Source organism: Pan troglodytes, chromosome 9, assembly GCF_028858775.2.
Source record: "Pan troglodytes isolate AG18354 chromosome 9, NHGRI_mPanTro3-v2.0_pri, whole genome shotgun sequence".
Classification (NCBI taxonomy): Eukaryota; Metazoa; Chordata; class Mammalia; order Primates; family Hominidae; genus Pan; species Pan troglodytes.
Genome location: NC_072407.2, coordinates 57,806,446 through 57,878,534, shown reverse-complemented (window position 1 = coordinate 57,878,534; position 72,089 = coordinate 57,806,446). Strand labels below are relative to the sequence as shown.

General features: G+C 38.8%; 2 protein-coding genes across 2 annotated transcripts; both read right to left on the bottom strand.

The window, feature by feature from the left end:
* Window positions 1-17,469: 17,469 nt before the first annotated feature.
* On the bottom strand, window positions 17,470-18,402 carry LOC466534 (olfactory receptor 4C16-like). The gene has a single exon (XM_521933.7). It carries the CDS (start codon window positions 18,400-18,402, stop codon window positions 17,470-17,472), a length of 933 nt encoding a protein of 310 aa, XP_521933.7.
* Window positions 18,403-52,776: 34,374 nt separating this feature from the next.
* On the bottom strand, window positions 52,777-53,691 carry LOC466533 (olfactory receptor 4C11-like). The gene has a single exon (XM_521932.1). It carries the CDS (start codon window positions 53,689-53,691, stop codon window positions 52,777-52,779), a length of 915 nt encoding a protein of 304 aa, XP_521932.1.
* Between the last annotated feature and the right edge of the window lie 18,398 nt (window positions 53,692-72,089).

Genomic DNA, 72,089 nt, shown 5'->3' with positions numbered 1-72,089 from the left:
CGTTGTCTCAGGCCATCTGGATGTATACTTGCAGGCTTGGGCTCAGAGGCCTGATACTTATGTTTAAAGATGAGGAAATTTGAAAAATAGTTACTTGGAATCTCCAAATGTGTGGGCATTGCTTGCATATTTTTTGGCTTAATTTGTGAGCTATCAGGCAGTACATAGATCAGCTCTTTTCTTAGGAAAACAATCCACCATCTCTTATGATCTGTGCATGGTAGTGGAAAATCAATAAGGTTGTTATGTGTACTGGCTGCTGACATCCTGGGAAATGCAAGAGGAAAGGACTCCAGAGCTCATTGTGTAGATTTTCACTTATCCTTGTACACACTTGTGAAAGAAAAATATCTTGGGCCCCTTCCAACTAGAAATTGCTCAGGGCAAATCTGCCTCCCATTCTATTCAAAGTTATCCCTCTGCTGACTGAGACAGATGCATATGTGATTGCCTCCTTTGGAAAAGCTAATCAGAAACTCAAAACAATGCAACGGTTTGTCTCTCACCTATCCGTGACCTGAAAGCCCCTCTCTGCTTTGAGTCCTCCTGCCTTTGCTTCAAGTTGTTCAACCTTTCCAGACCAAACCAATGTGCTTCTTACATATATTGATTGATGTCTCTTGTCTCCCTAAAATGTATAAAACTAAGCTATGCCCCAGTCACTTTGGGCACATGTCATCAGGACATCCTGAATCTATGTCATGTGTGCACATCCTCAACCTTGGCAAAATAAACTTTCTAAATTAACTGACACCTACCTCAAATTTTTGGGGTTCACATTTTTGGTAACCACAGAAGGATTCTAAGTGGAGATGCCGTGGCCTTTCACAAATATCCTATTGGAACTTGGTACCAACATGAGCTAACTTTATGGGTCAAACCAATAGGACAATTGGCTGAGGTCTGAGAGGACCCCCTCAGGAGAATCCCTGATCTCCCAAAATTGTGTTGAGATCTAAGGTATATTTTGCTGTACATCTCCTCTTCTTTTGGAGTTTCACTTGCTTCCTGAAAGTTTCTTGTATTGGTTTGAACCCTGAGAGTGTACCAACAGACAACACAAGGCAGTGTGGAGTAACATGCTCTTTTAATGAGTGCCTGGGTGCAGGTGGGCTGAGGCCTAAAATGGCGTCAGCTCCAGGTGAGGATGGGGCAACAGTTTTATAATCTCCTGTAAACAGAAAGCATCCCAGTCTGACGTTACTGCACATAGTACTCAGACGGCCTCTTTCTCGATCTTCAGGTGTATGTGTCTTCCTCCTAGGGTACATGTATTCCGTCCAGGGTAGGTGTCTTCCAGGCAGGGTACATGTCCTCCAGCTGGCTCTCTTCCTGCTTCTGCTATCTTGCTGGCACACACTGCTGGCAGAAGTAGCAGTGCACCTTGGGACTGGGCCTGAGAAGGGAGGAGTTATTCATCCCCCCAAGTTTTCCGGCCTTGGACAGAAATCTTTCATTCCTGTCTATTTGGTTATAGAAAAAGGAAAAGGAACAACTTTTTCAATAACTACTTCAGGCCTGACATAGGGGTGGTGTGGGCCCCTTAGAAAAAGAAAAACTTAATTTTGGGGGTATTCTTAAGAGACCAGTTGGTATCCATTGTGTCGTTACAGGAGAAGCATCATCTAGATTGGCAACTAAATGTATTTTCAACAAGAGTTTTAATGGCTTTTATTATTAGTGGGATAACACAGGGGAAAAAACAGAAGGAACCCATTGTTGAAGATTACTGTACCTACCAGTATTTTAAATCCTCCTTAATTAGAGAACCATCCTCCTGGAAGGTTTGTTGGGTCCCATCCCTTCCAGTTTTGGACTGGTACATGGGCTACTTTTCTGATGGTTGAAGTGATTTCAAGAGCCACTTTTCCATGATCATCTATGTTAAGACAGCAATTGGAGATATTAAACTTGCCACGGACCCCACCTTCTTCTGCTAATCTAGTGATGGCCTGTTTTGATAAATTGACATGTGCATTTGGTTTTGTTGTTGCGCTTGCATTTCCAGGGCTGAGGCAGTTTGTTTAGCGATTATCTCTAAAACTGCCTGTCATCTAATTATTCTATTTAGCATATATATGGGAGTGAGATAACACCATGAAACATCCTCAGCCCAAGTGCCAGGACAGTAATACTCAATGATCCGTTATGGAGGCCATTCATCTTCTTGACATCTTTGGCTTCCTCCTACATTTGAGGATCATTTTTCTTTGTTTAGTTTATTATATACAGGGACTCCGAGTGTGTTACCAGCTGTTAATGTTTTGGAGGAAGGAGTAGCCTTGGGGGTGAGCTTGACTCTGGTGTGATGGACCCAGTGGGGGAGTCCTTAGACTCTCACTGCAGTTGGTGTGCTGAGTATCACAGTGTAGGGGGCCTGTCCACTTCAGTTGTAGTTTTTGGTGAGGGTCGGCTTGGCAGATAAATATGTCTGTGCCTGCAAGACAGTTATGTTGAGAGGACAAGGAGGTGTCTACAGGGAGAGGTATGGCCTCATTTGCTGTTTCACGAATGAAAGACAGTGTCTAGATTAAGGAGGGGATGTAATTCCTGAGTGGCTCAGAGTCTGGTAAGGGTGAAGGCCCTAAGACTAAAGTTTGGCCACACATGATTTCAAAGGGACTATAAAAAGAGGGTGCTTTTGGTGTTGCATGGAGTCTCATGAGGGTAAAAGAGACATTTTTTTGTCCATGACTAGCAGGTTTCTAAGGCCAGCATGGTGAGTTGGGCATTAAGGGCAGAGTTGACCTTTCAACTTTGCCTGAAGATTGAGGCCTGAAGGGTGTAGAGATGCCTTAGGTAATTTGGCTGATAAAAGGCGGGCCTGTTATTGGATTGGATGCATGTTGGGAGTTCAAAATGGGGAGTTATATGCATGTTGAGAGTTTGTGTGATGACATTTGCATGTTCTGTAGTTGTTGGGAACACTTCTACCAACCCGGAGAAAGTACAGACAAAGACTAGGAGATAGTAGAACCATTTATTGGGCAGCATGTGAGTGAAGTCTACTTGCCAATCTTGCCCAGATACCAGGCCCCAGGCTTGGTGGGTAGGAAAAGGCTATGGCTGGAGGGAACCTTGGGGTGATACTGAGTAGCACATAGAGCAGGACTGGGTAATCTACAAACCAAGTAAAGGAGGCATCTGGAAGGTGTTGGTCTGTTATGTTTGGAAAAATGTAAGAACAGCATTCTTGTGTAGGGTCTTGGGTGGTTGTAGCTTCAGGTAAGAGTGTGGCTGGGTTTAGATGGGAGCTGGTTAGCACGGTAATGTGGGGAGTTTCTATGAATAGAGCATACAGTTGGAGGAGCTGTGGGGCAGAGATGAGACTTAGTACACAGCGGTGAGCTAACATGTCTTTGATGTTTCAGGTTGAATCAACTGTTAGGTTGGCATGGAGAGATCATTTTAGGCTTTCAGGAGTGAGGACAGCAGCTGCTGCCAAGCTCAGAGACAAGCAAGCCATCCAAGAACTGTAGCTTTAAGCTGATTGGAGAGGTAGGCAACAACCTGGAAGGTGGGTCCCTTAGACTGGGTTAGAACACCTACTGCAACTCCATGCAGGTTAGCAGTATAGAGGGAGAAAGGTGTGGTGAGGTCTGGGAGAGTGAGAATGGGGGCTGATGTGAGAGCCTTCTGGAGGATGGAAAGGGTGGGTAATAGGCTGTGTGGGGTTTAAAGGCTCATGGAGAGGGCCTTTAGCAGCCTGGTATAACGGTTTGGCAAGTAGAGTGAAGGAGGGAACCCAGAGCCTAAAATAAACCACTAGTCCTAGAAAAGAGAGAATGTCTTGCTTAGTTTGCAGAGGTGGAAGGGAGTGGAGGTGCAATATGCAGTTGGTTGTGAGCCCTTGGAGTCACGGGGTAAGACTAGTCCTATATAGGTGACTGAGGAGGTGCATATTTGTGCTTTCTTAGGGGAGACCCAATACCCCCATTCTGCCAAGAAGTTTAAAAGAGAGATAGTATGGGCATTGCAGTTTCTTTGAGAGGAGGTACACAGGAGCAGATCATTAACATATTGAAGAGTGGATGGTTTTAGGGATGAGGTACAGAAGCCGCGAGCAAGAACCTGCCCAAAATGGTGGGGGCTGGCTCTGAAACCTTGAAGTAGTGTGCACCAGGTGAAGTGACGTGAAAGGGGGCTTTTGGGGTTTTCCCATATAAAGACAAAAAGATTTTGGGAATCAGGGTGTAAAAGAATTGTGGAAAAGGCATCTTTTATGTCTAGGACAGAAAAATGGGTGGTATTGGAGGGAGTCATGGAAAGTAAAGTGTATGGGTTAAGAACTACTGGACATACTGGGAGTACAGCTTAGTAATGAACCTGAGGTCCTGGACTAAGCAATAAATTCCATCTGGCTTTTTGACAGGTAGAATTGGTGTGTTAAAAGGGGAGTCTGTTGGGCAGAGTAGGTGACTGGAAAGGAGGCAAGAAATGATAGGCTTTAGGCCTACAAGCTTTGCTTTGGGGAATGGATACTGCTTCTGTGATAGGAACTGGGGGGAGTCTTTAAGGGTAATGTGGATGGGGGTGTGGTGTTCGGTGACTGAGGGTGTGGAAGTATCCCAAACAGCGGGGTTAACTACGGATGGGGAATAAAGAAAGGTTGCATGTTTTAAGGTGTGAGGTTTGAGGAGTAGAAGAAAGTTAGAAGCCCCAGAGTGGTCTGGGTTGATGCATTGGGTACTATTGGGAACATGGAAGTGGAGAGTAGTGTGGAGTTTTGAAAGGATGTCTCTGCCTAGGAGTGGAGTTGGACATGAGGGCAGGACTAAGAAATAGTGAGTGAAGAAAAAGGTGTGAAAGGAGCAGAAGAGTGGAGGGGTGCTCAGGGTTTGGAGACTTGTCCATCAATTCCCACAACAGAGACTTGGGAGGACTGGGAGGGTCCTGGATAATTAGATAAAGTAGAGTAAGTTGCCCCAGAATTAATTGAAAAAAAAAAAAAACATACTGGCCTACCTGCCACCATGAGGGTTACCCTTGGCTCTGATGAAGCAATGGTAGTTGCCAGGGCATCCATCCCATGGCACTCAGCCTTCGGGGGCAAGGCTGATGAGATCCTAGTAGGAGGTTTTGGCCACCTTAGGAAGGGATGGTGGCAGTCCTTGTGGGGGCCACTCACAGTCCAACTTGCAGTGGGGTCCTCTGCAGAGGGGGCATGGCCTGGAGGGCTTACTGGATTTGGGCATTGTCTTGACCAGCAGCCTTCATTGTCACACTTGAAACAGGCACCAGGTGGATGTCGATTGCTAGACTTCTATGTGGAGCTGCAGCCCCATGTGCCCTTGAAGGCAAAGGTAAGCATTTGAAACTCTGCCTGTTTTTGCCTTTTACTTTCCTCATCACGACTGTGAATGACTTTGAAGATTAAATTAAGAAGGTCATATTGTGGGGTTTGAGGGCCATCATCAAGTTTCTGAAGCTAGCACTGAATATCTGGGGTGGATTGGGAGATGAACCGAAGGTTTAAGATAGTGGTTCTTTCTGGGCTGGCTGTGTCTAGGTTGGTATACTTTCTCATGGCTCCAGTTAAATGAGAGAGAAAAGGTGCCAGGTTTTTATCGGGACCTGGGGTGACTTCTGAAAGTTTTTCATAGTTGACTTCTTTATGGGCACATTTTTGAGTCCTGCAAGGAGACAGACAATCATGTGGTCTTGATGGCGGCATCCAGGCACCTTGTCTTGATAATCCCAGTGGGGGTCCTGGTTGGAGACTGCCTCTGTGCTAGTAGGCTGGGCAGAAGCCTGGTGATGAATGGTATCAGCATGTTCCTGAGCTAGGGTCCAGATACAGTCTCAGTCTTCTGGGCTGAGGGTGGAAGAGAGGATAATGCAGATGTCATGCCAGGTTAGTTCATAAGACTGGGTGAGGTACTGAAAGTCCCTAATATAAGAGGTAGGGTCTTCTCAAAGAGAACCAAGTCTTTTGTTAATTTGAGAGAGATCAGTGAGGGAGACGGGAACATGAATTCTAACAATACTTTGAGCTCCTGTTACTTCCTGAAGGGGCACTCTAGCACTGGCACTGAAGTAAGGGTAGGGCCTGGTCCAAAGATGGCACCTGAGCGAGTGTCAATGGGAGTGAAGGAAGAAGCTGGAAGTAGTTCCTGCTGAGGGTTCAAAGGGGAAAGGGGGCCTGAGTTGATAGGCAGAGGAGAATAGATAGGAGTGTAAGGTGGCAGGATGAGTTTATAGGATTCAGGAGAGGGTGGTGAGTAAAGAGAATGGGTACAGGCAATGCTAGAGTTGTTTTGAGAAGAAGACAATGTAGGAAAAGAAGTGGTTACATTTAGAAGTAAAGCCAGCTGGGAAGATGGCGGCTGGGAAGATAAAGAGGAGGCTTGCAGGGGTTAAAGAAGATGGATGGTTGAGAGGGAGAGGTAGGGTCTGGGAGGGGTGGACAGCAGCCAACTGGATCAAACAAGGAAAAAGAGGTAGAGTCAGGAGGAGAAAGGTGAACTGGGCGATGGGAATGAGGAGGAGGATTTGAACAGGTGAGCAAGAACTGCAGAGGCCAGGTTGTGATCTCAGTGCAAAAAGGCCTGGATATAAGGAATTTCTCCCAATTTCTCCAGACACCAGCATTAATTGCTTAAATCAGTTAAAACTCTAAAGTCGAATGTTCATTTATGGGCCGTTTGGACCCATTATCTAATTTGTACTTGGCCAGGCTATATTGCAAAAAAAGACAAGGTGCTTAGGGTGGATATCTTGCCTGAGGCTTAAGGTTTGCAGGTATTTATGAGGCAGCCTAGAGGGCTGTCCTTTGGAATGGAAGATTCAAAATTTCCCACAATGGAGGGTAGGCTCCAGAGAACAGGGAAAAGGAGAACATCCTGGATGGCCAGAGGGAGACAATAAAAGGAGTGATAATTACCATTGCCTTGTTTCATTACCAGAACGGGATCAAATGGCTTAGAGGCTTCTCCCTAAGACCAGATGATCAGCGAGTGCCTGGCACATGCTGAAGCCTTTTTGGACCAACATTGGATTTTCAGACTGGAGAAACCAAGAGAGGCTGTGTGGATTTTTCCCTTTTAACCAGCCTCCCTGGAAACTTACTGGTAGGTGAGGTGAGTAACCGATGTTCATGCACAGAGAGGTGACTGGAGGCTGAGGAGCTTCCTTTGTTCAGCTGCTGTGGCCTGCTCTCTTTGGTGGAGGGGTAGGTCCATGGGCGATGTAGACCTGAGCCCCTCCTGGGTTTTGGCACCAGTCGAAAGGTTCTTGTATCAGTTTGAAGTCAGAGAGCACACAAAAGACAACAAAAGGCGGTGTGCAGCAACATGCTCTGTTAATGAGTGTCTGGGTGCAGGTGGACTGAGGCCTAAAATAGCATTATCCTCAAGTGAGGACGGGGCAGGGGTTTTATAATCTCCTGTAAACAGGAAGTGTCCCAGTCTGACATAACTGCTACACAGTACCCAGACAGCCTCTTTCCCAGTCTTCAGGGGTTCTTTTCTTCCAGTTAGGGTAGGTGTCTTCCTGCCAGGGTATGTGTCTTCTGGCTGAGTTTCTTCCTGCTTCTGCTATCTTGCTGGTGCATGCCACTGGTGCAAGTAGCCTTGTACCTTGGGACTGCACCTGAGAAGGGAGGAGTTATTCCTCCTCTCAAGTTTTCAGACCTCGGGGAGAATGTTTCACTTCCAACAAGGAAGGCACGTCTTCCTGCTTCCCTAATGGTGGAAGGCAGGTAACTCCTTTATGGAGTTTGAGCTCCCTTCCAACAGGGAAGATAAGGTTTTTTTCTTTTTTTTTTTCTTTTTTTTTTTTTTTTTGTTTTTTTCTGCTTCTAGGATAGTAGAGAGCAGTCTCCAGCATGAGACCCATCACTAGATAAGAAACTGATTTGGGATTCTGTCTTGCAAATTCTTTTTAAGAAACTAGAGTTAGCATTAACAACCACCTGGTGTTAATTTCCGCTTACACTTAGAGCACTCAGAAATCATGTAATGTGTGTGATCATTTTTAGTTTTGCTTGACTGTTTTGTTGTTTTTTTCTGTCTTGTGAGGATTTGGGGGTGTGTTTCAGTCCTTTCCCTTATCGGATTTGGCCAATGACAAACCTTCTACCTCATGATTGTAAAATGTTTCACTGGGAAGAAATTAGAGCGCCTTGTTCCCCTTAGCCTTTGGGGCATTCTCAGGTAATTGAGAATCGTGTGAACGTGTCTGGGAGGAATGCTTCATGAGATGTGTAGTGACTCTAAATAGGTTTCGCACTTAGGAGAACATACTTAGGGTCTAATCTCAGCTGGCAAGTGCATGTAAGGAGCTGCCCCTTCCTGCACTTTGAGCCCCTGATACACTCTGCCAGGTAGCCATGAAATGGGTGGACCAAACTAGTTCAGGGTTAATGGTCCTGAAAAACTAGATCTGCAAGCAGCACATTTTGGGTCTGACATGTGTCCAAACTTGGTCAAATCCGAGGGGGACTTCTAAATTATGGGGAACAAGATCTTTGAAACAGGAGGAAAACAACCACCAAAAGGGGGAAAAAAAGAGAAAATATTTTTTATTTTAACTACTAAAGGGACTTTATTTACACAAAAAGGTCACCTTTTTGCCAGCCAGGCCAAACTGAAAAAGCAATGGCTGTACTTCTGAAATAGTAGCATTTTGTCCTAGTTGAAATATAGTAATGAAATTTTAAAAGCTTTTTTAAGGAGCTCAATGGTTAAAATTCAGCTTAATTAAAAGGCTAAACTTTAAGATGTGTGTGTGCATATGTGCATGTTTGTATTTAAAAAGCCTTCATATTTATGTTTTTGTTTGTTTTTCTCTCCTAAGACCTTGTCATTTTTTTTTCTTTTTTTGGAGCAAAAGTATTTTTTTTAGTTCAGACTGAATTCTGTTCTTACCTGATTTTTGGCAAAAATAGTTATGGTCACAAAGGCTACTCTTGGGTTTTCAAGGAAGATTATAGTTTAGACACTCTAAAATGTTTAATGTCTTTGTTAAAAAAATTGTTTTAAGTGCACTGTAAAAGCATCATGTGCTCTAACCTCAAAACAATTCTCCCTATTTTTGGAGACCTAGAATTCAATATGGGCTCTGCCCAGAGCTCAGAGATCCATTTAAATATAAGTAGTCCCTATCTAAATAAAATCGCACTCCTCATAACATCCTATATTTCTATAATTGTATGTTCGATTTGGCTCAAAGAAAAATAAAAGCATATCCCTCTAGCACCACCAGATGTTTTATGTCTGTACCTGATGATGTAAATTTTGCCATTTAATTTTCACCTGAGTTGTTCAGCTAACACTTGCCTAGGGTAGTAAAACAGGTTATCAAGAACCTAAAAGTCTAAGATAGAAAAAAAAAAAGGTCTTTATGAATCTATAAAATGTTCTTCTATTGGAATGCCTAATACATCTATGTATTTATGTACTGTGTACAGAATGTTTCACTACCAAAAATACATACAAAGGTTCTAATTAATTGGCTTAAAGAAAATAAAAGTGTCTAAATCAAATTCTTTATCAGGAAAAAAGAAAACACTAGTCAAATGCTTTTTCAAGTTTATGTAACTTAAGTAAAATCTTTAGTAAATGAGCTACTTTAAAAATTATTGGTAAATTAATATTAGAAATGTCTTAAGAATTGCCAGCATACAGTTTTGTTTGCATTTACTAATCAAGCAATTTCATACTTATCCCTGCCAAATACTATAAGGTGTCAAAATTTGGCACAGAGATAATGAAACTGTATAAATCCAACCCAGGAGAGAATGATCTTTGCTTGTGTAATATTTAATAAATAAGACACTGATATTAGTTTAATGAAAATAGCTATATCTTGAATTATTCTGTAAAATTATTATAACTTCTAGTCTTGTGGCTTTAGGCAGTCTAGTCCACAGACAGTAAGGAGATTTGTTTTGGGAAAGGACTGTTATCGTCTTTGTTTCAAAACTAATCTATAAACTAAGTTCCACTCAAAGTCCAGAAATAAACAAGGACAGCTTAGATGTTAGAAGCAAGATAGAGTCAATTAGGTAATATCTTTTTCACTGTCTCAGTTATAATTTTGGAATGGTGATTTCATAACTTTAAATCATGACTATGACAGTTTTCATAAATAATCTAGGTAAACAATTAAAATAAAATAATTAAATGAATGTAATGGGATAAATACTTGTAGAGAAACTTGTCATAATTTAGAATCTAAAGTTATATTGAATTAAATAATAGATATTTTATCATTTGGGCATTTTCCAATAAATATATATTGTAGGAAAATATTCTTGCTTAAAAAATAAAGTGTTTCCTTTTAAAAAATAAGGTGAACAAGTTTTGTCTAATTCAAAGCTTGTTTAAAGGTTATGTATAAAACAAGGTAAAGGAACCAGGAAATAAGAAAGATGTAAAGAAAGTTATAAAAATTAACAGATATTTTGCGATTGTGTGTGTGTGTGTGTGTGATTGTTAAGAAAACTTAAAGGGAAATAATTTTATATGAGAAACAATCTTATATGGTAAATTTAGTCCTATAATAAAATGACTGGTTGCTCAAGAAGGAGGGATGTTCAGGACAAACCAGAAATTCCAGGCATGTCATGAACAGTCAGTGTAAATCACAATAAGAGGATTTATTTTTTTAAAAAAAAGTTAATATGATCAAGTTGTCATATAATTATTAAGTTTTGGTTTGCTTACAAATAAAAGCTGTAATTTTTTTTTAAATTGAAGTTATGACATCCATGTATCTTCCTGTATAAACTTCTAAAGTCCTTTTTACATTGAGTTACAGGGCTTTGACTCCTGAGTCTAAAAAGAACACCAAGACATGCTAAATCTTAAACAGTGACAACAATTAAAGTCTCATCTCCAGGACTCATAGAAGATGCCAATCAAAATAAACTGCATTCCTAAGACACAGGGCCCCAAATTAAAGCCATTCAACTCATCAAGGCCCAGAGACTTTCGTGGAAGAGGTGGGCATGTGAGATTTTAAGGGCCCATTTTCAGCGATCAAATAGGTTCAGGTTCTCTGTAAGTCAATCATTAATGTCAAAGGCACACTCATGCAAGAACGGCATATGGATTCCTGTGTCAGATTAACAAGGTTTTTTTGAAGCATTAGCCAACTTTTTAAATAAAGGTTATAAAGTTTATAAAAAACTTACGGGAGTTATATTTTATAATCAAGATTAAATTTTATAGATTACAAAATTTTGAAAAACAAATTTAATTGGCTTCATGTTGTTTTTATTAGGGATTCTTGTTAGGAAAATTAAGTCTCTCTCATAGAATGAAGGATTTTGCTTTTTATTTGAAATTGTTGAGTTATCACTTTGCTTATATGAGTGACTTAACAATGACCTGTAATCCTGTTTTGTGATATCAAGTGTTTTAAACCTTTATATTTGATGAAATTTCCAAAATCAAAATATAAATTATGTTGTTTTTTTGACCTAACTAATTTTTTAAGATATTAGTTTCCCTAAATTCCAAAAGTGAAACTATATAAATCCAGCCCAAGAGAGAATGACCTTTGCTTGTGTAATATTTAATAAATAACACATTGATATTAGTTTAATGAAAATAGCTACATCTTGAATTATTCTGTGAAATTATTTGGTATAAAATAATTTTACTTATTTCGTACCAAAATAAGTACAAATATTTTGTACTCATTTGGTATAAAAATTATACAAAAAATTATACAGGAAGCGCTGTCAAATATGAAATGGTGTTTGCTTTTCTTTGGGCTGTATTTGTATAAACATATTATTGGTATGTGTTCCAAAATTACAGAAAAGTCTTATAATTCTGATATGACTTAGTGTATATTATCTGTAATAATCATAATTATTGTGCTAAAATTACCATGTGCCACAGAGGTAACAAATTTTCTTGTCAATTATATGTTTGACTAATGGTTGCCTTAAAACTCTTTTTCATCCATGGACACTTGTTTTCTTGTTTTGGTCCTCTTTAAAAGGTGGTTTTATAATCAACTATAAAACTCTAACAGGTGCTAGTGAATGCAGTTTTCTGGTAACTTTGGAAATTTTGACATCAGAATAGAGGAAAGACTTTCAGGGCTCATGGAGAGCCAAAATGTTCATGAGTATCAAGCAGAACAGGAATTAACTATACGGACTGAACTAGTCTATTATACTTTTTGCTTAAAATGTTTGCTAATCCTTTATTTTGATTTTTAGAGTCTTAAGATTTTTCTTTTGGGCTATTAACAGCTTTTAACAATTTAGTATACTCCTATGAACAAATTTGGAGCATATTTGTTTCTTTCTACCTAATTTCTCCAGAATTTGGAAACTATTTGTAGGTAGTCTTAACTTATGGCAGTACAGCTATTTGCATAAGTGCAATAAGAATCTGTTTTCATTTATAACAGGACACAATTGGAGAAATTGGTTATTTTAACAAGGCTTTAACTGGAATGGTGTATGTTTCTTTAAGGACTCAAACTTGACTTATGGAGCCAATAAATCCCATTGGGAAACTGGCTTCATATGTCCTTTGTCCACACAGCCCCTGTACAGGTTTCTTAACCTGTGGAAAGTAAAGAATGCAACCTTCTGACAGGTCTGCAAGCCCCAAGTTTATCTTGGAACCTCAAGAGGAGAGGATCACCCAATTCATAGATATTTGATGGCACAAATCCTTGGCTGGCCTAAGCTTTTAAAAAGTCTTATCTGAGATTTCTTCTATGGAACAAAGTTCCATGAAAGCCAATTTAAAAGCCTATTTAAAAAAATAATTATCCTTGCTGCACTATATACAAATAATCAGGCAAAATATAATAAAACAAATCAGTCCTACCATAATATGTCTTTAACAAAAATGGGGAACAGGAGAGAGAAAAATTATGTTTTAAAAACTATAGTACATCTATGGCTAGAGTCGTGTCTGGCCTAATGTTTTTCAATTTTTAATGTTTTCTACCTTTTGGGATGAATTTTATTTTTTCTTGGCTATAAGTCTTCAAAATAATGTTTTCCATTTTTTTCTTATTTTCCTTCTTTTTTTCATTTTTCCTAATTGGAGTCACTGAAAACTAAGCTGTGCTTTCTTAAAGCCCTGCGAACTAAAACTAGACAACTTAAACTTCAGAGAAAAATAACAGCAATCTATTTACATACCTTCCTGCTGATATACAGACTTCAGAATAATGTGGCCTTATTGATTTTCCAAGATCGTTCTTTCGTTTGTTGTTTTTCTCCCTTCCTCTCCCTATTTTCCCTTCATAGTACATGAGACTTCACAATCTGCTAAAAATGAGCTGTTAGGACCTACTCACCTAGGAATAAACCATCCTAGCTATGAGAGATCAGATGAAGCCTGAGAACAGAGACTCATTTTCTTCTAAAATGCTTTCTCCAAAAGATTTTTTTTTGTTTTGAAATAGAGTCTCAATCTGTTGCCCAGGCTGGAGTGCAGTGGCGGGATCTCAGCTCACTGCAACCTCTGCCCTCCAGGCCCAAGTGATTCTCCTGCCTCAGCCTCCTGAGAAGCTGGGATTACAGGCACATGGCAACATGCCCAGCTGATTTTTTGTAGTTTTAGTTGAGATGAGGTTTCACCATATTGGCCAGGCTGGTCTCAAACCCCTGACCTCAGCTGATCCACCCACCTCAGCCTCCCAACGTGCTGGGATTACAGGTGTGAGCCACTGTGCCTGGCCTCCAAAAGATTTAAAAAAAGAAAAGAGGATAATTGTGAAAGGAAAATATCTTGGGCCCTTTCATGCTGGAAACTGCTTAGGGCAAACCTGCCTCCCATTCTATTCAAAGTCATCCCTCTGCTCACTGAGATAGATGCATATCTGATTGCCTTTTTTGGAAAGGCTAATGAGAAACTCAAAAGAATGCAACTGTTTATCTCTCACCTATCTGTGACCTGGAAGCCCCCTCCCTGCTTCCAGTCTTCCTGCCTTTGCTTCAAGTTGTCTGCCCTTCATACCAAACCAATATACTTCTTACATATATTGATTGATTTATCATGTCTCTTTCAAATGTAGAAAATTAAGCTGTGCCCCAACCACCCTGGGCACATGTCATCAGGACTTCCTGAGGCTGTGTCATGGGGGCACATCCTCAACCTTAGCAAAACAAACTTTCTAAATTAACTGAGACCTATCTCAAATTTTTGGTGTTCACACACTGATGCACATTTTATCACTGTCCTCCATGTTAATGCCAGAAATTCTTTCACTCAGATTGTCAAAAGGATACATTTCCAATATATAGCAGGGTAGTATAGAGGAGACATCACCTAGCTTAGTGGAAAAGAGTCTGCAGAAATAAAATAATGGTGATGTAATTCAATGTATGTTTAACCCTCAGATTCCATAGAACCTGATGCTTCAAGTCTTCAGCATCTTGGGAGGTTTTTGTTTGTCTGTTTTTGTTTTTGCTTTTTGAGATAGAGTCTAACTCTGTTACACATGCCGGAGTGCAGTGGTGCAATGTCAGCTCACTGCAACCTACACCTCCCAGGTTCAAATGATTCTCATGTCTCAGCCTCCCAAGTAGCTGAGACTATAGGCACAAGCCACCACGCCTGGCTAGTTGTTTTGTATTTTTAGTAGGGATGGGTTTTTGCCCTTATAGGTGTGAGCCATGATGCCCTGCCCATCTCAGGAATATTGCAGGTGACCTAGCTTGCTAGTTTTCTCTGTCTACTCAGATGACTCTAACTTCCCCCGCCCTGCTAAGTCAGTTATCTAATAACACCCTTCTCCGTGTTTCAAAATATGTGTAAAAATCTTTTACCAACTGGTATTTTCTATGTGGTTCTTTGCATCATTTTTTATTAACCCATAGATTTTTAATTTTACTATTATGTTAGTAACCATCAGATGGCAGAAGACATACATTTTTATGGATAATTTGCCACTTTTAACAGAAATCCCAATTTTGAAAGTATACTTTTATAATACAATGGCATGAAAAGAAGAAAACTAAAAGGTATATAACATAACCATCTGGATGACCTGTCTGCATGAAAATATAAAGGAGCACATGCATAAGTTTTGATAATTCAAACGTTTCAATAATGGAAAAACTGAAAAACAATCTGATCATCTCTTTCCAATCCTCTCCTAAAAAGGTATTCATTAACAGTTTTTTATAATTCATTCTACTGAAAAAATCTTACACCTGTATTTACATATATTTTCTAATTAATGCTGTATTTATATTCACAGAAATAAAGAGTATAAACATTGTCTCATAACTTTCTCCTTTATGAAAAAAATGTACCCTGACTATCTTTCCATAGCAGCACTTGCAAATGAAACCCCAGGGTCTAGTCGGATTGGACATAAGTGTGCTCACCACAGCAGACATCCTGGAGACCATATCAGAATACAGTCCTCTCCAAGGGAACACCAAAGCAGCTGGCAGTGTGAGAAGATGAGATGAGCATGGTAGCAGCCAGTGTTCTCAACTGAGCATGTGGCCAGAATCTGGGAGGTGGTAACTGAAAATGCCCTTAAGATTATGACCAGTCATGTTTTGTAAACTAGACCTGAAGAAGGACATAGAACTAAGATATATTCCTTATTTCTCCAGCAATTCCCAGAACCATAGCTGATATAAAACCTCCCTCTTTTCCACCACCCATTCTATATTTAACTCACCCTTATCCATCACTTCAGTTAATTTGTCTTGTTCGTGTTGTGAGGTGATTGAAAACTTTGTCTACAAGAATCTGCTCCCTAGTTACCTTGTTACTGTGGAGCTATAATTGCAGCAATTGTCCAGTTACAGTTATCCTTGGGTGTGCAAGTGCTAAGAGAGACTCCACTACATTCTCTGTGTTCTGGAAACAGTCATCTCTGTCCTAATCTATACTAATAGCTCTAGCTACTCCCAACAAAGAGAACCATGTTCCCAGCCAGAATAGTAACTCTTTTTTACCTGCTGATTTACTTGTATAAGGAGCTCTATTTTGTGCTTCTTACTGGGTTTCTACTGCTTTCCTGGCAAATGTGTTTTCCTCTCCAGAAACCAGGACATATATCCTGGTGAAATTAAGGATCTAAAAGTGAGTTCCTGGGAATGCTGACAATGGTAAACACTTCACTTTCACCCCTTGGGTCTAAGAATAATGTATGTTAGGCAAATGGGGACTCCACACCATATAACAGGCATCAGTTCAGTGTTCAACTGTTCAACCCATATACTGAATACCAAATACAACATCCCAACTCCTCACAGAGATGACTGTGAACACCAAAAGGTTTTTTGGTATTCTTGGTCAGTCACTCAGTATTTTTGTACTTGTTATGTAAAAGTGAGTTTATTTTATTCTCTGTAAATGAAGAGAGAGAACTATGCATTTACCTAGTGCCAACATTTCTATAATCAAATTAAATGTAAATTACTCAGGAAAAGGAGCTGTGATTGAGACACCATAATTTTCCATCATAACACATTTGCTTTTAGCACAGAACACACAAGTTAATAAAAGAGACAAAAGGTGATAGAGATTTCCACTGCAGAAATACACTTCTCATTGAAGCATCTCCACCTTCTCTGTGCAAGTCCCTCTCTTCTCCATTGTATTGAAACCTCATTACAATAATTTATATATTTGATATGACTATTTATGTTTCAAATTCTTAAAGTAATCCTTTAGGTTATCAGATACCCTGTTGAATCTGTTGACATTTTCAAATTTCCTACAATCAACTGGTTGAACTCTTTATTTCTAGTCTACATAATATCTCTGCCTTAATTTGAGCTACCTATCTTATAGTCATAATATCCCTCTAATATAAACATTTTACAAAAAGAATAATTATATGACTACAACACCAACTGTGAGAGTCTTCTTAAGATCAAGAACTCTCAGAAGGGTAAATTTTCTTTCTGTGTTCTGTCATGGTTCTAGAAGAATCTAGGTAAATTTATGGAATGATTTCAGCATAGAGCTCAAAGACTTGAAAGGGAGATTACCTAGGTCATATACACTGCCTCTTACAACATGAAGCTTCTACACTTATTGAAATATGGTACTTCCTGTTGAGTCAGGAAGAACAACTAAGTCGATCATGACATATGAAGAATCCAACCTGTCTAATAAAGAAAACCATTAAGAGGAGGGAAAACCTATTGGACTGCTGGTATGTAGATGGGTAACTATTAGCAAGGAATTCCAGAAGTCAACACGCAGAGGAACAGGCAAACTTCAGACCTAAACTATAAGTGACGCTAAGCAGGCAGGAGCACCAGAGACACAGTAGTGAACAGCAGTGAAGGCAATGAGCTTTACATATCTGTTTGTACCACAAGCTGTATTTTCCACCACATAAAAATCATTCAACATTAACCAGTGTTATTTGTCCACACTGTCTCTTTTCCCAAGGGAGCTAACCCTCATGCACCAAGACAGCATTACATTAAATCAACAAGAAAAAGATAATATTCTCTATCGATTTCTTCTAGGTCACTTCAAACTATGAAGAAGGATTTGAAACCTTCATTTATCTTTTGCCATCTGCAAACAGTTTCTTGCTCCAAAGCTTCCTCATGGCACTTTTCACTTCTGTATTCCTCAGTGTATAAATCAGAGGGTTGAGCAAAGGTGTTCCAAGTGTATAAAATACAGCTATCATTTTATCCATTGGGAATGTGGTTGCAGGGCGTGTGTATATAAATATGCAAGGTCCAAAGAACAGGATGACCACAATGATGTGGGACACACAGGTGGAAAGGGCTTTCTTTCTCCCTTCAGCACTGTGGTTTCTCAGAGAATGCAAGATGATGACATAGGAGAACATCAGTATGACAAATCCCACTGTACAAATGGCCCCACTGTTGGAAACCAGGAGTAGGTTAACCACATAGGTATCTGAACAGGCTAGTTTCAACAAGGGCTGCAAGTCACAGAAATAGTGATTGATCACATTGGGGCCACAGAAAGGCAAACTCAGGGCAAGAAAAATCTGAGCTAAAGAATGCACACAGGATCCCACACAGGCCACAGTCATCAACACACCACAGACCTGGTGGGTCATGATGGTCATGTAGTGCAAGGGCTTACAGATGGCCACATAGCGATCAACAGCCATGAGGATAAGGGTGAAGATCTCCAGGTAGCCAAAGAAATGGGCTGAAAAGACTTGGATCATGCACTCACTGAAGGAGATAGTTGTCGTCTTCAAATGGGCATCCACAATTATTCTAGGGGCTATGGAAGTAGAGAGGCAAGTATCAGATAAGGATAAGTAGAAGAGGAAGAAATACATTGGGTTCTTAAGTGCCTGGCTGATCTTGACGGTAATAATAATTAGCAAGTTACCCAACAATGTTCCCAAGTAGAGAAGCAAAAAAATAACAAATACTATTTTCTTCCAAAAAGGATCCTGTGTCAATTCAAGCAGAATGAACTCAGTCACATTATTATTCAGTTGCATGGTTTTCGTGAGTGAGGTGAAGGGGCAAGTGTGAAAAGTTTTATCTGTAAAAAATACCGGAATTAATTTACGATGTGCTATGTGATGTTATGGAATATTTTATGCAAAATTAAATATTTCTTATCGGATACATTCTGTTGATGGTTTCTTAATAAGTCACTTCAACACATTGTTTCCTAATTTTAATGACCACAGGGTTATTATGATTCTCAGATATGCTTATGAACATGATACCTTGCTATAGCATTCTTCAGGTAGAAGCCTTGGTTAGCTTTGACATCATTCTGATTAATTTTTTCAATTAAATGAAGGTAAATGTAAGAAGTATGGATCTATTTTAATATTAACTTCATTTTTTTCATTTTCAATAAATATACAGGCCCATTTTTTGCATTGTGTATCACTCAACATTTAAGATATATTTAACTGCTCTTGGAGTTTTATGATATGAAATCCTACACCACCACCAGCACACTTATTAATACATAGTTTATACATTATATATTCATTATATATATTTATATAGATATATGTTATTTATGAATACTTAGTATGCTCCACTTCTCTGCAAAATTTCTCCCAGATATTCCAGATTATAAAAAGTAAGAGAAAACACTTATAGCCTCTAAATAATCTGTTGCTACCTTGATGTATCCTTATAATATTTAGTACTGACATATACTAATAAACATAAATGAATGTTCTTTGAAAATTGGTTATCTCTTTAATATCCCCCTTTCAAATTTTCTTCCTCTGGTTTATTGAAAGCACCCCTACTACACTCAGAGTCCCTGAGGTTACATTTAAATAAAATGACGGTGGTATACAGCATTACTACTCAATTGTTTGTTTTGATGATTCAGGCTAAAAACTTGAATAATGGAAACAGAAAAGCACTTTATAACTGGGGTGGTTTGAAGGGTTATCATTGAACCAGATCATGTTTGTAATCTCCAGTAAAGTTTTCATTATCCAGATATTCAAAAACCATATATTCCTGGAATAGAGCAGAGATTTGGAAGAAAAAGGGTGATATGGTTTTAGAGAAGAGAGAATAGATACTAACTGCCTTCTTCATTCAATTTATTTTCTGTCCTGGAAAAGTCAATGCTTCTTCAACTTTGCAATGTCACTTTTCCCTATGAAGATTTATTTTTTAAAAAATATGGAAACAAATATTATCACAAGTCTTCTCATTCAAGAACAAAGTTTCTCTAGATTTGTATTGTCAAGATGACACTAGACAGTACATATATGCAAGTAGAAATATAAACCAAAATGTAATTTATTTAAATATAGTCTGGAAGTCCATTGTATTTCTCCAAAATTCAATCAATACCTTCAAAACATTGATGAAAGTTAAAAGTTGGCCAAAACAGAATAGACAATACAGACACAAAATTCCCTTTGTATATACTTCTTCCTCTCTCTAGATTCCTCTCCTTCTTCTCCTCAAAAGATTTGAAATGTCCCTTGTCTTCCTCCAAATAAAAAAGTACTCCCAAGAAAGGGTCGGATGAAGTTATTCACTTTGGCATGCTAAGGATAAAAAGGTATAGATATAGATATAGATATAGATATAGATCTTTGGACTCTTTGGACTCTGTAATATATATTTTATATATTTTATGTATATATCTCTCTCTCTCTGGACTCTGTAATCTTGGAAAAGTATCTTAAACTATAAGGAAACTGAATTGGTATTTTAATTATTACAATAAGCTCATTTTTTCCTTTATTCATTTAAAAGGGTGATCCATCATTAAATATTTGTACTTGAAAATGTGGTAGGTTTTGGAGGCCTGATAATGTAGAAGAAGTTTTCACCTCTAATAGTTTATGACTTTGAGCACTCATTGAAGGGTGCAATCTTTGGTCTGTATATCAGCAATCGCAGTAGACTATCCATTCTCTAGATAGTCTATATTATTTACATTATATATTTGGACATAAAGTTTTTTAGATAAATTAAGGATTACAAATATGTAATGTAATTAACTTGGTAATAATTATAGGTCCTCATCAAATATTTACTCAACAGTTTAGTCAATAATCGGTATCTGTCTTCTTCCCTGGAATTCCTTTCCATTTCTAGCTACTTCAACTATTGCAAAATTTCAAAACACAACTGTGAAGAAACTTCATCTAAGCAGCCTTCAAAAATTGCCTTGTGATAAAGGAAATTCTTTCTGCTGCTTTTCAATTATTCTCTTATTCTTTTCTTATGCTATTACATTTAATTGCTTAAACTCTATTGTGTATGCTTAGCTTCCATCCTAGAATAAGAATACTGGAAAGCTATGTGTTCTCTGGATATTATTCTCCACTGTACCAAACCCAATGTCTAGTATAATGTAGGTGCTTAGTGGTTTGTTTTGTTTTGCTTTCTGTGCGATTGTTTTGCTATTGCTAATAGTACTTAGTGTTTTGTAATTGAACATTCTCTCTCCCACTAAAAATGTAATATTAACATCTAATTATTTCAGTACTATTCTGATGGCAAAACACGTCCATATATTACTTATTGGAGATTTCTATGTATTATGAATAGTAGACTGACAAATATCTTCCTCAATTAAAAAGCAAAAAAAAAAAAAAAGGGCTGAGATCGATTTCAGATAACTCAATGAATTAGCTACAGGACCTGGAGTAGAAGACGTACTCTGCATGGCATCACACGAGCAAGAAAGACTATTGGACTCTGACTCCCATGAAAATGATCACTTCAATAATTTGTTGGTTTTTTTTTTTTATGTGGGTAAATTTTTCTTTTCTTTTCTTTTTTTATTATTATACTTTAAGTTTTAGGGTGCATGTGCACATTGTGCAGGTTAGTTACATATGTATACATGTGCCATGCTGATGCGCTGCACCCACTAACTCGTCATCTAGCATTAGGTATATCTCCCAATGCTATCCCTCCCCTCTCCCCCCATCCCACAACAGTCTCCAGAGTGTGATGTTCCCCTTCCTGTGTCCATGTGATCTCATTGTTCAGTTCCCACCTATGAGTGAGAATATGCGGTGTTTGGTTTTTTGTTCTTGTGATAGTTTACTGAGAATGATGATTTCCAATTTCATCCATGTCCCTACAAAGAACATGAACTCATCATTTTTTATGGCTGCATAGTATTCCATGGTGTATATGTGCCACATTTTCTTAATCCAGTCTATCATTGTTGGACATTTGGGTTGGTTCCAAGTCTTTGCTATTGTGAATAATGCCACAATAAACATACATGTGCATGTGTCTTTATAGCAGCATGATTTATAGTCCTTTGGGTATATACCCAGTAATGGGATGGCTAGGTCAAATGGTATTTCTAGTTCTAGATCCCTGAGGAATCTCCACACTGACTTCCACAATGGTTGAACTAGTTTACAGTCCCACCAACAGTGTAAAAGTGTTCCTATTTCTCTGGGTTTTTTTCTTTATATGAATCCTTGGCTCTTAAGAGATACAAGGAGAGCCTTGATGTTTTTCATAGCCTTCTGATACTGATGCACACTTCGTACATGTCTATGTGTATGACTCTACATCTATTTTCTTTGCAGAGGAGTGCTAACACCTTTCAACAAATTCTCAAAGGAATCAGACACAAAAGGGGGTTACAATGGTCTGGAGACAAAGCATGACCAGTAATACAGCACATGTTCTAATAACTACTGCACTCTCTCCAACTCTTCAAACAAGATTAGCCAACTTTAGAATGGCTAGCTACACTGGTTAAAACAATGGTAAACAGACAATGTATTGATGTTGGAGGTAACAGAGAAGATTTAAAAGAAAAGCAACCAGGAAACGGTGGACAGATGGGAGTGGAATCCAAGGTTAGGAGGCTCCTCCTATGCTTCTATATGGTATTGCAGAGGCCATGGTGAGAAGCATTGTTTTCCTTAAGGAATCTCTTAAACCACTCAACCCTCCCTAAATTAGTTATACTAGACTTCTATATTTGAGAGAATTCCTATCCTCACTCATTTCTCTGCATAATTTACCATTCTTACAGTAAATAAAACAGGTTGTCCCAAGCTGCTGTATCCCCTAAATTCTTAAATTCAGGTGTGATATAATCTACTCTCCTTGAGTTTCTTCCTATATATAACTGAGTCTCACGATTTCTGCTATCCAATCAAGGAATGCCCTTCAAAATAATCTGGCCAGAGAATCAAAAGTCATCATCAAATTTAATATCCATTATTTATGCTTCCTGTTTCTGGTTGCCCCAAATGATATGAAATTACCGTCTAAATGTCCCTCTTTCCAAATTATCCTCTACAGAGAGCAGGAGCATTCTGGTGGGGCATGGATAGATAAGATGACATGTGGAAAGAGGTTGGGCAGGGACAATATTGAGCAAAGCAAGGAAGATTTTCTTACCCAAAATATTTTGAGCAATGTCGCTACCACATATATAGCACATTATCTTTCACCTTCGCTGTATAACATTTAGCCTCCATGTTTTCATGCTTACTCTGAATATTTTCTGAGGATTATTTAACTTTTCATACTAAATTTCAGATGTGTACCAATTTCAAATTGTATTCTTACGATATCACTTTCAAAACAAGCAAGTAGTAAAAATTCTATGCTGTGATAGACAATATTTTCTTCAAATCTGTCATTTGGATATGAAAAATCTGGCATTCTCTGGAAATTTTGTCAAGGTCACTTTCTCTATTAACCTTTTCTCTAATTATTTATCAGACATAATTTCTTCTAAGCTTCTAGTACCTGTCAGCTCTTTGTGAAGACTTACCTTTCCCCAATGGCTTGCCTTAAAAAAAATAGTGAGCTTTTATTTACTCTGCCATTTCAAGAAACTGTAACAAAACTTGAGACATGAAATGCCTTCTTCTCTCCCCACACAATGATGGCTTTTCACATGGCTTGTGCTCATAAAATATTTGTTGAGTTCAAAAGATCATTTTGTTCCAGAGATAATATTTCATTCCATTTATTTCCTAAATTAACAGTAAATTTTAAAAATTTAGGTTATTATTTTTTTCCCTCTTCCATTTTCAGAGGATGTGGGAACTGTATAGTTATGAGAAATATAAAAATATATTTTTAAATTATTTTGAATTAATTTGTAGTGATAATTCTCTGAGCTCTCAAAGATGAAAATAATCTTACCTGTTAGAAGACTTAGTGTTGTCTGTCCATTCCTTTTGGAAAGTAGCCTTCCTATAAAATTTATTTTAAATGTTTCTTTCTGCAACCTTAAGGGAATAGTTTAACACATAATGACATAAGAGATTAGCATCCTAGAGAGAATTATTCCCTAAAGTTTCTCTTCTTTTGATAATCATATTTAACTTTTGTTTTGTCTGTTTAGCCTATAATAACAAATTAACCCTTCTCATATCCATATGAAGAAGGGTATGGAGGTGTTAGGTATGTTAGGCACACCAAAAGTACTGGTGAAAAAGAGAAGAAATAAACTGGGTGATGGAGAGGGTAATAGAAAACAGGAAGAATCAAAAACAATGTCACTGGTTATAAAAAAGGTGGATCAGCAAGATATTAACTCTGCTCTCACCCAGCGCCCTAAGCCACCATTCCCTGCATTAGAAAACAGACTTTTCTCTCTCCTGTAACACACCTGTAACATATATTTCCAAGTACAGTCCAGGGAAGGCAGAGTGCAGCTCTGAAAGTAGAGATTCTCTTCTGTGGTCTATAGACAACCCCCAAATATTTATAGCAAGTGGTCTGAGGATTGATATGTGTGATGAGCACCAAATTTCATTTTTTTTTCAAATTTATTTCCATTTGATTTACTATTTCATTTTAGTAAAAAACATTCATGAAGAAATATATTTTATTGAAATAATATTACTTCACCAAATATTTATTGAATACATTATATATACTAGGCTCTGTGCTTGCCATTTTACTTGTTATATCTTTAAATTCACAGTTCTTCCATGATATAGGTGTTAACAATGACATTTCATGTGAGAGAAAACCAAAACTCACAGAAACTAAGCAGCTTGCCCTGGTTACATATTTAGTAAGTTGAATATTAATATTTGTATGAATGATTGTTTTATTCTGTGATTTTTTTTCCTCTTTCCACACATTTTCCTTACACTAGCCTAAATTGAAGACCGGAGAGTACTAGAAAGTGATAATGATAAGACATTTCTCATGGCTAAGCAATAGTGTCTCAGATTGAGGATCTTAGAATTAAAGCAAAAAGGACAGGTTGAAATTCAGGTAGCCAAGGGATTGACAAGTGAAAATGTTCAGTAGACAGTTGGTTTTTTTAAGTATGAATTCCAAGTCAGTACTGCAGAACTGGATTTGGAAATTATTATTTGTAAATGACAGCTTAAATTATGTGTTTGTTTGCAGTTACCCAAAGAAAACATCTAGAGAGATTACAGAATGGAGCCAACAAGATGGAGGGTTACACAAACACATGAAAGAATCTCTGAAGGATCTCAAGATGCATGTTCAAAGAATCATGATAAACTAATGAAAGAGTAGCCATATGGAATCCTAAAGAGTAGACTTTCAGAAAGAAGTTCATGAACTTTTGCGTTAGACCACAGGAGCACTAGAACCATGAACTCACACACATACAAGTCCTGACCCGAGTGATTAATGACTAAAGAACTTTAAAATAGAAAAAGTTTACATAAGGCCAGAACTTCAAAATAGAAAAAGTTTACATAAGGCCAGAACTTCAAAATAGAAAAAGTTTACATAAGGCTAGAAATCAGGAAAGAATCCTTATTTATTCCTCAAACTCTTAGCATGTTCTATAAATTATAAGCACTTACTGAAGGTAGGGATCATGAGTATCTTGTTCTCTACCATAGCTACCACAGTAAGCATTTATAAACCACAATTTCTAGTATACAATTAATAATCAAGAGTTTAGTAAGTAAATGAATAAATAAAGCAAAGCAAATCAAATCAAAAAAGAATCTGAGTCACAAGGTATAATTATCTTTTCTGAAAAACTACCTCTATAGTGTTCAATAAAATAAACTCTTCTGTTTCTTTTGGAACTACACTGAGGCCACTAATGTAGAAGGACATTGTTTATTTCTATTTGCTAATAGAAATTAGCAAATAGTTCTTTTGGAACTACACCGAGGCCACTAATGTAGAAGGGCATTATTTATTTCTATTTGCTAACAGAAATGAAGTTTGATCATGGGACACCAAAAATACTCCTCGAGGAATTCCTTTCATAGATTGTTACTAGTTAGACAACCAAGTAGAAAAGGGTCCCTGAAGAACCTCCTACCAGCCTGCACACCTGAGAGGAATGTGTACTGGGATAGAGCCTTGGGAAGCTCACCCCTTTGCAGGGAGGAGGAGCGGCCTGGCTCTTCCTCTTCCTGGGTGGTACCTGGGATTCAATCTGCGAGGTGGGAAGCCTTTACTAGCAGGACTCTCGCTCTGCTGACAGTCCCTGTTTCCCTTTTTGCCCAAAAAATTCCATTTTTCTAACCCTTCAAAGTGTCTGTGAGCCTAATCTCTCCTGGTCGCAGGACAAGGACCCCGTATTTTGCTGAACTAAGGAGAAAGTCCTACAACACTAGCACTATCTACAGCACCGGGAGATATCATGGGACATAAAAAATGTTAGGTTGTCCCCCATAATGGAAATGTGGTAATTTTCTTGATGTAGTGTGGAATGTAGTATTAATAAGGAGGATGCATTCAACCCTTTGCAGGACATTCGCTGCTTTGCTGTGCAATATCTAAATAGTTTCGCAGATACACCTGCCCTGTCTCATAATGATGGCTGAAGATGAGTTTTAAAAACTGCATCAGTGGGCCCTCTCCATGACTGAGAGGAATCCATCCTCCTTCTTGGATATCTGAACCCTGATATTCCTCTGAAAAATCACAACCTGTCTGTTTTTAGTATGTAAGGTCTGGGTAATGGTATCTCCCAAGAATGTTAATATGACTCCAGTTTGATCATCAGAAAACTTATCTCCAAAGCTGTAATGATCAGGTCAGGAATCCAGCAGCAAATGAAATGCAGACTTAGTACTTTTGTTTGAACTATTGGGAAAACTTGTTCTTTTTAAAAAATCTTTATTTTCAGGGGGTATGTGTGCAAGTTTGTTACATGGATATATTGCATAATGCTGGTTCTTTTTTCCTAAAAGAGTTTCTGGAAGAGCAGACCCGAAACTCCTGCCTATAATCTTACCAGGAGTAAAGAGACCCTGATAAAAAATGGAGCCAAGGCCGGGCGCGGTGGCTCACGCCTGTAATCCCAGCACTTTGGGAGGCCGAGGCGGGCGGATCACGAGGTCAGGAGATCGAGACCATCTTGGCTAACACGGTGAAACCCCGTCTCTACTAAAAATACAAAAAATTAGCCGGGCGACGTGGCGGGTGCCTGTAGTCTCAGCTATTCGGGAGGCTGAGGCAGGAGAATGGCGTAAACCCCGGGGGGCGGAGCCTGCAGTGAGCCGAGATCGCGCCACCGCACTCCAGCCTGGGCGACAGAGCGAGACTCCGTCTCAAAAAAAAAAAAAAAAAAAAAAAAAAAAAATGAAGCCAACACAGAAGAAAGCAGAGACAACAAACAAGTAGAAGAAAACAGTTCTATTACTAATAAGATGTCAACTGTAGAGTTCATGTATTTCCAAACTCCTTTATCTATATTGATCTTTCTACCTTTATTTATGTAGCACAACAAATACTTGTAAACTTTCTATCCCCCAAATTAAAACATTACCAATTACTAAATCTATTTTTAACTCCTTTCCTATCCTGCTCCCTGCCTCACTCTAAATGTAAACAATGTCTTGATCTTTTAATGTATAGCTACCTTACTTCTTAAAGGTAAGTTATCTTTCTCAGATATGAATTTTTTATTTTTCCTTGGTTTAGACTTGTACACAATTTATCATACTATATGAAAAAACTTAAGGAGCTTTAAAAATTTTTTCCCTCAACCTTAAGTTACTAAGTTTTTTTCCATTGTTGAATGTTGTTGAATCGTTTTCACTTCTATACCACATTCTACTGTGTTATAATTTAAAAATGTGCTTATTCATTATCCTATCAGTGAATATTTGACTACTATGAATAGTGCAACTATGAACATTTTTTAACATGTCCCTTGGAATGCAATTGGCAGGAATGCATTACAGGATGTGCCAACATTTATTTTTGCAGGATCATAGTATGACATCTTCATAAGAGGTACAGGAAATGCAATCTCATATGCCAAAAAAACCCCCAAATATTCCATTATATGGAATATTTGTGAACAGACCCTAAAACCTCTACAGTATGATTTAAAAAATTAATTTGAAGAATGCTGTATTTTGTTATTGTTGTTTTAATTAGACGCATGAATAAATTGGTAATCCACAAAAAACATGGGCTTCTTTTTTCAATGTCAATTTTAAAATGTCAATACTTAGTCACTTGATCTGTGTCATATTTAGACTAAAATTTCTTGAACACTAAATAGACTGATATCTGGTAAAAGAAATAGCTCCTTTGAGGCATAAACATTGCTTTACTTATTAAATAGTATTAAAATATGTGATCTAGAAAGTTAGATCTGAGCCATAAGATTATTTTTTCTATTAATAAAAACCATATTTATAAAAATATTTTCTTCTACTCCAATGTACTGGCATCAATTAAAGATGACCAACATCTGTTTATAGTGGGGAAAATAAATAAATAAATAAATAAGTTAAAAAAATAAAGACTTGCACAGGCTAGCAGAGGCAAATGTCCATGAGTTTTTAATGGAACTGTTGCCTTCTCCTGGCACACTGTCTGCAGATATTTTTGCCTCAAAGATAAAGATATCTTCATCCTACTTCATAATTTAAAACCCAATATAATTTCTTTAGATAATGTATTGAGATTGATTGCATGTGTCATGTTTCTCAGGGTGTAATTTCTTGGTGCCAGGAGCTATGCTGAGGTCATGACAATGATGTATTCTTTAGATCAGCCTTGTTTACAGATTCCTTGGAACACAATCTCAGGCCATAAAGCAGCAAAGGAACACAATCTCAGCTCATGAAGCAGTAAAGGAACACAATCTTAGCTCATGAAGCAGCAAAGGAAAAAATGCATTCCCTGGGATATATGGTAAAATTGTCAATATCTGCTTCCAACATGGTCAGTTGGTCTCCAAGGCTGATGTAATGCTTTAACTATTCAGAATGTTTGCTACTGATACTGCTTCCACTCTAACAGGCACCGTTGTTTATCAGCTCCCCAGTGACAACTTCTGTCTGCCAATGGTTTCTTGGCAAGAAGATTCAGCGCTTAATCCCATTATTGAAATACCAAAAACGGTCCCTACGAGTAGGTCCCAATTCCCCCAACAGAGAAAAAGATTCTCTAAACTTATCACATTAGCCATTTTCATGGTGTTTCTGTCTCTAATGCCCTGGCTAGTCAAGAACTGCAACTGAGGCCCATTCTTTTTCTCCATACGAGTTTACGCCAACTCTCTGCTTTTGAACAGAGCATCTTCCTAAGATCACTCTTCTTTCCTTCCTGTCACAGAGAGCATGGGCAAAGCTCCATCCTTACTCAAGACTTGTGTGTCTTTGGATGTTTCCATTGTTTATATACATGGAACCTGAGGGTACCTTTTAAATGTGTAGACAATTGTTTCTCAAATTTGAGTACCTGGCTAAGGACTTTTAAATAGAAATGCTCTGAAGATCAGCTTTAGCCCTGGTATTCAACCAAAATCATCTATCAGCTTAGACTTCATTTGAAAGTCTGAAGAGCTAACTGCCTACGTCAGTGTCATTTCTGTTGTCTCTGCCCTTCAGGGATACAACTGTTTAGGTTATCCTGTCCAATCTGCATAGCAGTATTATAAATTAGTTTTGGAAAGAAGAGTCATTGTCAATATATGAATATCCACTTCCAAATATTGATGAACATTACAGATGTATCTTGGAAAAAGTATCTCCTCCTTTTTTTTTTTTCACTTTAGTTTCCTTTTGGATAGCAAACATTAACCAGATTAACATTTGTATAGTATAAATAGTGATAATACTAACCTCTTTCCAAAAGTGAACACAGACATGACAAACACAGCTGCAGGTGACACTAAATCATTTCAGTAACGAGCATGAGTATGGTCACAATGCACAATAAAATTGTTCATTTTTTTCCTTTCTTCACTTTTTTTTTAACATATCACAATTATTGCTAATGAATGGAATGCTTTCTTATCTTCTTGCCTCAAACATTAATAAAAACATCTGATAGTTTTATAATATTTGTGGGTGTTCCACATACACATATAATCTTTTAAGGTATATGAAATTCATATTATATATATATATATTAATTTCAATAGCTATAGGAGTATAAATGGTTTTTGGTTCATGGATGAATTGCATAGTGGTGAAGTCTAGGATTTTACCGCACACATCACCTGAGTAGTGTATACATTGTACCCAAACAGTAGTTTTTAATCTCTCACCCTGCCATCTATCCTCCCTACTTCTGAGTCTCTAGAGTTCATTATACCACTCTGTATGCCTTCGTGTACCCATAGCTCATAGCTCCAACTTATACTGGAGAACATGCGATATTTGGTTGTCCATTCCTGAGTGACTTCATTTAAAATAAGTTCCTCCAGTTTCATCCCAGTTGCTACAAAAGACATGATTTTTTATGAATGAGTGGTCTTCCGTGGTATGTAACACATGGTATGTGTTACATGGTATATATATATACACACACACACACACATAAATAAATACATATCTTTACACACACACACATCACACATGCATATACATATATACATATATATGCATGCGTGTGTGTGTGTGTATATATATATACCATATTTTCTTTATCCACTCATCAGTCAATGGATACTTAAATTGATTCTATATTTTTGCAATTGTGAGCTGTGTTGCAATGAACATATGTGTGTAGGTATCTTTTGATATAATGACTTTTTTTCCTTTGGGTAGGTACTCAGTTGTGGGATTGCTGGGTCAAATGGTAGATCTACTCTTAGTTCTTCAAGAAATCTCCATACTGTTTTCCATAAAGTTTGCATTTATTTACATTTCCACCAACAATGTATAATAATTTCCTTCTCACCACATCCACACAAATATATATTATCTTTTGACTTTTTAATTATCACCATTCTGGCTGGGTAAGGTAGTATCTCATGGTGGTTTTGATTTGCATTTCCCTGATGATTAATGATGTTGAGCATTTTTTCATGTTTGTTGACCATTTATATACCTTCCTTTGTGAAATGTCTATTCATATCATTTGCCCACTTTTTAATGGGCTCTTTTTTTCATGTTGATTTGTTTGAGTTTCTTATAGATTCTAGATATTATTTCTTTGTCAAATACAGAGTTTGCAAATATTTTCTCCCACTCTGTCAGGTGCCTGTTTACTCCGTTATTTCTTTTGTTGTGCAGAAGATTTTTAGTTTAATTAAGTCCAATTTATTTATTTTTGTTTTTGTTGCATTGCTTTTGGGGTCTTAAGCATAAATTATTTGCCTAGGCCAAACTTGGAGGAGTTTTTCTTAGGTTTTCTTCTGCAATTTTTATGATTTCAGGACTTAGATTTAAATCTTTAATACATTTTTTTTATATGATGAGAGACAGGGATCCAGTTTCATTCTTCTACATGTGGCTATCCAATTTTCCCAGCACCATTTATTGAATAGGTTATTCTTTCCTCCAGTTTATGTTTTTGTATGCTTTGTCAAAGATAAGTTGGTTGTAAGTATTTGGTTTTATTTCTGGGTTCTCTATTCTGTTTCATTGTTCTGTTTGTCTAATATATTCCATTACTATGTTGTTTTGATAGCCATAGCCTTGTAACATAATTTGAGTCATGTAATGTGATGCCTCCAGATTTATTCTTCTTGCTTAGGATTACTTTGGCTATTTGGGCTCTTTCTTGATTCCACATAAAATTTAGGATTGTTTTTTCTAATTCTGTGAAAAATTATGTTAGTATTTTGATAGGAACTGCATTGAATCTGTAGATTACTTTGGGCAGTATGGTCATTTTCGTGATATTGATTCTTCCAATCCATGAACATGGGATGTATTTTCATTTTTTCATGTCATCTATGATTTATTCCAGAAGTTTTTGTGTAGTTCTACTTGTAGAGTGTTTTTTCCTTCTTGGTTAAGTATATTTTTAGATTTTTTTCAGCTACTGTAAAAAGAATTGGGTTATTGCTTTGATGCTCAGCTTGGTCATTGTTGTATAACACTGCTACTAATTTATGTACATTGATTTTGTAACCTGAGACATTACTGAATTCACTGATCAAATCTAGGAGTATTCTGAAGAATTCTTTAGAGTTTTCTAAGTATAAGATCATATTATCAGCAAACAGAGATAGTTTGACTTCCTCTTTTTCAATTTCAATGACATTTATTTCTTTCTCTTTCCTGATTGCTCTGGCTAGAAGTTCCAGCACTTGGCCGGGCACGGTGGCTCACGTCTGTAATCCCAGCACTTTGGGAGGCCAAGGCTGGCAGATCATGAGGTCAGGAGATCGAGACAATTCTCGCTATCACAGTGAAACCCTGTCTCTACTAAATAATACAAAAAAAAAAAAAAGAAAATTAGCGTGGCACGGTGGCGGGGGACTGTGGTCCCAGCTACTCGGGAGGCTGAGGCTGGAGAATGGTGGGAACCCAGGAGGTGGAACTTGCAGTGAGCAGAGATCGCGCCACTGCGCTCCAGCCTGGGAGACAGAGTGAGACTCCATCTCAAAAAATAAAATAAAATAAAATAAAAAGAAGTTCCAGTACTATGCTAAATTGAAGTGGTGAAAGTGGGCATACTTTTCTTGTTGCAATTCCTGGTGGGAATGATTCTAGCTTTTCCTCGTTCAATATGATATTGATGTGGGTTTGTCATATATGGTCTTTGTTATTTTGAGTTGTGTTCCTTCTACACCTAGTTTCTTGAGTGTTTTTATTTTGAACGGATTTTTTATTTTATTGAATGCTTTTCCTACATCTATTGGGATGATGATATGATTTTTGTTATTAACTCTGTTTATGTGATGAATCATATTTATTGGTTTGCATGTACTGAGCCATTCCTGCATCCTGGTATGAAACCCACTCAGTCATGATGAATTAGTTTTTTGATCTGCTGTCGGATTCAGTTTATTAGTATTTTATTGAGGATTTTTGCATCTGTGTTCATCAGTGTTATTTGGCAGTAGTTTTCTTTTCTTGCTATGTTCTTTCCAGGCTTTGGTATCTAGATGATACTGGCTTCATAGAAATCCAAAGCCACGAGTTAGAGAGGATTCCCATCTTTTGAAATATTTTAAGTAGAATTGTTACTAATTTTTCATTGGATGTCTGGTAGAATTCAGCTGTGACTCCATCTGATTATAGACTTTATTTTGGCTGGCAGATTTCTTATTACAGATTTAATATAATTGCTTCTTATTGGCCTATTCAGCATTTCTATTCCTTCCTAATTCAAGCTAGAAGGGGTTATATGTTTCCAGCTATTTATCCATTTCCTCTAGATTTTCTAGTTTGTATGTATAGAGGTCCTCACAGTAGTCGCCAGTGATCTTTTGTCTATCTTTGGTGTCAGTTATAATTCTCCATTTTCATTTCTAATTGAGCTTATTTGAATCTTTTCTCTTATTCTCTTGGTTAATCCAGCTAGTGGTCTGTTAATTTTATTTTTCAAAGAACAAGCTTCTCATTTTATTGATTTTTTTGGTGGGAGGCTTCTAATTCATTTAGCTCTGCTTCAATCTGTGTTATTTCTTTTCTTCTGCTAGCTTTATGCTTGGTTTGTTCTTGCTTCTCTAGATCCTTGCATTGTGACATTGGCTGTTAATTTGTGATCTTTCTGACTGTTTGATCTCTGGCATTTAGTGCTACAAACTTTCTTCTTAGCACTGCTTTTGCTGTTTCCCAAAGGTTTTGATAACTTTTGTCACTGTTATCTTTCATTTTGAAAAGTTTCTAAATTTCCATCTTGATTTCATTATTAACCCAAACATCACTCAGGAGCAGATTATTTAATTTCTATTTATTTGTATAGTTTTCCAGATTCCTTTTGAAATTAATTTTAGTTCTATTCAACTGTAATCTCAGAAGATACTTTATATGATTTCATTCTTTTAAAAATGTATTGAGACATGGTTTTTAGTCTATTATATGATCTATCTTGTAAAACAGCCTGTGTTCTGATGAAAAGAATAAATATTTGGCAGTTTTGGGTATAATGTTCTAAAAATATCTGTTAGGCTCATTTTGTTCAGAGTAAGGCATAAGTCCAGTGTTTCTTTGTTGACTTTCTGCCTCATCGATCTGCCTAGTGTTGTCAGTGGTGTGTCAAAATCCCTCACTATTTGTTGCTGTCTGCCCCTTTTTTAGATATAGTTATGATTGTTTTATGAATCTGGGAGTTCTGGAGTTAGATTAATATGTGTTTAGAATTATTATATATTCTTGTTGAATTAATTTTTTATTATTTTTATAATGACTTTTTTCCTTTTTTTACTGTTTGCTTTAAAATATGTTTTATCTGATATAAGAATAGCTACTCCTGCTTGCTTTTGGTTTCCATTTGCATGGAATATATCTTTCTACCAGTTTACCTTGAGTCTATATGAATTTTTACATGTTATGTGTATCTCTTGAATACAGTAGATATTTGGTTTGTAATTTTTTATCTATTCTGTCAATTTGTATCTTTAAGTAGAGAATCTAGATTATTTACATTCAACATTAATACTGAGAAGTGAGATACTGTTTCAGTCATCATGTTGAGCCTAGTTACATTGTTTTCTTTCTGTGATTGTTTTATCAGCCTTTTGAGTTTCATGCTAAATGTTCCTATTTTGGGGAATATAATACTTTTGTTTCAAGTTTTAGAACTAATTTCATCATTTCTTGTAGGACTGGTCTAGTAGTGACAAGTTCCCTCAGCATTTGCCTGTCTGAGAAAGACTTTATTTCCCCTCCATTTATGAAACTTAGTTTTGTGAGATATAAAATTATTGACCAACAATTATTCTGTTTAAGGAGACTAAATATAGGAGCCCTATTCCTTCCAGCTTGTAAGATTTCTGCTGAGAACTCTGCCATTAGTCAGATATATTTCCCTTTTTAGTTTATCTGATACTTTTTTCTCATTGTTTTTAGAATTATTCCCTTCACATTGACTTTAGCCTGATGACTATATGCCTTGATGATGTCCTTTCTGCAATGAATCTAACAAGAGGTGTTTGAGATTTTATTGGAATGTCTAAATCTCTAGGAAGGCCAGGGAAATTTTTCTCAATTATTCCCTCAAACAGATTTTCCAAACGTTTTGCTTTTTCTTCTCACTCAAAAACATTTGTGATTCTTAGGTTTGGACATTTTACGATAATTCCATGTTTCTTGGTGGATTGTTGATTTCTTTTAATTATTTTTTTCTTTATTTTTGCCTGATTTTGTTAATTCAAAATCTTTGTCTTTGACCTCTGAAATCCTTTCTTCTGTTTGGTCTAGTCTGTTATTAAAACTTTCCACTGCATTTTGTAATTCTCTAAAATTATTTTTCATTTCCAGAAGTTCTGACTGTGTTTTTCTTTAAAATATCTATCTCTTTTTAAAATATTTGTATTCATATTCTGAAGTTTTAAAAGTTTCTTTAGGTTGGTTTTCAACTTTCTCTTGTATCTCATTGAGTAATTTAATAATCAACCCTTTTTAATTCTTTATCTGGTATTTCAGAGCTTTCACGTTTGTTTGGATCTGCTGCTGTAGTTACTGTAAATTTTGGGGAATTTTATAGAACTCTTTTTTTTCATATTTCCAGAATTATTTTTCTGACTCCTCATTTGGGTAGATCATTTCTTCTAAATATTTTTGAACTTAGTTTCTACTCAACCAGGGTTTTTCTTACATTTTTCCCCTTGAAGATATGAATTTAATGTTTATAGTTTATTGTCACCTACCTTTGCCTCTTGGTGCTTTCAGTAGAAAAGACTCTGTATGACTTCATTGGTTATAAAGAGTCTTTGTACAATATCTTTCTCAGATCTTGGTTGTAGCAGTGATGTGCTGGTTATGTGTGCACTTTTACTGTCTCCTTTGGGACCAAAATGGCAGAAGTCTCATGAAGCTTACATCATTCCCCAGTGCTGTGCATTTTTTAAATTTCCTTTTCCACCCCAGTATTTTATTCACTGCATTGAACAGTATAGGCTTCAAGCCAATAGGAGGTGCTCACGAGTAATAACCAGCTGCAGGTACAGCAGGTGGCTATAGTTGGCAGAGGTCCCAGCCTTGATAGAAGCAGCTGAGGGAGCTCTCAGTGAAATGTACTGAGATATTTACAAGGAGTAGGGAGGGTGCCACCTCAGTTTCCTTTTCAAACCAGCAGGAAAGTGATCTGCCTCCTTTCCAGACTTGTGACTTGGTGTTTTGGCCGTTCAAATCAGACTGGTGCTTCTTTTTATCTGCAGGAATGTTGATGCTCCATTTAGAGAGGGATTATGATTCTACCCTTCATGAAAGCCTGAACCTGGAGGGCACTTCTTCTGTGAGGATGCAGTCACCCTCAGATGTTGCAGAAAGGCTATCTACAGGTGCACTTATGCTGAGTTCCTATGGGAGAAGCTCCATCTGTGTCTGCAGTGATGGGCAAGCGGAAGAAGAAATCCCCTTCTCCAAGACCTTCATGGGCACCAGGGCTGCTTGACTATTGGGATAGAGTTTCAGACTTTCCCCCATTGAGCCCAGCACTTCACTTTTGCCTCTGCTGAAAGAAACTTCTCACAATCAGAAAGTTCTGGATCTCAAGCAACCTGGTTTCTTTTGTCCCACAAGGTGCTCTTTTGATATGGTGCACCTCCAACCTTTACCATAGGAGTAGAAGTTCCTGAGAGCCAGACTACAATGAATCCTGCTGCTCCTCTGGGTCTGGCCCTACAGTGGGGCTGTAACACTCCAGGCTTGTGATGGGGAATGTCTGCAAGAGATCAAGTGATGTGAAGATACAAGGGTTCAAAGTCCCTGTGCAGAACAAATTCCCACAATGGGTGCACACCCAGTATGGTGCCTGTTACTACAGCTTAGCTCCAGGAGGCAAGTAGAGGGACCTTGTATGAACAAGGTAATACCCTTGATAAGACTCAAAATTGCATCCCACTCCAGTACTTGTGCTCATGGGTTCAAGAAAACTCTTCTTGAGCTCTGATGTCAGCAGTCTGCCACAGGGGCTAGACAGGCTGAGAACACTCCCAGCTATCCTTTTATGGATTACTAAGTCTCAGAGTTTGATATCTGCCAGCTTCTTCTTACTTTTTTTTTTTTCTCTTTGGCCAAGTCTCGCTCTGTCACCCAGAGTGGAGTGCAGTGGCATGATCTCAGCTCACTACAACCTCTGCCTCTTGGGTTTAAGCAATTCCCCTGCCTCAGCCTCCCGAGTAGCTGGGACTACAGGCGCCTGCCACCACGCCCAGCTAATTTTTTGTACTTTTAATAGAGACGGGGTTTCACCATGGTAGCCATGATGGTCTCAATCTCCTGACCTCGTGATCTGCCTGCCTCAGCCTCCCAAAGTGCTGGGATTACAGGCATGAGCCACAGTGCCCAGCCGGTTACTTACTTGTGTGTGTGTGTGTGTGTGTGTGTGTGTGTGTGTGTGTGTGTGTTGTAGCTTCTTCCAATGAACTTTCCAGTAAACTTCAGTATGCTCCCCTTAACCTGTTTCCTGTGTGCCCTGAGAAATGAACACTGGCAACAAGTTTCACATTTTTTTTCCTAAATAGGAAATGGGTTAACTTTCCATTTGGTCTCTTATTATTTATCTGTAACTTTGGTTCTTTCTGAGGGGAATTGTTCATGGACATCTCTTGTCAGCCAACTGAGAGAAGTTCTCCAATGCCACAGCCTGTGGACAGGTCTGCAGAATGTGCAGTGGCTTGAGCTCCACTCTTAGCCCCTTTAGGGAGCCATGTTGAGTGAAGTTGGACCATGCTACCCTGTCCTCTAGTCTCCTAGAAGTGGGCACCAACACCAGCTCTGATGGGGATGGTGGGGAATGATGTAGTCTCTGTGATGGATATTCCCTTCCCTTAGTTTTAAATAGCCTTAGTATATAGGCTTTCTCAAATATCAGCTGTAGTAGTAATGTACTGGGCATGTATACAGGCTTAAGACCTAAGACCTTCTGGTTAGCCAAAGAGAAAAGAGATTTTATGTACAAAGGAATAAAGGTAAGAATTATAATGAAGTTCTCACCAGAAACCATGTAAACCAGAAGACCATGGAGCAACATCTGATCCAGACACACACACACACACCCCCCACACAATCTCGTTTACATATAGAATCTGAACATTTTTTTAAGTGAATACACAAAGATAGAGAATAAAATGTACCAGGGCAAGAGGTTGGAAGGGGAGAAAAACGTGGAAAGATGCAGATCAAATGTTACAAAGTTGCAGATATGTAGGATGAATAAGTCTAAAAATCGAATGCATGACATGAAGACTATAGTTAATGCAATTGTATTGTATTCAGAATTTTCCCTGAGAGTTGATTTTTAGGTAGTTGTGCCCAGGCTGGTCTCGAACTCCTGAGCTCAGGCAATCCATCCATCTTGGACTCCCAAAGTGCTAGGATTACAGGCATGAGCCAGCGCGCCCAGGCAATAGCTCCTTTCTTCAACTCAGTGTCAATGACTTTTGGTGACTCTACTTTCTACTTCACAGAGAAGCTGTAAATCAATTAGAAAACATTTTATACAAACTCACATCACCCTATGACCCCACCCTCCAGCATCTGTTCCCACATAGCCTCTCTGCCTGTTACCATAAAATCTTGCTACCTATAAACTATCAGTGCTACTATCTAAAGCCAGTACCTTCACTCATGCACCAGATCATATTCCTCTCATTTACATAAGAAAAATGGCCTGATAATTCACCTTTCTCTCTCCTTAGCAATGCTTGGTCTCTACAAGATCATTCCTATTATCATGAAAATATCCCTTTAAGTTCCCATCTTTAAAAAGTTATTCTCACAATGCCACTTATTTGCCAGTTATTTTTTTCCGTTGATTTATTTCTCTTCAAAATGAAATATGTTGGAAGACTTGCTCCCTCTAATTCCTTTCCTCTGAGTCCATCTCAAATCTGTACCAGGAAGGTCTCTTCACCCCGCTACCTTAACAAATTTTTCATTTCGATTTTCCAAATCACCTCCACATTGTTAAATCCAGTGGTCAGTTCTCACCTATTATTTTACTAGACCTATCAAGCAATATTAGAAACACTTGTTCATTCTTACCATCTCTTATATTTTATTCACCCAGTTTCCATTACATCTTGGTTTCTTGGTTTTCTTCCTCCTTCACTCCTTCACAGGTCACTCCTTCTCATTCTTCTTGCTGAGTCTGCCTTTCCTCCCTTAACTCTTAAGGTTATAGCTCCCCAGGCCTCAGTCAGGGCCATCTTCTTTTCCTCTGTCAATAAACACTGCTTCAGTAAATGCATCCAATTCCATAGCTTTAAATGTTATCTAACTGCTGAATGCTCACAAATTTTTATCTGCATCCCAGACCATGCTGTCTAACATCAGACAATATATCTGATTGTCATCCAAATATCAACTTTGTTGTCTAATAAACATCTCAAATTCAGAATGTCAAAATAATGTACCTTGATTCCACAGCCCCTCACCACCACCACCATCAAAACCATGTCCAAGCTCCTCCTGTGGGACTCCTCTCCTCAGTTGATGAAAAGTCCATACATTTCTCAGGCCTCAAACCTTAAAGACATTCTTCACTATTCCATCTCGTCCCTCACATCTAATTGAACATGAAATGCTGCTGTTTCTACCTTTAAAATATATCCAGAACCCAACATTTTTTCACAGCCTTCACTAGCATCACCCTAAATGTGAGTCACATTTAGTTTCCACCTAATTACTGGAATTCACTCCCTAACTTGCCCACCTCCTTCTGCATCTGCTGCCCCTCAACTTCAACATCATGCCGGTGGAATCTTAATACAGCAGCCAGAGTGAAATTGTCACAAGTAATTCAATCCTTGTCTCTCCTTGGATTAACACTCCCCATGGCACTCCATTTCACTCTCATTAAAAATGAAGTCCTTCACATCCCTTGTAAGTTGGATTCCTAGGTATTTTATTCTCTTTGAAGCAATTGTGAATGGGAGTTCACTCATGATTTGGCTCTCTGTTTGTCTGTTATTGGTGTATAAGAATGCTTGTGATTTTTGTACATTGATTTTGTATCCTGAGACTTTGCTGAAGTTGCTCATCAGCTTAAGGAGATTTTGGGCTGAGACAATGGGGTTTTCTAGATATACTATCATGTCATCTGCAAACAGGGACAATTTGACTTCCTCTTTTCCTAATTGAATACCCTTTGTTTCCTTCTCCTGCCTAATTGCCCTGGCCAGAACTTCCAACACTATGTTGAATAGGAGTGGTGAGAGATGGCATCCCTGTCTTGTGCCAGTTTTCAAAGGGAATGCTTCCAGTTTTTGCCCCTTCAGTATGATATTGGCTATGGGTTTGTCATAGATAGCTCTTATTATTTTGAAATACGTCCCATCAATACCTAATTTATCAAGAGTTTTTAGCATGAAGGGCTGTTGAATTTTGTCAATGGCCTTTTCTGCATCTATTGAGATAATCATGTGGTTTTTGTCTTTGGTTCTGTTTATATGCTGGATTACATTTATTGATTTGCGTATATTGAAAACACATGAAAAAATGCTCACCATCACTGGCCATCAGAGAAATGCAAATCAAAACCACAATGAGATACTATCTCACACCAGTTAGAATGGCGATCATTAAAAAGTCAGGAAACAACAGGTGCTGGAGAGGATGTGGAGAAATAGGAACACTTTTACACTGTGGACTGTAAACTAGTTCAACCATTGTGGAAGTCAGTGTGGTGATTCCTCAGGGATCTAGAACTAGAAATACCATTTGACCCAGCCATCCCATTACTGGGTATATACCCAAAGGACTATAAATCATGCTGCTATAAAGACACATGCACACGTATGTTTATGGTGGCATTATTCACAATAGCAAAGACTTGGAACCAACCCAAATGTCCAACAATGGTAGACTGGATTAAGAAAATGTGGCACATATACACCATGGAATACTATGCAGCCATAAAAAATGATGAGTTCATGTCCTTTGTAGGGACATGGATGAAATTGGAAATCATCATTCTCAGTAAACTATCACAAGAACAAAAAACCAAACACCACATATTCTCATTCATAGATGGGAATTGAACAATGAGAACACACGGACACAGGAAGGGGAACATCACACTCTGGGGACTGTTGTGGGGTGAGGAGAGGGGGGAGGGATAGCACTGGGAGATATACCTAATGCTAGATGACAAGTTAGTGGGTGCAGTCCACCAGCATGGCACATGTATACATATGTAACTAACCTGCACATTGTGCACATGTACCCTAAAATTTAAAGTATAATAATAATAAATAAATAAATAAAAATAAAAATAAAAATGAAGTTCAGGCCAGGCACAGTGGCTCATGCTTGTAATCCCAGCACTTTGGGAGGCCAAGGTGGGTGGATCACAAAGGTCAGGAGTTAGAGACAATCCTGGCCAACATGGTGAAACTACGTCTCTACTAAAAATATAAAAATCAGCTGGGCATGGTGGCAGGTGGCTGTAGTCCCACCTACTTGGGAGGCTGAGGCACGAAAATCACCTGAACCCAGGAGGCAGAGGTTACAGTGAACTGAGATCAGGCCACTGCACTCGAGCCTAGCAACGGAGTGAGACTCCATCTCAAAATAAAGAAAAAAAAAGAAAAAAAATGATGTTCACCACTCTCTCTATGAATGACCTCATTTCATCCTACCCTCTGGGTTTCTGCCTCACTGGCCAGCTTACTGTTTCTCAAATCCAGTAGACACACTCCTTTATGCAGCATCCACATGGCTGTCTCCCTTACCCTGTTCAAGTATTTGTTCGGCATGATGCTCTCCATGAAGGCTTCCCTGACCACCTGCTTAATGTTGCAGACCATCCCCAGCCCTGATGGTCCTCCTTACCAAGCTTCAATTTTCATTCTTTTATGTACACATAGACTTCTAACAAAACATGCCGTCCACATATTTGTTAGTTTATTGTTTATTTTCTCTCTTCCTCATTTACCATAGTAAGTACTTATGTATATATAAACAGACAAATACAGTAATGCACCGCATAGCTCTGTCTTGGTCAACAACAGACCTCATATGTAAAGATGGTCCCATAAGATAATGATACTACATTGTTTTTTTGTTTTGTTTGTTTGTTTGTTTGTTTTGAGACAGAGTCTTGCTCTGTCACCCAGGCTAGAGTGCAATGGTGTGATCTCGGCTCACTGCAAACTCCTCCTCCTGGGTTAAAGCGATTCTCCTGCCTCAGCCTTCCAAGTAGCTGGGATTACAGGTGTGCACCACTGCACCTGGATAATTTTTGTCTTTTTAGTAGAGAAAAGGCTTCTCCATGTTGGCCAGGCTGGTTTCGAACTCCTGATCTCAGGTGACCCACACGCCTCGGCCTCCCAAAGTGCTGCAATTACAGATGTGAGCCACTGTGCCTGGCCAATGATACTGTATTTTAACAGCACATTTTCTATGTTTACATACACAGGTAGTTACCATTGTGTTACAATAGTCTACAGTATTTAGTACAGTAACATGCTAGGTACAGTCTACTGCTCCTAGGCTACAAACCTAGAGGCAATAGGCTATACCAGCCGTCCCTAATATTTTTGGCACAAGAGACCAGTTTTATAGAAGAAAATTTTTCCATGGATGCGGGTGGAAAGGTTTCTGGATGCTTCAATTGCATTACATTTATTGTGCACTTTATTTCTATTATTATCACATTGTAATACATAATACAATTATTATACAACTCACCATAATGTAGAATCAATGGGAGCCCTGAACTTGTTTACCTGAAACTAGACAGTCCCATCTGGAGGTGATAAGAGACAGTGACAGATCATCAGGCATTAGATTCTCATAAGGAGTGTGCAACCTAGATCTCTCATATGCACAGTTCACAATAGGGTTTGTGCCTCTATGAGAATCTAGTGCCGCAGTGAGTCTGACAGGAGGCAGAGCTCAGGCGGTAATGTGAGCAATGAGGAGCAGCTGTAAATACAGATGAAGCTTCTCTCACTCATCTGTCACTCACCTCTTGCTGTGCAGGCTGGTTCCTAACAGGCTATGGACCAATACTGATCCATGCCCTGGGGGTTGAGGACACCTGGGCTGCACCATATAGCTTAGGTGTGTAATAAGCTGTACTATCTAGGTTTGTGTTAATACATTCTATGATGTTTGAAAAACAATAAAATCACCTAATGAAATATTTCTCAGAACATATCTCCTTTGTTAAATGACACATGACTGCATGTGTATTTGTGTGTGGGTGAGTGTGTGCATATGGGTGTGTGTGTGAAGGAAAAAAAAATATATATCGTGTCATGCCACTGAGGTTGCATGGTTGTTACATAGGAATAGTTAACAGATACAGGACTCAATAATGGTGGCTATAATTATCAATGGCCTTAATAAATTCAGGGTTTATAGAACATATATTGTGGGTCAGAACGCAATAGAAAGTGGTGATGGGGAGATGCATACTAGCCAGGCAAGGTGTTGAGAATAAATTAATATGTACCCTCAGAAATAGAAGTTAAGGAGCTCAGCTCTAACACTGCAAGCAATCAGTTGAATTCCCTAAAAGATGTGTAAGTTGGGATTTCCAATAGGCTGGATCTACAAAATGAAAATCAGGAGACAACTCAGGCTACAGAGCTAGTATTCTGTAGTGAACGCGTTTATATAAACCTAGCCCCAAAGGCCAAGGGAGCTGAGAAGCTGAAGAAGGAGGCTGACAAATCTAGTTTCTCAGAAAGAAACATTTAATAGGGACTTATGAACTGAAGCCATGTCTCCAGCAGCTGCAAGATACGGAATTTGCCTAAGGGTAGGACTTAATGTAAATATGTGTTTGAGATAACACCCAGGTTGTTTTGACCTAAGGGCAAGATTTCCAGTAAGTATATGAAAGCAGAAATCTTAAAGACATTCCTGGACCTGGGTTTAATCAGAAGTCAGAATAGCAAATTAGCATCTTAGATGGAGTTACTTTAGCTTCCACATCTAGATTTAGGGAATGCCAGTGTTAGCTGAAAGCACAAGGGCAGATGAGAGTACACAAGTAAAGCACATGACAAGTTTAGAAGAGTGAGCCAAGAATAGAACCCAAGTTTACAGAGACTTGATTGATTGATTGATTGATTGATTGATTGATGGAGACATGGTCTTACTCTGTCACCCAAGCTGGGATGCAGTGGCATGATCATAACTTACTGCAGACGTTATGCCCAGACCATTAGTTCCCCAAAGAAGACCACCAGAGTCCAGAGTCAAAGCCAAGCGGCAAGGATCTTTACTACAAGTTCGAACCTGGTCCCTCCATTCCACAGCATACAAGAGGGCCCTGAACAATGCGAGTGTTTGCTTTTTATAGCCTGAAAGTTACAGGGGAACAAAGGAATTCTTTTGGTTCCCGCTCTTTCAGTAAAACTTTGAACGGCTGTCCCCTTATCGGAGACTTTCTTGGTGGTGTTTGTACTGGGCTCAGGAAGTTTGAGAGATATATGGCGATATGTGGTGGGATGGGAGGATGGGATGTGTTTGTACTGGGCTTGTTTGTTTTGAGCCCGGGGCTGAGGAATGTGCCCGGCTCCTTTCATTCCCCCCTTTCTTTTCAGGTATTTTTAGAGCCAATCTTGGGTCTTATAAGTCTGATTCTGTTTCAGCGTTTACAGGTTGGTCTTGGGCTCTGAGGACCATGAGTTGTACAGTGTCAAACTTTTCTCTAACGAACCACAAAATTCTGTTAACAACACAAGGTCCTATGGTAAGCAGAAATAGTAGACTCAGCAGGGGTCCAAGGAAGGGGGCTAACAGAGAAAACATAGATGAGTTCCACCATTGGTCTGCGGCTGAAGCAAACTGCCGTGTTCTTACTTCTGTGCTTAACTTGCGTAACTGTTGGACCCGGTCTTCCACAAGCCCTGATTCATTTATGTAGAAACAACAGTCTTCCTTTAGAAACATACACGTACCCCCTTTTTCAGCAGTGAGTAGGTCTAAGGCCCTCCGGTTCTGCAAGGTTACCTGTGCTAGGGATGTCAGCTGCCGCTAGAGGGAGGCAAGGGACTCAGCTGACTCCTCCATAGCAACGGCAAATTGTTGGTACAGCTTGTTACTTTCTATGAGGGTGTGACCTAGGGCTCCCCCAGCCAGTCCGGCCGCCATGAAGGATGCGGTGAGGGAGATTCCTGCAATAAGGGGGAGAAATATGGCTCGTGCAGGTCTCGGTCTAGGGTCTGGGTGAATAACAGCACTAGTCCAGTTACCAGTATACCCTAGGAACTCACTGGCAGTAAGTAGAGTTAATTACCGCCTTGGCGACACCCTTATTTTCATCCACGTATAAGTGGAAGGGCTTGGTAACATCAGGTAGTCCTAGTGCAGGCGCGGAGAGTAGGGCGGTTTTAATCTGTTGGAAGGCCAACTCGGCTTCGTCTGTCCAATTAAATGGCTGTTGCCCCCGTATCGACCAAGAACTGGACTGGGGACCCCTCCACTTGCAAAGTTACCCTAGGTTCGGGGAGGGGGTCCGAACCCCGTCTTCCCTAGTCTTCGTCTTGAGTGACTAGTACGGGTGTAGACCTAGGGGGTCCGGGTCCCTGTCCTCGTGGTTTCTTTTTGGGGCAGTCTCTTACCCAGTGGCCAGCCCCCTTACAGTAGGCACATTGGTCTTTGCTCAGATTATCATGCCGGGGGGGCCACCTAGGTTGGGTGTACTCTGGCTGTAGATGCTCTTTCTGTACCACTGCTGCCAGGACCTTGGTCATTTTTTCAGTGGCCTTAAATTGCTTTTCCTCTGGAGTATCTCTGTTATTGTAAACCCGCTGGGCTATCTGAAGGAGGTCCTGAATCCGCTTTCCTTTCAAGTCTTCTAATTTCTGGAGTTTTCTCTTAATATCTGGGGCTGCCTGATTTACGAAAGACATTACAACAGCTGCCTGACTTCCTGGAGCCTCTGGATCTATGGGGATGTACTGTCTAAAAGCTTCCATTAATTTTTTAAGTAGGTAGCTGGGCTCTCTGTCTTTTCCTGCAGAATAGAATATACTTTAGCCAAATTAGTGGGCTTGCGAGCAGCTGACCAGAGACCTGCCATTAGAGTCTGGCGATAAAGGTGTAGCCGTCCCCTACCTTCTGCCATGTTGTAGTCCCACGCCGGCCTGGTCAGAGGAAAGGGTGCGTTTATGAGTTCGGGGTTGGCAGTCGGTTGACCGTCGTCCCCCGGGACCAGCTTTCTAGCTTCTATCTGTATTCTCTCTCGCTCTTCCATGGTGAACAAGATTTGGAGGAGCTGCTGACAATCATCCCAAGTGGGCTGGTGGGTGAACATGACACTATTCAGTAAAGCCAGTAAATCTTTGGGGTTGTCTGAAAACCGAGCACTCTGAGTCTTCCAGTTATACAGATCACTGGTGGAGAATTGCCAGTACTGGAGCCTGGGGATTCCTGTGTCATCTGGGGGTCCTATTTCCCGAAGGGGTAAAGCCACCATGGAGTCAGGCGGCTGAGGGGGGCTAGTCCGCGAAGTGCACCCTCGCGTCCGCCCCGCCGGCCCTTTAAAGTTACTTTCCCTTTCAGCGGGCCCGTGTGTGCCGGCCGCCTCCCATCCGCCTGCTCCCTCCCGCAGCTCAGCCAGGGGGCTGGGGCCTGGGGCCCGGAGGGGTACGGAGGGGGTTCTGTGAACAGTGGGTCCCCGCTGTCAGGTAGAACAGGATGGGGGGGGCAGTTGGTTGCTTGGATTTTAGTGGTCGAGCAACCAGTGCCTTACAGGGTTCAGAGGCTAATTGGAAAGGGGACAGCCAAGGAGGCGGGTTCTCAACAAGGTCCTGCCATATGAGGATATATGGGATTTGATCTAAGTGGCCTGCACGCCCAGGTAGGAAAATCTTGGACTTTACCCTAGTGATGACAGCAAGTTGGAAGGTCCCTTCGGGTGGCCACCCCACATCAAAGGCAGGCCATTTGGAGTGACACAGAGTAATTAGCTTTCCTTTCCTGATTTCTGTACCAAGATCATGGCCCCTTGCTCTAACTTCTTTGAAATTACTCGTAAGGAGAGATAGGGGAGTGCTCTGGGTATTACCCATCCTGTAATAATTTGCAATCTCTTCCTGTAAAGGAATGTGGGTTTGATTCCCTGTAAAGGAAATCTGATCTGACTTATTAATGATATCTAATCACAGGCGCACTTTGGCAGCCCTGGTCAGAGTTAGCTGCCTGGATCGCGGTCACGCTGGGGGATCCCAGATCAGAGACAGCTGCTGCCCGCCAAACCGGGGCAGTTCAGATCGCAAGCGCACACCAGAAGCCCGGGTCAGAGTTAGCTGCCTGGATCGCGGTCGCGCTGGGGCAGCCCAGATCAGAGACAGCTGCTGCCCGCCAAACCAGGGCAGTTCAGATCGCAAGTGCGCACCGGAAGCCCGGGTCAGAGTTAGCTGCCTGGATCACGGTCATGCTGGGGCAGCCCAGATCAGAGACAGCTGCTGCCCGCCAAACCAGGGCAGTTCAGATCACAAGCGCGCACCGGAAGCCCGGGTCAGAGTTAGCTGCCTGGATCGCGATCGCGCTGGGGCAGCCCAGATCAGAGACAGCTGCTGCCCGCCAAACCGGGGCAGCTCAGATTGCAATATAGATCAGATGAGAGCCAGGGGACGTCTCCCACCGGTCTCCGCTGGCCGTCCTATAGCGCATCTGCCAGGACAGTGCCAGCTCCAGTTTCAGACCTCGCGAGTCACAGATTCGGATTCAGAACAGACACAGACAGACAAACGGAGACGAGCCAGCTCACCTATCAGTAGATCGATCCTAGCAGATCCGTTGACCAGGGGTCTAGTGGGCTTGGGGAATCCCGGACGGGCCCCCAGATGTTATGCCCAGACCGTTAGTTCCCCAAAGAAGACCACCAGAGTCCAGAGTCAAAGCCAAGCGGCAAGGATCTTTACTACAAGTTCGAACCTGGTCCCTCCATTCCACAGCATACAAGAGGGCCCTGAACAATGCGAGTGTTTGCTTTTTATAGCCTGAAAGTTACAGGGGAACAAAGGAATTCTTTTGGTTCCCGCTCTTTCAGTAAAACTTTGAACGGCTGTCCCCTTATCGGAGACTTTCTTGGTGGTGTTTGTACTGGGCTCAGGAAGTTTGAGAGATATATGGCGATATGTGGTGGGATGGGAGGATGGGATGTGTTTGTACTGGGCTTGTTTGTTTTGAGCCCGGGGCTGAGGAATGTGCCCGGCTCCTTTCACAGCCTCCAAGTCCTGGGCTCCAGCGATCCTCTTGATTCAGCCTCCCGAGTAGCAGGGACTATGGGCATGCATGAACTGTCACACCTGGCTAATTTTTATTTTATTTTATTTTGCCTTATTTTATTTTTTTGTTTTATTTTATTTTATTTATTTTTAGCAGAGACAAGCTCTCACTATGTTGCCCAAGCTGATCTCAAACTCCTAAGCTCATATAGAGACTTTTACAAAACAGATAGTTACAGCAGAGGAGACTATTAAATGGACCAAGAAGTAAGATAGGAGAAGTGTCAGGATAATAATGAAATCACAATGTGGTGGAAATCAAAGGAGTAGAAATACAAGGAGAAGAAAGTGGAATTTCTCTGAGAAAAGATGTTTTGACAAAAAGATCTCTAAATCACATGCCCTTTCATTTCAAATTGAAATTCTAAGAGATATTTGAAATAAAACACATCTTTCATTAGGGCTGAAACTAAAAAACAGACACCTGTGTATTCGAAAAGTTTAAGGAATGTCTACAGACCTAGGTTCCATATGGATTGGGATCATGACTCTCTTGTTCAACTTTGAATCCACCATTTATGGAACAGGATATGTACTTCACAAACAATAGGAAGTAAGGAAGAAGGGAGAAAAAGAGGAAGGGAGGGAGAGAGGGATTAAATCAGACTGGTCCTGAGTAAAAGCTAATGACCCTTTCTGAGAAAGAATGTGATGATGCATAAAACAAATAGAAGATATCTGTTTGACTGGCACCAATGCTTCCAATTTGGAGGTAAGGCAAAAATAAAGGTGTTTGGCATGGAACCCTACTGTAGGAATCCCTTTCACTGCTGTAGCCAGAATTATTAACAGTATCTCTGAAAGAGGTTGCTGGTTGAATGTCAATGGCAGGACGTCTCCTGATGCAGTAAGACTCTCCCATGACAAGGTGTACAACTGAATCAATAAGAAGAGTTGATTCTACCTAAAGAGGACATTGAAAGCTGCCACACACTTGTTTAAAGACTGTGACCTGCATATCGTGGCAGGGCAGGTCTCACTACTGCAGGCCTCCATTACAACAGTCCCAGCACTGACTGAGTAGCTAGGTTAAACATTAAAAGCTGATCGAGCCAGTGCCCTTATACAAAGGCTGGAATGTAACAAAGAGCCCACCAAGAGTTTTGCCTAGGCTTTTCCTGGGCCTTGAAGAATGACAGGGTAATGAAGGAATTCTTAACAGGACCCTTTTTAGGATTAAACAAGTTTTATTGAACCTCTGAAGAAACTCTCCAGGCCTCCACAAACAAGTTTATTGGGGTCTAAAGGAGCTCCCCAAACCTTTATGATCTAGCAAGAGACAAGGTAAGAGTAATCACCCTAGCACCTAGACCCCATTTAGGTTAAATAAACTTACTGAGGCTCCAGAAGAAGGTCTTCAGGACTCAGATCTTAGTTGCAGATTAAAAGAAGTTGACCACTTATCTCTTTCAATGAATCGCACACTTACATGTAGATATATAGCTTAGAAGGTATATAAGCTCTGGAAAACTTTGTAATTTTGAGTTGGTCTGGTGATAATTTCAAGGCCTTCTCCCTATAACCGGTTACAGAAATAATAACTCTCTTCCTCCCCAGTTCATCTGCATCTCATTATTTGGGCCATGAGAAATAGCCCGACCCTGCTTGGTCTGGGAACAACATGAGCAACACATCTAAGGAAGTGTCATTTACATCGAGGTAGTATAGATTAATGTATTTATTTCAGCAGCATTTTGACAGATGACAGTGAATAATCTGATAAATAGGTAAGTATATTATGAAAAATTTCTCCTTTATGGAAATAATGTGTTTTGAGAATGAAGAGCACTTTTCTAATTTGTACAAAGTATAAGGACAGTCATGCAGACCTCAGAAAACAGTTGTGAAAATGGGTAAAGCAGAGATGTTTCTTTCTCTCTCTCTTTTTTTTTTTTTTTTTGAGACAGGAGTCTCACTCTGTCACCCAGGCTGGAGTACAGTGGCATGATCTTGTCTCACTGCAATCTCCACCTCCAGGTTCAAGAGATTATCCTGTTTCAGCTTCCCGAGTAGCTGGGACTACAGGCACCCACCACCATGCCTGGCTAATTTTTGTATTTTCAAGAGAGGTGGGGTTTCACCATGTTAAGCAGGATGGTCTTGATCTCCTGACCTCGTGATTCACCCACTTCGGCCCCCCAGAGTGCTGGGATTACAAGTGTGAGCCACCGCACCCAACCCATTTCCTATTTTTCATAATAGCACACCCTTCTACTCTCAGACCACATGGTTAGTTCGATTGGTGCCTCTACCTATGCTTCAAGTGTGGGCATATCACCTGGGTTTGGGAAATCAGATAATCCTGTCTTTTTGGAAACAGTGATTGTTTCAGGAAGAGTATCTGACTCATATAAAATGCAATCTCAGTAATTTTGCTGGAATTGCTGGATAAGAAAAAATCTCTACTCATAGAGTTTTTATACATTTAAATATTGTAATTTTTTAGAGACAAGATCTCACTGTCACCCAGGCTGGAGTGCAGTAGCAGGATCATAGCTCACTGAAACCTCCAACTCCTGGGCTCAAACAATCTTTCTGCCTTGGCCTCTCAAAGCACTGAGATTACGACATGAGCCACCATAGCCTGCCTGATAGAGTTTTTATACTGCAGTCCAGCCTAGAGGTTCATGGTACGTTAAGATTCAAAACACTGTTATTATTCCTTAGCCCAGTTCTACTTACTAAAATACAGTTGGCCCTTGAACAACACAGGTTTGAACTGCTCAAGTCCATTTATAGGTGGATTTTCTTCTGCTTCCACAAACCTTGTGACAAAAAGAGCAACTCCTCCTCTTCCTCTTCTTTTCACAGCCTACTAAACCTGAAGATAACAAGGATGAAAATCTTTATGATAATCCACTTCCAGTTAAAGAATGGTAAGTATATTTTCTGTTCCTTATGATTTTATTAATAACATTTTCTTTTTCTGTAGCTTATTTTATCTTAAGAATATAGTATATAATACATAGAGCATACAAAATACGTGTTATTTGACTTCATGCTATCAGTAAGACTTCCAGTCAACAGTAGTCTGTTAGCAGCCAAGTTTTGGGAGAGTCAAAAGCTACGTGTGGATTTTCAACTGTGTGTTGCAGGGAGGGTGGGCACCCCAACTCCCACAGTGTTCAAGGGCCTACTGTACTGGCATTATAACTTTTGATGTTGATCCTGTCCTTCTGACTCAGAGGGTAGAGAAAGAAACGTAAGTGATTTCTGCAGTGTTCACGGGACTCTATGACTGGCTGTCATCCTCTTGGTTCTACATAGCCCCTTGGTCACCCAGGTATTTGAAGTGACAGGTGCCAAAATTACTTCAACACTAACCATGATCCTGAGGTTCATTTCTTTATGCAAGAAACCTCAGACATAGCTGTAGAGATGGGGAATTTAAAATGCCTCCCCTCACCATATAAAATCACAAAAGGATTTTACAGGCCCTGTCTTGGATTTCTCATGAAGTTACTTTGTGATTTTTTCTTCTTCCCACTTACCTGATCAATAATAAGTTGATTTTCAGACCTCCTATTCTTGCCCTTCTCCTATACTTGTCATGATTCTCCTTCCCCATGTCCTCATTACCCCTTCCTGAAGTCAGTTTCTGTTTAATTCACTTGGAAGTTTTTCCCTTACAAATAAGTTTTAATTGTACGAACTTTTGTCAATAAAAATCTTTTATATGAGTGCAAATGTTTCCCAAATTGGAATAAAGTACAATCCATTTATAAATGAAAACAAATTAGATTGAATTCCAGTGTTGATGTAAGTTATTTATGAATTCACATTTTTTGTGTAACAAGATGTTAAAAGTAAAGTTTTGAGTAGACACAATAGATGTGGAATTATAATGTGTTTCCAAATTACTCTATGCCCGCTATGGTCTAAATGTCTATGTCTTCCCAAAATTTATATGTTGAAATATGTTGAAATTCTAACCCCCAAGATAGTAGTATCAGGAGGTGTGGCCTTTGGGAAGTGTTTAGTGCCCTTATAAAATAGGCACCAGGGAGAGACCCTTGTCCCTTCATCCAGGTAAGTTTATAGTGAAAAGAGGGCAACCTGTGAATCAGAAAGGGGTCCCTCGCTGGACACGGAATCTGCTGATGACATGTTAACCTTGAACTTCCCAGCCTCCAGAACTTTGAGATATAAATATCTGTTGTTTGTAGGCTACCCAGTTTATAGTATTTCGTTATAGCAGCCTGAATGGATGAATACAATGCCTGTTTAACACCAAATAATTTTGAGAGATTTTCCAGTAAGGGTCTAGGTTTTCACTGAATTTTCCAGCTTTTATTGGAGTTTGAGGGTCCATCAATGTGGATAGATCTCCTCAGTGAGGCAGGGTTAGGCACAGATTTCCAGAGTAGTATTTCCTGGGAGTATCCTCTCTAATCCCCAAATGGCCAAGACTTTGATTCTACAAGCTTCCAGTCACCTATGGATTAGTTCTCATAACCACATTCATAAGTTATTCGAATAAAATCTGGAATAGAAACTGGTACAGGTACATGTACATGTACACAAACACACAATTATTCTGTCATTAGTACATTTCTTTTAAAAAAATGTATAGCAAGCAAAGTTACCATGGGAAGATGGCCAAATGTGGATGAAATTCAAATAAGGACCTTCACAGGTTGGCCAAAATGATTATGAGCTTTAAGGAATCATAGTGTAATGCAATAATCTCAGCATACAGTATGCATATATACATATATACATTTGCACACACATATACACATCTATATGTATACACACACACATATCTTGGTTGTTTATTTCAAAACAAAAATACTTTCTAGTTCATGCAACAAAAACTAAATGGTTAAAGAAACAGACACATATCATTTATCAACTAATGTCATATTTTGCTACACCATAATTTTTTCATGGCATTTTTCACTTCTGCATTTTTCAGTGTATAGATCAGAGGGTTAAGTAAAGGTGTCCCAATTGTGTAAAACACAGCCACTATTTTGTCTATTGGAAAGGAGGTTGGTGGACGTGTGTATATAAATATACATGGACCAAAAAATATGACAACCACAATAAAGTTGGAGGTACACATGGAAAGTGCTTTTTGCCTTCCTTCTGCACTGTGGTTTCTCAGAAAATATAAGATGATAATATAGGAGATAAGGAGGATTATGAAACTCACCATGCAGATGGCCCCACTTTTAGACACAACTAGCAAATTTATCACATAAGTGTCCATGCAGGCAAGTTTCAACAAGGGCTGCAAATCACAGAAATAATGATCAATCACATTTGGGCCACAGAAAGGCAGTCTCAAAGCCAGGAAAATTTGTGCTGAAGAATGGATGCAAGACCCCACCCAGGCCAGAATCACCAACATACCACAGACATGCCGGCTCATGATAGTTGTGTATTGCAAGGGCTTACAAATGGCTACATAGTGATCAAACGCCATGAGGATGAGCACAAAAATCTCCATGCAGCCAAAGAAATGGGCTGCAAAGACCTGAGTCATACACTCATTGTAGGAAATGGACTTTTTCTGAGAAAGGGCATCCAGAATCAATCTGGGGGTTGTGGTTGTAGAGAAGCAAGCATCAGCAAAAGACAGGTAGAACACAAAAAAGTACATGGGACACCTGAGGGTCTGGCTTGTTTTAATAGTCACCACGATGAGAAAGTTCCCCAACAGAGTTGCAAGGTAAAGAATCAAGAAGATTCCAAATATTGCCTTCTGCTTTACAGCACCCTGTGTCAACCCAAACAGAATGAATTCAGTCACACTGGTATTCATCACCATATTAGTGGCTGGAGGTAGGATGCAGTTAACAAGTGTTTAATCTGCAGAGAGAAGAAAATAAATGACATCTTGGGGAAATCCATGGGCTTGCCTCTGAATTCCTTTGTCCTAGTCCATGCTCTGTTACCTCCAACTTTCTTTGGGGTGAACCAGAGTCCCCTAGGAACCTTATAAATCTTCAAATGCCCAGGCCTCTTCAGGATTTAACCATTGATTTAGAGATTCACTGGATTAGACCAAAGCTTTCACATTTCTGGTGTCAAAAATAAATGTCCTTCACAAATTTTTGTTTCTACCTAGAGTGAGAACTCTTGAACCTGTTTTTTCCTTGGACAAGTGACCACTGCTTTGAAACTTAGCCTTCATAATATAAAAAATATAGTGCAAAAGTTTGCCCTACCATTTCCTGAATTTTCAGAATTAAGAAAGATTATATACCCACACATATTCGCACACATATAAACACACATATTTCATATATTATGCATTTTATCTCTGTGCTTTGCAATCAGAAAAACACTGTTCCAATATAATTAAGTGCTAATACTGTTGGAGCATCCTCCCTGAAAAAGATCTTCTCATTCAGTTCACTGATTTTTGTGTCCATTATCTGTGATGCCTTTAGTATCTTGGATGAAATATTCTTTACAAAAAATCTAGTTTGACAACCTTTTACTTATGCCACCTGTGTTCAAGATGTCAACTCACTGATGGTCATGATGTAACAGGTATGAAAAATATCTTGAGATTAGTGTACTTGAGCTCAGGAGCTATCCATTACTATCTTTACTATACTCTTAAACTTATACCATTACAATACTGAGCTTCTCTGCCTATAAATGCTCTACCTATATAAATCTTCTAACATGCCTATGACCTAAGTAGGCATGTTTTCTTTAATCATATGTGCCTTTTTACATATATGTCCCAAATTCCCTAGTGCACTTTTTCTAAAACCATTATTTGAAAAAAATTGCATAATTCTAACATAGAATATTATGATTTTTCTATTTCAAGTCCTTGTTCATAGCATAGTTATTATAATTGAATAATCATATAATATCATTTTGTATTCTGGTCTTGACAGAATTTTCAGAGCAATTATTCTTATGTTGCCATACTTTCCATACATTAATTACTAATTTAATAGAGTGCTAATGTATACATTTTTATAAGAAGTATTTATTTGACCATTTGACCATGGAAACATTTATGTTGCTCTCAATTTTTACTCTCATAACAATCCTGCAAACAATTTTACAATAACTTCCAAAGTGCAGTATTATTATCCAAATGCTAAAGATTATCATTGTTATTTATAACAATGCCAAGATGGCCAAATAGGAACAGCTCCAGTCTACAGCTCCCAGCATGAGCCACGCAGAAGATGGGTGATTTCTGCATTTCCAACTGAGGTACCAGGTTCATCTCACTGGGGAGTGCCAGACAGTAGGTGCAGGACAGAGGGTGCAGCATACAGTGTGTGAGCCAAAGCAGGGCAAGACATCACCTCACCCGGGAAGCACAAGGGGTCAGGGAATTCCCTTTCCTAGTCAAAGAAAGGGGTGACAGATGGCACCTGGAAAATCAGGTCATTCCCACCCTAATACTGCGCTTTTCCAAGGGGCCTAAAAAACGGCACACCAGGAGATTATATCCTGCACATGGCTTGGAGGGTCCTTCACCTACGGAGTCTTACTCATTGCTAGCACAGCAGTCAAGATCAAACTGCAAGGCAGCAGTGAGGCTGGGGGGGGGCACTCACCATTGCTGAGTTAGTTGTTTGATTAGGTAAACAAAGCCCAGGAAGCTCGAACTGGGTGGAGCCCACCACAGCTCAAGGAGGTCTGCCTGCCTCTGTAGGCTCCACCTCTGGAGGCAGGGCACAGACAAAACAAAAGATAGCAGTAACCTCTACAGACTTAAATGTCTCTCTCTGACAGCTTTGAAGAGAGTGGTGGTTCTCCCAGTTCAGCTTGAGATCTGAGAAAGGGCAGACTGACTCCTCAAGTTGGTCCCTGACCCCCAAGTAGCCTAACTGGGAGGCACACCCCAGTAGGGGTGGACTGACACCTCACATGGCTGGATACTCCTCTGAGACAAAACTTCCAGAGGAACTATCAGGCAGCAGCATTTGTGGTTCACCAATATCCGCTGTTCTGCAGCCACTGCTGCTGAAATCCAGGCAAACAGGGTCTGGAGTGGACCTCTAGCAAACTCCAACAGACCTGCAGCTGAGGGTCCTGTCTGTTAGAAGGAAAACTAACAAACAGAAAGGATATCCACACCAAAAACCCATCTGGATGTCACGATCATCAAAGACTAAAGGTAGATAAAACCACAAAGATGGGAAAAAAACAGAGCAGAAAACTGGAAATTCTAAAAATCAGAGTGCCTCTCCTCCTCCAAAGAAACATAGCTCCTCACCAGCAACAGAACAAAGCTGGATGGAGAATGACTGACGAGTTGAGAGAAGAAGGCTTCAGATGATCAAACTACTCTAAGCTACAGAAGGAAACTCAAACCAATGGCAAAGAAGTTAAAAGCTTTGAAAGAAAAGTACACGAATGGATAACTAGAATAACCAATGCAGAGAAGTACTTAAAGGACCTGATGGAGCTGAAACCAAGGCATGAGAGCTACGTGACGAATGCAGAAGCCCCAGTAGCTGATGCGATCAACTGGAAGACGGATATCAGTGATGGAAGATGAAATGAATGAATTAAAGTGAGAAGAGAAGTTTAGAAAAAAAAAGAATAAAAAAAAATACAAACAAAGCCTCCAAGAAATATGGGACTATGTGTAAAGACCAAATCTACATCTGATTGGTGTACCTGAAAGTGATGGGGAGAATGAAACCAAGTTGGAAAACACTCTGCAGGATATTTTCCAGGAGAATTTCCCCAATCTAGCAAGACAGGCCAACATTCACATTCAGAAAATACAGAGAACGCAACAAAGATACTCCTCAAGAAGAGCAACTCCAAGACACATAATTGTCAGATTCACCAAAGTGGAAATGAAGGAAAAAATGTTAAGGGCAGCCAGAGAGAAAGGTCTGGTTACCCACAAAGGGAAGCCCATCACATTAACAGCTGATCTCTCAGCAGAAACTACAAGCCAGAAGAGAGTGGGGACCAATATTCAACATTCTTAAAGAAAAGAATTTTCAACCCAGAATTTCATAACCAGCCAAACTAAGCTTCATAAATGAAAGAGAAATAAAATCCTTTCCAGACAAGCAAATGCTGAGAGATTTTGTCACCACCAGACCTGCCCTAAAAGAGCTCCTGAAGGAAGCACTAAACATGGAAAGGAAAACTCAGTACCAGCCACTGCAAAACCATGCCAAATTGTAAAGACCATCGAGGCTAGGAAGAAACTGCATGAACTAACGAGCAAAATAACCAGCTAACATCATAATGACAGGATCAAATTCACACATAACAATATTAACTTTAAATGTAAATGGACTAAATACTCCAATTAAAGGACACAGACTAGTAAATTGGATAAAGAGTCAAGACCCATCAGTGTGCTGTATTCAGGAAACCCATCTCACGTGCAGAGACACACATAGGCTCAAAATAAAAGCATGGAGGAAGATCTACCAAGCAAATGGAAAACAAAAAGAGGCAGAGGTTGCAATCCTAGTCTCTGATAAAACAGACTTTAAACCAACAAAGATCAAAAGAGACAAAGAAGGCCATTACATAATGGTAAAGGGATCAACTCAAAAAGAAGAGCTAACTATCCTAAATATATATGCACCCAATACAGGAGCACCCAGATTCATAAAGCAAGACCTGAGTGACCTACAAAGAGACTTAGACTCCCACACAATAATAATGGGAGACTTTAACACCCCACTGTCAACATTAGACAGATCAATGAGACAGAAAGTTAACAAAGATATCCAGGAATTGAACTCAGCTCTGCACCAAGCGGACCTAATAGAAATCTACAGAACTCTCCACCCCAAGTCAACATAATATACATTCTTTTCAGAAGCACACCACACCTACTCCAAAATTGACCACATAGTTGGAAGTAAAGCACTCCTCAGCAAATGTAAAAGAACAGATATTATAATAAACTGTCTCTCAGACCACAGTGCAATCAAACCAGAACTCAGGATTAAGAAACTCACTCAAAACCACTCAACTACATGGAAACTGAACAACCTGCTCCGGAATGACTGTTGAGTGAATAATGAAAAGAAGGTGGAAATAAATATGTTCTTTCAAACCAATGATAACAAAGACACAACATACCAGAATCTCTGGGACACATTCAAAGCAGTGTGTAGAGGGAAATTTATAGCACTAAATGCCCATAAGAGAAAGCATGAAACATCTAAAATTGACACCCTAACATCACAATTAAAAGAACTAGAGAAGCAAGAATAAACACATTCAAAAGCTACCAGAAGGCAAGAAATAACTAAGATCAGAGCAGAACTGAAGGAAATAGAGACACAAAAAACCTTTAAAAAATTAATGAATCCAGGAGATGGTTTTTTGGAAAGATCAATGAAATTGATAGACCACTAGCAGGACTAATGAAGAAAAGGGAGAAGAATCAAATAGATGTAATAAAAAATAATAAAGGGGATATCACCACCAATCCCACAGAAATACAAACTACCATCAGAGAATACTACAAACACCTCTATGCAAATAAACTAGAAAATCTGGAAGTGGATAAATTCCTAGACACATACATCCTCCCAAGACTAAACTAGGAAGAAGTTGAATCTCTGAATAGACCAATAACATGCTCTGAAATTGAGGGAATAATCAATACCTTACCAACCAATGAAAGTCCAGGACCAGATGGATTCACAGTCGAATTCTACCAGAGGTACAAAGAGGAGCTGGTACCATTCCTTCTGAAACTATTCCAATCAATAGAAAATGAGGGAATCCTCCCTAACTCATTTTATGAGGCCAGCATCACCCTGATACCAAAGCCTGGCAGAGACACAATCAAAAAAGAGAATTTTAGACCAATATCCTTGATGAACATCGATGGAAAAATCCTCAATAAAATACTGGCAAACCGAATCCAGCAGCACATCAAAAAGCTTATCCACCATGATCAAGTGGGCTTCATCCCTGGGATGCAAGGCTGGTTCAACATACACAAATCAATAAGTGTAATCCAGCATGCAAACAGAACCAAATACAAACACCACATGATTATCTCAGTAGATGCAGAAAAGGCCTTTGACAAAATTCAACAACACTTCATGCTAAAAACTCTCAATAAATTAGGTATTGATGGGACATATCTCAAAATAATAAGAGCTAACTATGACAAATCCACAGCCAATATCATACTGAATGGGCAAAAACTGGAAGCATTCCCTTTGAAAATGGGCACAAGACAGGGATGCCCTCTCTCACCACTCCTATTCATCGTAGTGTTGGAAGTTCTGGCCAGGGCAATCAGGCAGGAGAAAGAAATAAATGGTATTTGATTAGGAAAAGAGGAAGTCAAATTGTCCCTGTTTGCAGATGACATGATTTTATATCTATAAAACCCCATTGTCTCAACCCAAAAGCTCCTCAAGCTGATAAGCAACTTCAGCAAATTCTCATGATACAAAATCAATGTATAAAAATCTCAAGCATTCTTATTCACCAATAACAGACAAACAGAGAGCCAAACCATGAGTGAACTCCCAATTGCTTCAAAGAGAATAAAGTACCTAGGAATCCAACTTACAAGGGATGTGAAGGACCTCTTCAAGAAGAACTACAAACTACTGCTCAATGAAATAAAAGAGGATACAAACAAATGGAAGAACATTCCATGCTCATGGGTAGGAAGAATCAATATCGTGAAAATGGCCATACTGCCCAAGGTAATTGATAGATTCAATGCCATCCCCATCAAGCTACAAATGACTTTCTTCACAGAATGGGAAAAAACTACTTTAAAGTTCATATGGAACCAAAAAGGAGCCTGCATCACCAAGTCAATCCTAAGCCAAAGGAACAAAGCTGGAGGCATCACACTACCTGACTTCAAACTATACTACAAGGCTACAGTAACCAAAACAGCATGGTACTGGTACCAAAACAGAGATATAGATCAATGGAACAGAAGAGAGCCCTCAGAAATAATGCCGCATATCTACAACTATCTGATCTTTGACAAACCTGAGAAAAACAAGCAATGGGGAAAGGATTCCCTATTTAATAAATGGTGCTGGGAAAACTGGCTAGCCATATGGAGAAAGCTGAAACTGGATCCCTTCCTTACACCTCATACAAAAGTTAATTCAAGATGGATTAAAGACTTACACGTTAGGCCTAAAACCATAAAAACCCTAGAAGAAAACCTAGGCAATACAATTAGGACATATGCATGGGCAAAGACTTCATGTCTAAAACACCAAAAGCAATGGCAACAAAAGCCAAAATTGACAAATGGGATCTGAATAAACTCAAGAGCTTCTGCAAAACAAAAGAAACTACCATCAGAGTGAACAGGCAACCTACAAAATGGGAGAAAATTTCCGCAACCTACTCATCTGACAAAGGGCTAATATCCAGAATCTTCAATGAACTCAAACAAATTGACAAGAAAAAAACAAACAACCCAATCAAAAAGTGAGCAAAGGATATGAACAGACACTTCTCAAAAGAAGACATTTATGCAGCCAAAAAACTCATGAAAAATGCTCATCCTCACTGGCCATCAGAGAAATGCAAATCAAAACCACAATGAGATACCATCTGATACCAGTTAGAATGGCAATCATTAAAAAGTCAGGAAACAGATGCTGGAGAGGATGTGGAGAAATAGGAACACTTTTACACTCCTGGTGGGACTCTAAACTAGTTCAGTCATTGTGGAAGTCAGTGTGGTGATTCCTCAGGGATCTAGAGCTAGAAATACCATTTGACCCAGCCATTCCATTACTAGGTAGATACCCAAAGGATTATAAATCATGCTGCTATAAAGACACATGCACACATATGTTTATAGCGGCACTATTTACATCAGCAAAGACTTGGAACCAAACTAAATGTCCAACAATGATAGACTGGATTAAGAAAATGTGGCACACATACACCATGGAATACTATGCAGCCATAAAAAATGATGAATTCGTGTCCTTTGTAGGGACATGGATGAAACTGGTAACCATCATTCTCAGCAAACTATCTCAAGGACAAAAAAACAAACACCACATGTTCTCACTCATAGGTGGGAATTGAACAATGAGAACACATGGACACAGGAAAGGGAACATCACACACCGGGGCCTGTTGTAGGGTGGGGGGAGTGGGGAGGGATAGCATTAGGAGATATACCTAATGTTAAATGACGTGTTAATGGGTGCAGCACACCAACATGGCACATGCATACATATGTAACAGAGCTGGACGTTGTGAACATGTACCCTAAAACTTAAAGTATAATAATAATAAAATTAAAAAAAAACAACAACAAAACAAAACAAAACAAAAAAGTATTAAAATTATTTTTCAATACTTAATACCCTTGTATTAGTATAATAAATATATATTTATTATAAAATAATTTGTTTAGGATAAAATATTCAAAATAAACAGAAAAATGTGAAAACAACAAAAACATCTCTTTAAATTATTTAAATCTATAAACTTACTCTCTGGAAATTACTCTCAGTTTCTTGTTTGTACTTCCAGAAACATTGATATTTACCTATATGTTTATCTCTATTCCTTTTTTTAATGTAGAAGTGTGGCCAATATTTCATTGATGATTCAAAACAGCTGAGCCCACATCAAAAAAAGTTAGCTTGTGACATTGTTTTATTATCTTATTAGGTTAATATAAATAAAATTGTATTTTAACATATTTATATAAACTTTATGAACCAAATTTACAGGTTTTATACATTTTTTGAAAATATTGCCCTGCTAATCATCTATAATCTTTTGTAAGCCCATCTTTTGCAATATTGATACTTTAGTACAATTTCTACTAATCTAACAAAGCAATAATTATACTCATTAAGAATTATGATTTTTCTTTTTCTGTTATTTCTATCTTCTTTTTATATACTTTAATATGTCAATTTTCCCATTTTAATATAGTCAGTTGTTTCAAACATTAAATACTACATTTCTCTACTCTTCTGTAATTCTATAATTATTTTTTGCTTCAAATATTAAGTCAGAATTATCTGGAATTAAAATTATTAATCAATTAATTAGAATTATTAAATCTGATTTATTGTGGATAATAGGAAAAATGATCCTCTGTTTTTTGTTTTGCTTTGTTTTGTTTTGTTTGAGACAGTGTCTTGCTGTGTTGCCCAGGCTAGAGTGCAGTGGCAAGATCTTGGCTCACTGCAACCTCTGCTTCCCCGGTTCAAGCTATTCTTCTGCCTCAGCTTCCCGGGATTACAGCCATGCACCACCATGCCCAGCTAATTTTTGTATTTTTGGTGGAGACAGGTTTTCACCATGTTGACCAGACTGATCTCGAATTCCTTGCCTCAAGTGATCCACCCACCTTGGCCTCCCAAAGTTCTAGGATTACAGGTGTGAGCCACTGCGCCTGGCCTGTTTCTAATAACTTATATGAATTTTAAGATAAATGTAGATAAGATCATTAATTAGGTAAGAGATTATGTAATTGATATTAGAAACATAGAAACCACCTCTAGAGAAAGAGTAAACATTTTTACAGAATATAGTGGTCAGTGAAAAATTCAAGTTTATGTAAAGAGATGAACTATAACTTTAATTAAAGGGAGTCAGGTTCCCAACGGGGTTCTAAGAGTTGTGAACATTCAAAACCAGAGATGAAAGTTGTGGTAGCACAGTACAGTGATCAGCACATAATCTGAAGCCACACAGCCTGGACTCAAACCCCACCCCACTGCCCACTGGTGACATTTAATGAGTAGCTTGATAATCACATGTAAACATAAATAATACAATCTATCTTTTAGGTTTGCTATGAAAATTAGATAATTCAATATCTGCAAAGCATTTAGAAGGTATGGCTATGCACTACACACAATTGTTATGGTTACTTTTATTTTGATTATTAGCAGTGGCTTTCCAAGAGATACTTTTCATTTTTCAAAAATATTAATTTAAATTGTTTATTTACCCATAATACAGTTGCACAACTGTTCTAAAATATTAATTTCCCTTGCTGAATGGCTGAAATTATTATTTTTGTTTTGATTTATATAGTTCAACTTCTCACTGATGAATGGCTGAAATTACATCAGCACTATGGATCATACTAGTTCTTCATGTTGATCAGAAGCTAGAAATGATAGTTCCAAATATTTTAAATTGATATAAAAAATGAATAAAAAGCATATAATGCCTTGAATATATGAGACTTATGAAGAGAAGAAAATAGAAATAAAATAGGTCTTTGGTTGTCAAAAAAGTTGGGACCCAGAGACATAAAAACCAGAGAAGTAAATGCATTTGGAATGAGAGAAAGAAAACCACATTTTAATGTAAATGAGAAAGAAAATGTATTATGAGGTAAATAGAAGATCAATATGAAACCTCTAGTTAGCCAGACTCCAAAATTATAGTAGAAAAGCTTAAAAATGTTACATTGTCCTCCTAGCTGAAGGTGAAAGGTAGGTTGTAAGTTTGAATAACTTTTCTTTGTCAAAGCACAAAATTTGAGGCCATGAAAATATGAGAGCAGCTTTTATTAAGATTTATGTATCATCTAATAACAAAAATCACTCAGCGTTGTTCAATAGAATTTAGCATTTTTGTTTTACTAAATTTAGTTCAATTGGATTTGAACTTACCTGTAATAAAGAGCCTACCTCCTTAAAGATGTCAGATGCCCACTGAAGACATCTGTCTTTCTGTTGCCTGCACTTAGAAACTCAGTGGAAAGCAAGCGCTGTGATGGCCTGCAGGCATCCCAAGCAGGGCTCATCAGTGGCTTCCCGCTTGCTGCTTCTTTCTTAGAGAAGGATCAGAAGTGCTCACTCCTAATTATTCTCTGTGGAAGATTTTTAAATGTGGGAAATAGTAAAATTAAAATCTCTCAGCTTTAATGGAATCATTTTAAATTCTCAAAATGTAGAACATAATTCATTTTGCACAGTATATAGTACTCTCTAAATTCTAAATAAAATGTAAAATGTCTCATGATTTAGGGGAAGAAAAATAATATCTCACTTTGAGTGAGATATCTATGTGACTTTGAGTGAGATATCTGTGGCTTCACAAGCGGAGGCCAGTGTGAGCTGGGGAACTCTAAAACATTGGAATCTTTTCATCGCAGAAGGAAATGTGTCCCTGGAACTTCAGATTTCTCAGGAGACAGAAGTAGATATTGGGAATTGCCCTAAAATTTGTACCGAATGGGGGTCAAGAGGGAAGATAGTTCAGCTGAGCTTGAAAACATACCTTTTTTTCTTGTTGTTGTTGTCATTGTTGTTGTTATTTTTAATAAAAGACATAACATCCGATAGAAATGAGCTAATAGTGTGAGAACTATTAGCTCATACACACTGGAAATTTAGGCTGACATTTTGTAAAGACTAATGTTACAAATGGCCATTCATAGATTTTTTTAAGTGGATCCTCACAGGCCTTTATGAGATACCTGTTCCATGTCAATAAACTGGAGGAAGGATCCCAATGTAGGTATTCCCTCTTCTCACTCTTTCTATCTTCTCCCTCTTTTTGCCTCCTTTCTATTACTTGAAAAATAAAAATGGGCATTTCATTTATAAATGACATATAATAATTCATGAATATAATCAATGATCACTGTGGTTTCCAAATGCAATGGCAGAGATACTCACAGTGGCTTTCAAAGCCCCCAACTCGGTGCCCTCACTTGCTTTCCACTTGTCCTTCAACTACTGCTCATTCATGTTCCATCCACACGTGACACTTTCTGTGCCTCATAAATGAGACTAGACAGTCTCATTCCCTGAATTTCCATGTTTGACAGTGGCTGAATGACCTTTCCTCTGCTTTAATCTCCACGCTCCCTTTCTACCTGTGGACAGGGTACCCAGCTTAAATACCATCTCCTCCACAAAGCCTTCCCAGATTATTCCAAATGACTCTCTCACTGATGGCCTTTCACTATTAAAATCTGTGTGTGCTGGGGGGGTGTTTATTGAAACATGTAATCCTTAAGTATCTTCTTCTCTCACTTTTGTTTCAACATCTTTTATTCACTTCATTTTACAATATTCTGTAAGGCAAGTTGGTGTTGTTCTGTTTTGAGCACTTCAGGCTAAGCTGAGAGGCAGGGTTTAGCAGAGAGCAGTCAGAGAGGATCCAGGACCAGAACCCAAGCCTCTTTGATCCACAGCAATCTCTCCTTCACACTCCACCAGACACTGCCATGCAAAACACTGACGCCAACCACCCAGGTGGAGCCAACATCAAGCTGAAAACCCATAAATAGGTAAAGAAGAAAACCACTGATAATTCAGGTTGTGCTCTGACTATCAAATGGATGTAGTCTTTAGGATAGGTCAAAGATATCAGCATTTTATATGTTTATTTGAAAAATGAAAGTGAAGAGATTTAAAAGGTTACAATGATAGACAGATTAGAACTAAAAAGACAAAAAAAAGTCATTGTGAGCAAGAGTCAGGGAAGAAAAATTAGGAGATAAGACAGAGAAAAACATAGAGTACAAGGATGAGGAACAGAGTAGTTTCTCCTAGGATTTCACTAAAGAGTTTTAATTCCCTTTGCTCCACTCCTCATATTATTTCTCACTCTAACCCCACAAAGAAGACACGGTAAGCAGGGTAACAGTAGGACATGGGCAGCCAACATTGTATCATAAGTACCAGGATATTCAGTATCATCAGCATCAGTGCATCCTGATTACATATTATCAATGTGCATTCCTGTTTTTGTCCTGACCTTAAGCTTTACAAAGAAGAAATCTACCAATATTAGATACTATACCTTTGCCCCCTTCATTGTGTTCCTTTTTTTTGGTCAGAATTGGGCCTGAGACACTGCTGCAACAAGCAGAGGCCAACGTGAGCTGGAAAACTGTAAAACATTGGAATCTTTTTGTCACTGAGGGAACTATGTCCTTGAAACTTCAGGTTTCTCATGAGACAGAACTACATATTGGCAACTGCCCTAAAACTGATCCCAAATGGGAGGCAAGAGAGAAAATAGTTCCGTTAACCTTGAAAACTTACCTTTTTTCTTGTTTAAAAAAAGAGATAACATCCTATAGAAAACTGCTAGCTTTCTCTTTTTGAATTCTGATTTACTTCCAAGGTGAATCGACTGCAGTCTACATGACATGTGTGAATTGCAGTTCAGATTTTTCTTCCCTTGCTTTCTGCTGCAGAAGCTAAGGGGAGAGGAGATACTCCACAGAGAGCCAACCCTTCCTAAAAAGGCCCGAGTTATACTCTAAAAAAGAAACTGAAATACTGGCAGAAGGTTTCTTACTTCTGTTTCTAAAGATCTCTAGAATAAAAAGAAAATATCCCACTATTCTGTGTAGAAACATCTCTAAAGTTTTCTGTTACCCCAAAATCTTCCCAGGCAGAGCATGTGAATTAAACATTTATTTTTCCTCCATTAAGTACTTATAGAGATTTCATAAAAGGTCACACATGTCCAACCTCCAGAGGGACAAAGAATACACCCTTTCCCACCCATCCCTTAGGGACTTGCTCAGTGAGCTACTTAGCAAAGTTAATCCAGGACCACAGCAAACATGGGGCCAATTAATCCCAGACAAGGCTGTCAACTGGCAGTTCTGTCCTCTGAGACTGCCTCTTCTCACTTGTCCTAAGAAACTCCTCCCATTTCTGTTACAAGTGCTCCACTGAAGCACACTTCCAGTCACCTTTCAGTGTAGACTACTAAAAGAATCGCCTTTAGAGCAAAGGAGAAGTATCATCATCATCAGTGGATGCTGATTGCATATCATCGGTGTGCATTCCTATTCTTGTCCTGACTTTGTAAAGAAGAAGCCTACAAGTATTGGATACTATACCTTTTACCCCCTTCATCATAAACCGTTTTTTTAAATAAGAATTGGGCCTGAGCTCTGTAGACTACCAAAAGAGCTTCTACTTTAGAGCAAATCTTTTTGACTGGCCCAAGTAAAGACTCAAATATATATGATATTATTGAATTCTAGCTCCAACATTTGTGTTTCTATGACTTTAGGCAAGTGTTTTTTTGTTTGTTTGTTTTTTGTTTGTTTGTTTTTTCTTTTTTGACAGAGTCTCACTCTGTCACCCAGGCTGGAGTGCAGTGGCATGATGTCAGCTCACTGCAACCTCCACCTCTCAGGTTCAAATGATTCTCCTGCCTCAGCCTCCTGTGTAGCTTGGATTACAGGCACACACCAAAATGCCCAGCTAATATTTGTATTTTTAGTAGAGACGGGGATTCACCATGTTAGTCAGACTGGTCTCAAACTCCTGACCTCGTGATCCACCCACCTCGGCTTCCCAAAGTGCTGGGATTGCAGGCATGAGCCACTGCATCTGGCTGGCAAGTTTTCACTAACTTCTCCTAATTTCCTATTCTGGAAAAATATACCATTAAATATAATAATTTAATAATCATAATCATAATAAACCAGTCATAATTATTCTTAATCCCAATGATAATTATAAAATTCACTATCAGTAATTATAATGAAAACAATGAATTCATATTTCTATAATTTCTAAAACATTTTAAAGTCAGTAGAGAGAGGAAGGGGGAAAGAGAAGAAATGAAAATATAATAATGTTTTTACATTCTTTTGTTTTTAAATCAACTTCTTAAGTTATACTTTACATAAAATAAAATGCAGCATTTTAAATATACATTAGGTGAGTTTTGACAAGTGTGTAAACCCATGTAGCTACTACCACAGTGGTAGATATTTATCAGTTTTATCTATTCAAAGAACCAGGTTTGGGCTTTTTTTTTATGTTCTCCTCACTTTTATATTCTATTTCTTGGTCTTCTTCTCTGTATTATTTGGTTTTATTATATGGTTTCAACAGAGGACTATGAGGGAGAATCTGTTCAATGCCTCTCCTCTAGCATCTGATGATTTGCTGACAGTCTTTGAAGTTCCTTGGCTTATAGATGCCAAGAACCTAGAATCTAGATGCCAATCTCTGCTTCCATCTTCACGTGACATTCTCCTTGTGTACATGTCTGTCTCTGTGTCTAAATTACCACTTTTAATAAGGACAATGTTATGTAGGATTCTCACCCTAATAATCTCATTTTAACTGGATCATTTGCAAAGACTTTAATTCTGAATAAGGTCACATGAACAGGTACTGGAGATTAAGACTTCAGCATCTTTTGGGGGATACAATTTGGTCTATAACACACCTTACAGAGCCCCTGGAACTGGGGAAATGCCCTGAGAAAAAGTACTGCATGATTGAGGCTCTTAAGATTTCCTCCAGAAGCTCTGCTGGTGTTTCTGCCCCTACTGCACCTCCAACAGTGACCCTCCACCAGTGCCAAGCCCAGGTTCTCTACCTCCTGCTCATGCCCAGAATCAAGAAATGCTCCCAGAGTAAAAGTGACCACAGAATTTAACTCACTTTATTGAAAGTCGTGTCTCTCCAGATACTTATCTAATTCAGTTTTGGTTGCCCCAACAGTCTCCAGTACCTCATGAAGGTGATTCTTAATTTTCTATTGTTCACAATAGGAGAATTTTTGGCTATGAGTTATTGCAATCCATCCAGGAGCAGAAGCCCATTTATGTATTTTTATTATTATTCATTCATTTATTCAGTAATTATTTATTGACTATTTACTATGCACCAAGCACTGTTCTAAGCACTGGGAATTTAACAGTAAAATTTTTTAAAAAGACAAAAATTTCTACCCTCATATAAATTACTTTCTGGCATGTAAACAGTAAACAAAATAAATAACTAAACTACATGACATGTTAGATGATGATAGTGTTAAGTGGAAAAATTAAACAGAAATGGAGGAAAAGGAGTGAAACTGTTAGTGGGTAGGATTTGCAATTCTATAAGTTAGTCAGAAAAGTCATTATTGAGAAGATATATTTGAATAATCAACCAAAGGAAGTGATGGGTTAAGCCATGCAGATATCAGAAAGAAGAATAGTTGAGACTCAGAGAAGAACCTTTCAAAGTTTCTTAGTCAAGAGTGTGTCTGGGGTCATGTAAAAAGTTGACAGGAACAACGGTTTTTATGCCACAATGAGGTCAAAGATTGTTAAAGTTGGGCACTATAGAAGTACTCTGGAAATAATGGAGGGGTGGTTGAAAAGTTGTGGGTTTGAAATTGAGATTATAGAAAGATTTAAACTAATGATAATAACAAAGTCTACAGTATGACCATCGGAGTGCAGCTGAGATAGATTAAAGAACAAGATTCCTATAAGAAAATTGGTCCATTTGTCAATTTGGGAGCTAGTATGTTGGAAGAATCATCTACATGGATATTAAAATCATCAGGAAGTATAGCAGAATCACCTTGAGTGATGGTGAACCAGGAGCCAACACTTTCAAGGAACAATGGGAAGGACCCTGGAGCTCTAAATGATTTTTATAAGGAAGAATGGAGTTTGGCATAATCACATGGAGATTAAAAACTAGGAATAACCATGAACTGGGGAAGGAGTATGAGCTGGAAGTAGCAATAAGAAGCAATCATAACAAAATCTCATTTCCAGGCCTCCCACCTGAGGACTGTGGAAAAGGAAACATCCCTTACTTAAGTGGAAACATGGATGAGAGAAGCAGGAAAGCAAAACAATAAAGGAAATGTTCATATAAGAGATGGAGATTGCAGCGGAGTCTGCTTATTATGGACCTAAAATACAGAAGACCTAATGAAAGGGGATTTGGTTGGCGGGGGGGGGGGGGGGGGGGGGGTGATAAAATTTATTATGGAAACAGAAAGGTTACAGTGTTGGAGGGAATTCAAAACACTAACTTAAACATTCTCTTTGTAAAACTGGCAGTTCCTAGTTGGAGAAATGTTCATGCAATATCTTCAAATCCTGGGAACTCACAAAACTCCTGAACTTGCTATGGGATGTTTTAAATGAGCATAATCCACTAGAATGTTCGCTGTGAAAATGGATTTTTTTTTTCACTGCTACCTAGAATAGCACTTGGCAATAATAAGTTTGTCAATAAATATTTGTCGAATTTAATTTAATTTTGAGAGAAAATATTTCTGTGGATGTTCCTGGTGCCAGATAACGTTGACAGGAGCTGCTAATTGTCCACTAAAGCCCATTATCCCCTCCTTCTCCATAACAGAAGGGTACCTATGTTCATGTCCACTCAAACAGGGCTTACCTTCCTCAGTCCTCTATGCTTCTAGGTGTAGCTCTGTGACTAAGTTTTTGTCATTTGGATGTAAGCAGAGATATATGTGTAACTTCCTGGCTGAAATTCACAAGGTTGGATGTGTGCTTCTCAAGTTTATTTTCTCTTCTTGACATCTCTCATCCAGGCTGGTGGTGTCACAACTGTAGATAACCATGCACCATGGTAATGCTTCTCAGACTGTAATGTACAAATGAAACACCTAGGATTAAATGCAACCTACCATTCATCAGGTCTAGGGTGAAACCTGGGATTCTGCATTTCTAACAAGCTCCTTGGTGATATTGATGATTCTAGCACGTGGCTCACACTTTGAGTGTGAAGCCTCTAGGGAATCACTCAGCACATCCTGGAAGGTACCTGGGTTCTTGAATGAAGAAGAGGAGGTGACTTGCCAACCTGAACCATTTATACGGGACTGTTACAGCAAGAAGAATACATTTCATATTGTTTAAATCACTGTATCATTGTGGCTCTCCTTTATAAGTCGATCCTTACTCTGAGTAATTGCAGAATTCAAAATATGCATGAGACAATTATCCTTTTTATATAATAACACTATACTCCTGGGAGGATACCTGGATCTCTGATATTGTCTGTCACATGCAAAGATGGCATAGCTTCTCCAACAATTTTAGCAATTTTTTCATTAAAAATATTAGTTTGCATTGACCACGAGAATGTGTAGCATTGAAATTTGAAGCTCATTGAAGTAGATATACAGAAAGAAAAGTTCAGAAATTGCCTACATCTTCATAGTTCTGGGTTGCATCTTCTTATTCCTTTACCACAAAGCAACTCTGGATCAGTATCTGAGATTTGCAGGGCAACAATCAATTCTGTCAAATACCCAGATATAGATAATTTCTAATAGATTGGCTCATTTTGACCAAGTGAAAAGGAGCTCACATTATAAACCGAAACATAAATTTAGTCATTATCTGGGAAACTGCAATTTGAGAACAGGCTGAAATACTCACAGTATTAGTTGTCTATTATTGTGTACAAAATTCCACAAATTTAGCGTTTAAAACAATTGACATTTATTTTTTCACATTGTCTTCTGATTAGGAATCTAGGCATGACTTATCTGAGTTTTTCAAGGGTCTTTCACAGGGCTTCAGTTAAGGTGTAACCAGGGCTGTGGTCTCATCTTAATTAACTGGGGTTCTACTCCCAAGTTCATACGTTTGCTGGCAGAGTTCACTTCCTTTCCAATTGTTGGACTGAGGGCCTCAACAGTTGTTCATTGGATATTAACCAAAGGCTGTTCTCAGTTCCTTGCTACAGGGACATCTGAAACGGAAGTTCACAAACTGGCAGATTGCTTCATCAAAGTGAGCAAAGGAAAGAATCTTGAGAGAGACAAATTACGGGTTTGTAATTGTAATTTCTTATATTAACAATAACAAAAAGTAAATTACCATAGAAAGCATTTTTGATGAAAATAGAATCATTAATAGAGATGATCTTGATACATTTCAATGATTACAGGGCCACAGTTAATCATAATCTATCGGACTAAATGGACTTTGTATTGTCCATAGGGTCATACCCAGACTTAAGACTTAAATTTCATTTAGATTGTTCAGTGCACATTTAATTAAGCAAATTGCTTTTTTACTACATATACTTTTATTTTTAAAATATAGACAAGATTTTCTTTTTAAATTTAATTTTATATTTTTATTTGCATATAATCATGGGGTACAAGTGCAACTTTGCTGCATTAATATATTAGACTGTGATAAAATCAAGGCTTTTAGTGCATCTATCACTGGAGCAAATTATATTGTACCCACCAAGCAACTTCCCATCTTCTACCCTCCCACTAACCTCCCCTGCCCCTCCAAGTCCTTATTGTCTGCCATTCTGCACTCTGCTTCCATGTGTACACATAACTTAGTTCCCCATTTATAAGTGAAAACATATGGTATTCATCTTTCTGTTTCTGAATGTTTTACCCAAGATAATGGCCTCCAGTTCCATCCATGTTTCTTCAAAAAGCATCATTTCATTCTATTTTATGGCTGAATACTATTCCATTTTATATATATAT

Excerpts from the sequence above, each read along its gene's own strand:
- LOC466533 (XM_521932.1), bottom strand. The coding sequence starts at position 53,691 with ATGGTGATGAATACCAGTGTGACTGAATTCATTCTGTTTGGGTTGACA.
- LOC466534 (XM_521933.7), bottom strand. The coding sequence starts at position 18,402 with ATGCAACTGAATAATAATGTGACTGAGTTCATTCTGCTTGAATTGACA.